The sequence below is a fragment of the Mesocricetus auratus genome, unplaced genomic scaffold, assembly GCF_017639785.1.
Source record: "Mesocricetus auratus isolate SY011 unplaced genomic scaffold, BCM_Maur_2.0 Super-Scaffold_100031, whole genome shotgun sequence".
Taxonomy (NCBI): domain Eukaryota; kingdom Metazoa; phylum Chordata; class Mammalia; order Rodentia; family Cricetidae; genus Mesocricetus; species Mesocricetus auratus.
In genome coordinates this window covers 8,138,306-8,199,997 of record NW_024429212.1, presented here as the reverse complement: position 1 = coordinate 8,199,997, position 61,692 = coordinate 8,138,306, and the positions used below count along the sequence as shown (strand labels likewise).

General features: G+C 48.8%; 1 protein-coding gene and 1 long non-coding RNA gene across 2 annotated transcripts in view; one reads left to right on the top strand and one right to left on the bottom strand.

Moving 5' to 3' along the window:
• Positions 1 to 6,908: 6,908 nt before the first annotated feature.
• Positions 6,909 to 31,376, bottom strand: Irs2 (insulin receptor substrate 2). The gene is given in 4 exon segments (XM_005077355.4): positions 6,909 to 9,274; positions 27,299 to 27,878; positions 27,881 to 28,309; positions 28,311 to 31,376. Coding segments are annotated over 4 exon segments (4,002 nt in total). The 5' UTR covers positions 31,299 to 31,376; the 3' UTR covers positions 6,909 to 9,269.
• Positions 31,377 to 54,914: 23,538 nt separating this feature from the next.
• The window catches only part of LOC121135111, a 10,294-nt gene continuing 3,516 nt past the window's right edge, over positions 54,915 to 61,692 (top strand). The window contains exons 1-3 of the long non-coding RNA XR_005872294.1: positions 54,915 to 55,109; positions 59,827 to 59,981; positions 60,610 to 61,692. The exon at positions 60,610 to 61,692 is cut by the window's right edge and continues 3,516 nt beyond it. This is a non-coding gene — a long non-coding RNA (uncharacterized LOC121135111). The remainder of the gene's footprint in view (positions 55,110 to 59,826; positions 59,982 to 60,609) is intronic.

The window sequence follows — 61,692 nt, the reverse complement described above, 5'->3', positions numbered from 1 at the left end:
TCAGACTTGAGCAGGTTGTCAACCACGCCTGGGTGGCTCCCGGTAACTTTCTACGGGAGCAATGGGATGTGGGTGCGGGGTAGGGTGGAGTAGGAGGAATGGGTCACCATCCTGAGCCTGGCAGCTTTGCATCCTGTCCTTGGAGAGCTCCATGCAAGGAGGTAGCCCTTGCAGTTTCTAATGTAACTGGTGCCTTAGGGACAGATGGAGGGCACCGCTGGTCAACATGACAGAAAAGGCAGCAGGTACTGACTGGGAGCTCCCGCCAGCTGCCTGCTGCTTTCCATTGGCCTGCCAGCAATGCCAGGAAGCCAGTTAAACTCCAGAGGAAGGCTAGGATTTAGGTGGTGGAGCACAAACCCAGGCATCCGGTGTCACTCAAACAAGTTACCCTTGAGTCACACTAAAGGCATTATTCAAACTTAGGCTGCCAGGGAGGGGCTATATGTGCCCACCCTGCCTTCAGAGCCACCCACTTAAATAACTTACAGGAGGAAAACAGTACAAAGGGTAAAATCACTGGGCAGGGGACCCAAAGCTGGCCTTGCTGTGGGCCTGCAATGCTGGGAGGACAGAGGAACTCGGAGCTGGCTCAGCCACTTGACCGGACGTGGCTGTGCCAGGCAGCGCAGCCGGAAGCAGGAGGCGAGGACAGTGAGCCAAGAGTTTAATGTCTTCAGAAAATGGCCCAGGCGGGAGGAAGGAGAATGTCTGCTCTGAGAGCAGTAAACAAAAGCCTGGCCGGTGGCCAGGGAGCTGCCGCAGACATGGACCGGACAGCATGAGCCGATCCTAGAAAGCCTGAGAGCATCTGTGCAGCCCTCTCCGTGGGTCCGGAGAAGCGGTGGCAGTGATCCTGTCTGTGAGACCCCAGCAAGTCCAGCAGTAGGGCCAGACTCTGCCAAGGCCTGGCTGGGAGGGCAGAGCAGGGGACAGAGAGACGGTGATAGATAGCTTGGGGAAAGCTGACCCAAGAACCAGTGGCGAAGGAGAATGTGAAAAGCCAAGGATTTCATGGAGGAGTCATGGCAAGCCTACAGCTTACCCACAGGCTTCTGAAAAGTTTACTCCTTCCGTCTCAGGAGCAAAAAGGGCTAAGCAGGTTCATTCTTACACACACAAGAAATTCATGGAGACTGGGCGGCCACCGCCTAGTCTCTGTGCTCACCCACTGCCCGTGCCCAGCTCTGGGGTAGGTCTCAGCCCCTTAGCACCAAGCAAACATGGCGGTGGGTGGAGGACTCTGTTTTGGTTATTCTGACAGGAGGAAGTCACCTCTTCACAATTCAGGTAAGAATGTGTTCAGCATTCACTAGACATGAGGGAGCCACCACTGGTTTCTCCTTCTTTGGGCATCATGAACCTTCCTAGAAATGTGACAGATGTCGGGTCTGGTAACATTTACATCAGTAGATAACGGAAACACAGCCTGGTAACTTGAACATTGAAAGCACAGGGGCTTTAGTCCTGTCAGCATCGTATTCCATTAGCAAAGCTCCTTTGCGCCCAGTGTCATCAGAAACCTTCCAAGAGATCAGCAGTGAGAGTCCGCACATGGCATCCTGCAATGGACACCCGACTGGCCGTGCACAGTACATGGGGCACCAGGGCTGGAGCACAGCAGGTCATCCCTGGGAGGACCAGCAAGGGCAGCATTCCTACACACCGCCCTTCCTCATGCAAAGATGAGAGACTCCGTGTGTCCTGCCTCCCACAGTCTCAGCAGCAGCGCAGGGTCGCCAAGGTAACCAAGCCCCTTATTAAGCCGCAGAGCAGAGAAAGCTGGTCCCCAGGATTTCACTGAACCCTGAGGTGCCCTGGTCCTCAACGTGCGTATGGGATTCAGGCACCACAAGTGTGCTTTAAGACCAGTCCATCTGCGGCCTGCCCTCAGCCATAAAACAGACCTACCTCCAAGAGAACTCCCAAAGGAAGTGGTTCCTGCTTTCTGCTTATGGCTGACCTTCCACCTCAGGCACCCCACACTGCGTTTTCAAAGCAGAGCAGCGTGCCAACCGCACAGAGGGCAAACTGTGATCCATTGCATCTGTAATTGCTTCTCACCGGAACATGGGAGGCTCTGACGGGACAGCTGCGAAGAGGGGTGTGGTAGAGCAGAAACTTGGTCCTTGACCTCCTTCCTGCCTCTTTGATTTGTTGAGCATGTCCCTGCCTCAGGGTCTTGGCACTTCCTGGACCACTCAATGAATCTCTCCCATCCTCTCGCACACACAACAGGTCAAGCAAGCATCCCATGCTCTCCCTGCATCCTTTGACCCAGGATGTGAGACCCCAGCTCTGCCACCCCCTCTCCAGTGCCACAGTGACGCTGCGCAGGGAGGAGGAGGGTGGGGAGGGACCCTCATGCACATCAGGCATCCTGTCTCACCGTCTTGTCAAAAGGCAGCCACCGTTTGCAGTCAGGAGCCCACATCACGCTTCTTTCACTAGTGTCTCCTGCGAGGGAGCCTGAAAGGCTTCCAGACTCTTGCGAATTTCCATTAGCCAATCACTCTGTACCCCCAAGCACCTGCATAGGGCACCAAGCTAGGAATTTCCTGCCAGAACCAAGGCGGCTGCACAAAATTTGCCCTCTCTCACCGGAGAAGAGAGATTTCCCATAGCGCAAGACCCTGTATGTGGTTTCAACAAGACAAACCTCACGGGTCTCCCATCCGGCAGTTAACTGTGTCAGGGTCATTATCATTTTGCCTCTTCTGTTACATGTCGTCAAGTTTTGATTCCCACGCATGTGAGACACGGACGGGTCACTGGGACTCAGTGATAGATTTATTTAGGACAATTCAGCACTTTATCCCCTGAGTGAGATCACACTTCCCCAAAGCCAACAGCAGCTGAGATAAATGCTTACACAAGAGCGTGAGGAGATGTAGCTCAGTTGGTAGAGTGTTTGTAGCAGATGTGAAGAAGGTAGGTCTAGGTAGGTCCCGCCCTCAGCACCACATAAGCTTGGCATGAGTCGGAAGCCAGCCTGGGCTACAGGAGACCCTGTCTCAAAGTAAGAGAGGATCGGGGTGGGGGAGGGGCGCGGGGCTGAGTGTGGTTGCTGCAGCAGGATACAAAGTAGCTGAGTGTGTCACGGACTGATCTAGGATGACTGTGGGGAAGAGTGGTGGCTGCTTTACGTTCTGACTCCCCTCATGCCCCTCCCCCGGCTCGCTAGCAGGATATTGGACCCAGCGAGCCCCTCTTTGCCTGGTTCAACGTCAGAAGTTTTCAAGTATGAGATGGGAGTGGGTGGCCGAGTCTCTGCACAGTGGCAACGTGACAGGGACACAGTGTTGCCAGCTGTTGTGTCTGCGCCATTCCTTTTGCCTCCAAAGGCACTCACACACAAACCCAAAGACAGAGACGGGCACTTTGGAACCAGATGGTGAGTTACCGGCACTGTCTGCACTGGAGACCAGTGGTACTGCGGACATTAAAACCATCTGCAGCCGGGCGGTGGCGGCGCACGCCTTTAATCCCAGCAGTCGGGAGGCAGAGGCAGGCGGATCTCTGTGAGTTCGAGGCCGGGTTGGACCGACAGCCTCCAAAACAATACAGAGAAATCCTGTCTCGTAAAACCAAAAAAAAAAAAAAAAAAAAAACCAAAACAAAAACAACAACAACAACAAAAACATCTGCTTGTAGAACAGCCTAGTTTTCCTCCTCCAAGTGGACAGTGTGGCTGCTTCCTACTGCCTTTGAAGCTGTCTCCACGGGCTCAACATTGGCCAATGAAAAGAGCAGACATAACAGGAGTTTCTTGGAGTGAAAAGCATAGGGTGGTGGTCGAATTATGGTTCCCATTCATTGTAGGGATCACGGAGCTAATGAAGGTTGCTTCCTCCCTCCTAGGGTTCTAGGACACTGAGGCAGAACCCTTTGCTGTGGCCAGCAAACCCCGGGCGTGCTGTTTGGAGTTAAGCTTCTGGGATCAGGGGGCTGCATGTTGCGGGTACCTTTCCTACCTGTGTCTGACTCATAGGCCTGAGTGCGCAGTTCTGTGGAACCAGAAACTGTCAACACACTAGGACAGCACACAGTTGTAAAATGAGTTCTATGCAAAGCACAGAGTTGTAAAGATTCAAATTTGGCGACATTAAAATAAAGAGCCACTTTACTACCACTGGGTTCCGGGGTAAGAGGCAAAGGTTGACCCCAAGGGACGGGAAAGGGAGAGGTTGTGTTTGTATCAGCTTAACCCGATCACTTGGATCAATATAAAATCAGGGTGGAGATGTGGTTTATGGTAGAAACCTTAGCCAGCACGTGCAAGGCCCTCCCTGTGCTGGAATTCCAGTACTATCAAAATACAGAACACTCGGGTAGAACTAGTTACAAACATAAATAATGAAATAAAAAAGAAGGAAACAGTCCTAAAGGTAACGAAGTAGGAGACTCACTCCCACTGTGGCAGTTTCCTTCTGTTGCTGTGATCAAACACTGACCAAGGCCCCGTAGGGCAGATAAGGGCGTTTGTGACTCACTCTCCAGGTCGCAGTCCATCTCTGAAGGAGCTCCAAACGGAAACTAGGGAGGCTGGCAGACTCTGAACTTAGCTTGCTTTCTTATACAGACCACCTGCCCAGGCAAGCATGTCATCCATGGCAGGTTAGGCCCTCCCACATCAGATGAAAACCAATACCATTCTCCCACACACACACATGCTCATGACCTGAGCAGTCTTTCAAGTGAGACTCCTTTCTCAGGTGAGTCTCAGCTGTGTCAGGCTGACAGTGAAATTTGAGATGGGCACCAACACTGTATAGCATTTACAAACATGCCGGCAACAGAAATGGCAGGCGTGGCTGGCACAGGCACTGATTCAGGGGAAAGTTTAGGGGCTCTGGTGCACACACACAGATGTGAAAGAGACATGCGTGGTCGCATGTATCAGGACGAAGCCTGCAGAAATAGGGGAAATGGTCCCTGAGGCAGGGGATCCAAAACACTCGAAAACAAAGAAGCTCAAAGATGAAAGAATATGCCTTCAAATTAGGAAAATCCAGAGCTACACAGAGTTCCAAGCCTTCTGAAACAGATACAACAAGCTCACTATTGAGCCTCATGCTGGGTGAGCCTCGAGCACAAAGGCAGACAGCTGTGTGGTGCGTGCACCCAGCACCCCAGCACTGGGTAGGCAGGAGAACCCTATCTCCAGACAAAACAACAAAGAAGCAAAGGCAGAAATTTTCAAGCATTTAAAGTAGTGATTCTCAACCTGTGGATGGGGGGGGCAGGGGGAGGGGAGTCAAACGTCCCTTTCACAGTGGTTGATATCAGATGTCCAGCATATGGGCATTTGCATCACAATTCGTAACAGCAGCATGGTTGGGGAATTGCCACAACATGAGGAACTCTATTAAGGGTGACAGCATTAGGAAGGTGGAGAACCACTGGTCTCAACAGAAAGGATAAAACACTTTAAGGAGGAACCAGGTTATAAATTTTAGTAGAGCTCGGTGAAGGAAAGCAATGTGGGTAATGTCTGGAAAGTTCTTGAGGACAGAGCGCACATCCCATGGAATCTGACTCATGTCTATGCGCTAATCTGAGTGAATACAGTCTGCAGAGAGGTTTCCTGAGGTAAGGGTTGTTTAGGTTCTTGTATCTAATTGCAAGAGATACACAGAGCAAAGCGAATGGCTCTACACAGAGAAGTCATTTCCAGCAGGGGCAACACATTCCTTGATAAAAACCAAGGAGCGTCACACTTGAGTGTCTTCTGGGCATGTGGTGGTTACATTGTGTCTTCATGGATCTGGAGGGAGCATACTGGCCTGAGGGAGCAGAATCCACTTCCTGCAAAGTGGTCTGTTTTATGCTAACCTCTCTCTCCTCTCTGTCTCTCTTTCTCTCTCTCAGAAAGACACTGTTGTAGGGCTATGGTGAGCCAGAAAAGAAGTAACACACTTGGAAATAAACACTTGAACAGCACCAGGCCCACCCACCACAGGGACTCAGCATTTTCTCTTTTAATAGAAGCACCTGGGAGATGGGCCTCCGAAAATGTCTGTGGGGGCATTGCCTTGGTCAGGTTAATGGAGGGAGGAACTGTCCACTTGGGTGGCAGCATTTCCTGGCTGGTACCCTGCATTGTATCCACAGGGGAAAGTGGGGTTTACCAGATGGTTCAGTGAATAAAGACACCTGCTAGCAAGTCTGGCAAACTGAGTTCTATCCCTGGGACTTATACAGTGGAATGAGAGAATCCGACTCCCAAAAGTTGTCTATAGCATACACACAACACAACACATACACACACACAATTTTGTTTTTGTTCTTTTGAGACAGGGTTTCTCTGTGGCTTTGGAGGCTCTCCTGAACTAGCTCTTGTAGACCAGGCTAGTCTCCAACTCATAGAGATCCGCTTGCCTCTGCCTCCCAAGTGCTGGAGTTAAAGGCGTGCATCACCAACGCCGGCTTAATACACACACAATTTAAAACAAAACAAAAGGGAAGCAAGCTGAGCTGCAGCTATGATGCGAACAGCAGCTGGAAGCTCCTGCTTGGACCTTCCTGCCACGGCAGACTGGATCCTCAAACTGAAAGAGAAAATAAACACTTCCTCCCTTAAGCTGCCTTTTGTCAGAAACTGAGTTTTATGAGAGGGTGCAACTTCGCTTTAGAATAAAAGTTTTAAGGCATTCAAGTGGGCCAGGCGTGGTGTCATATGTCTTCAATCCCAGCAACTGGGAGCCAAAGTCAAGTGGAGTCTATGAGGCCAGCATGGTCTACATAGTAAGTTCCAGGACAGCCAGAGAAACACTGTCTCAAAAACCAACAAAACCACATGAAAAAACAAAACTACACATACACATACACATAATGCCAGACATGCAGGACGAGACTGGATCAAGTTAAACTGGTTATTTATGCGGAAAAACATCCTCCAATCTGGATTCATTTCATAAATAATGTATTTTATTTTATTGCATATGGCTATTAAGGAGGGCATCCATGGTCAATACAGACTAAATACAGCATACTAATCTACTCCAGTTTATTCTCGTCTTCAGCGGCGTCACGTGACCCCTATATACAGCATGTACAGCGGAAGACAACAGGGAGGGTGACTCTCTTGTTGAAACACAATAGCGAGAAATATATTTAACATCTTGATATTCTGAAACAACATGTACCCAAAGAAAACACTGTTTAATAACTGTTAAAGTTTATATAGCAAAAAATAGTTTAAATTTAAGATTAAGTCAGGCAAAATGTACAAAGACCCAATATACAGCATGAAGTGCGGCAAACATAACACTCACACATTTTGGTTCCATTCTGTAAACTAAATTAAGGATGTAAATATTGCATATGCCTGCTCTTCTTGAAATGTACAGGATGAGGGGAATTTAGTGTAGTCTCAATTTCTCATTTTGCTCATTTCAGCTACAGCAGGGACTTGTACCATCTGTGTCCCGTGGTGACCGCTCCAGAGCATGGAGGGTACACCACATCTGCCTAAGAGTGCTGTTGTCAGCAGACCAGTCTCACTGTCCCTGGGGGACTTAGTTACGAAGCAAATACAAGGCAGGTTTCTAGTCCCCTCACTAGCTGAAATTCCAGGGGATTCTTCAACATGTCAATAAAGTACTGCGCACACCCAAACGGTCTTTCCCGCTAGTGTTGTGTGCCCGGTGCACTGCCGTCATGTGTGGCTGCAGGAAAGTGAACCTTGAGAATTCGCGCAGGGTAGGGGTCAATTTACATTCAACTTTGTCTTGCAACACAGCCTTCTTCTACAAGCTCAGCGCAGACGCAGGAAGACAGCTGCATTGCCATTAAATATATTTTTAAGACATGGGATTTTTTGGTCATCTTCTAAAAAGCCTCTTCTTACCAATGTATTATTCTATAGTGATATATATCTATATACTTATATATATATAATATATATTCTCCCAAACAAAAACAAAATGACAATAAAAAATAAACCAGCAACTCGCATTTCCAAGAATTAGTGTAGCCTCTACAGGACTATGAAGGAGACAGGCACTGGGGGGTGGGGGGTGGGGGTGGGGGTGGGGATGGGGGTGGGGCGTGGGGTAGGAGGCAGGGCCTCCAGCCCTGCGACGGAGCAGCAAGGTGACTGATGGATATTCTGCTGGCCAGCTCAGCCCTTCCAGGTGACACATGAAACAATCCCACAACACTGACATTTCCAGAACACTGAAAATAGAACCAGGGTAGTCTTTGTCAAGAACTGTTGACAAGAAGCATGTGCAGGGCAAGAGGCGGGTTTTCTTCCTCGGCTGAAGGCTGGAATGCCTCCCCTCCTGTTCCAGGCATCCTTGCTGGCCAACAAAGTAACATTATGGCAGAGATAATACATTTAAAAACAAAATTTGCCAAACCCAAAACAGCCTTGAGCTTTGAGCATGCCTACATTGAGTTTTTGGTTCAAGGAATGCGAGCTAAGGTTCAGACAGGAGGCTCGTAGGCAGGAGAAAAGGCTTTTGCCGCCTGAAGTACTTACACGAACATCTACAGAGAGAAGAGTCAAGAAGCCTGTTAAAGGTACAAAGGGAGATCGATCCTTCCCCACCCCATCCCCAAATACGGCTGACGATTTCCAAAAGGAGGCTGATCCAGTCACATTCAGGAATTATTAGGATTAATCCATCTCCAAGTCCAATCCCAAGGAGAATTGTCAGTCCCACACCGGGCTCTGTGCGTAAGTAAACCCTGCATGTACCTGGACTGGAGTCCACATCCACTTATCAGAGAGACGGAGGCCAGCATGTGACACGCTGGGGCAGAGCTGCCCTGTACCCTGCCAAACAATCCGGCTTTACCTTGAACTGAGGTAGGACTGTGGTAGTTTTTGGCTATAAGCCAGTAAATACCAGATTTGACCACTTTCATGGGCATTGTAGCATCTCCTTGCACGCTGAGGGATTAATCCGCTTTGCCAGACTGAAAGTAACAAAGAAATGACAGCGATGGCCAGGATTCATGAAGGCCAATGGAAATGTCTGATCTCCGGGAGTGTACTCCATCAAACTCATCTAGTTTACAAACAAAACAAAATGCAACACAAACAGCGCGATGGTGACAAGTGCCCCTTGTGGGAACAGGCGAGAGAGGTGGCCTGGCCTCTTGGTTCCTTATCTAACACAATTCACAGAAGTCTCAAAATGTAGAATTGCTCCCACGGCGAGGGAAGGGAGCAGCGTTGGTTGGAAACATTCGAAGCATTTCCTTCTGATGGATTCGGAGTTCGATGTGGCAGCGGCGGTGATGGAGCCTGTAGCTCTTCACTCTGAAAAGGAAAGATCAGATAATTGGTGAGCCATGCTCCAGGGACCACAGGGATCTCCCCCAAACCCACCATCCTGCACTCAGCAAAGAGGTCAGGCAGGAAGGGTTATTGCCTTCATGACAAACATCTGTGCTGGAGGGACGAATGACAACTCCCACATGTAACCTCACTAGTCAGCCTCTGACTCCACAAGGGAATAAGGGCTGCCTGGAGTCCACTCCAGGAAACTAACTGCCTGTTATCTTCCCTGTTCTTAAAAATACACAGACTTAGGCAGGGCAATACCGTATGATGGAACTTGTCTGCTGTGTGGTCAAACACTTGTACAGCCTACAGATGATTGTAAAACTAGTAAGGGAACCTCACGCCTTTAATTCCAGCACTTGGTAGGCAGAGGAAGGCCAATCTCTGTGAGTTCGAGGTCAGCCAGGGATGCAAGTTAAGACCTGGTCTCAAAAAGCCACCCCCAAACTTAAAAGTTCCTCAGCCACACGGTTTTCAGCACCCCTCAGAGTGTTCATATCTCCCCAAGTACCAAAGTTACCAACTCATGTGACCAGCTGCACCTGTTTTTTTTCCTTCCATGGAGAACCAGTGTATCTCTGCCAACTAGGTCTCCATTCCTAGTGTGTAAAGTCCGTTTCCGTGTGTGTGTGCGTGTGTGTGTGTGTGTGTGTGTGTGTGTGTGGATATATACTTACATTCTTTTGTCAATGGATAGCACAATTTGGAAAACTGATGTCATGTCATGATGACCCTCCTTTTCATCTTAAAAGCTCCTTGGCTTTTAAAATAAACTGGCATACTAACTTTACATCACTCTCCATGATGATGCCTACAAGGCCACACTGGGTCTCAAACTTCTCAGGCCTCTTCTCTGTTAGCTCTATTACTATCTTCATCATAAAGCCAGACAAACCGAATGGAATTCTAGCCTTTGACTCTTGAACCTCCTTCTCTACTGAGAAAGAGTGTGTGTGTGTGTGTGTGTGTGTGTGTTCGTTCTTTTCTTGAGTTCACAGCAAGAGGTTTGCAATGTGCCCTGAAGCAGAAAAGGAACTCTCCCCAAAAAACACCCAATCACAAATAAGAATGTGAGGCTACTCTTCAACAAAGCAGATATGTACACAGAGCCTGTCGGGTGTGAGGCTGACACCCCCCCAACTCTTTCTACCTCCCCTGAGGGTGTGACATTTGGAGGCTCTGCAACTTTGGGTTTTTGTTTGTTTTGTAAGTTTTGCATTCTTTAGGACAATCGAGAGATAAACATTATGCAAACAAAGTCAACAGACATTGAATTCAGTATTTCTTCCTAAGGAAAGGTCCTGTCTTAACCATCAGTCACTGTGTTTTCCATACCAAGAGCCTCCAGGTTACAGTGGCACCTGACTGCTGACAGACCTCAACAAGCAGGGGCCAAGTTTCACTCAGGTGACCCTCGCCCAGTTAGAGTCCCACAGGAGAACACCAATCAGGTTCACTCTACACATCACTTAGGGAGATGAACTGAACCCATGACCTTAGAAGGGGCTCTGCAAGGTCTGCACTTTCTTGGGGATGACATCCGACTCCAAGAATCAGGACACATCAAGGGAAACTTGCTACAGTGTATTTGTGGGCAAAGCTTGAGCTGCGAGGCAGGAGGAATGTCACTCCCTGTGCATGGTCCTTTTAGCAAGATTCCTACTGAATTCTATTCTCAGGTAGAGTCTCTTCATCCATAAACAGTAATTTCCTGGGAAGACGAATGGGTGTCCAGCACTGTACAGCGGGACAGGGAGATCAGACAGAGCACTGAGGCGTGCTCTGAGACCTGTGTGTTCGGGATGGGCGACTCCCACGTTTTCTCACACAAACACCAGGATGACACAATGTATTGGAACTCCTACAGTCCACAGATGATCACAATACTAGTATGGGGATCTCAGGACTCGTTGGGGATCATGGGACTTCAACCTCAGTGTCTACACACTAACAGAACCACAGTTAGCAATAGTTCCTTAAGACATGTCTTGAGGTGACTGCAGTGATGACTGAGACAGTGTGGGAGACCTGGAGAACCTCTATAAATATAAACAGGAGAAACCATCAGAAGTGATCCTATGGGTGGGGGTGAGCTGCAGAAACAGGAAATCAAGGAGACTCTGGGAGCCTCACGGGACCCACATATGGTGGAAATTACTTAAACTGTGTAAAGGTGTGCTACATTTATCTCTGCTGCATTTGTTTTACTATGTAAAGATGTGTTACATTTGTCTCTGCTGCATGCATTTGTTTAACTATGTAAAAATGTGTTACATTTGTTTCTGCTGCATTTGTTTAACTATGTAAAGATGTGTTACATTTGTTTCTGCTACATTTGTTTAACTATGTAAAAATGTGTTGCATTTGTTTCACCTTGCCTGTCTAAGGCATCTGACTAATCTAATAAATAGTTGAATGGCCAATAGCTAGGCAGGAAAGTGATAGGCCCGACTGGCAGCAGAGAAAATAAGGAGGAGGAGAAACCTAGAAAGAGAAGAAAGGAAGGAGAGAATGAGGGAGAAGGAGCGGGACACACTCAGGACCGGGAGCCAGGCAGCAGCCAGCCAGCTATGGAGAAGCAGGGAAAGTAAGATATACAGAAGGAAAGAAAGGTTAAAAAGCCCTGGGAAAAACATAGACAAAGAGAAACAGGATAATTTAAGTTACACGAGCTAGCAAGAAATAAGAGCTAAGATGAGGCCAAGCCTTCATAACTAATAATAAGTCTCCATGGTTGGTGGTCCAGAAAGAAAGCTTGCTAAACCCACTCCATGGAGCCCTAAAACTGGGAAGCTCCACTAAAGAGGGTGGGTAAGAGAGAGAGATTCCATCCTTATGGAAAGAAAGAAGCTGGCTGTCTTTACACCAATGTCCAAAACATCCTTCTGGAATGTGAGCAGGTGGCAAAATCTACATTTCACATGCTGGCCAGAGCCCTGATTACCATAGCCAGAATAACATATGCCTGAGGAGGGTCACATTCAGGAGGCTAGCCTAGGCCTTGAGGGTTGGATGCCTAAGATCAGGCCTCTGCCCTCACCAAAGCTCCTACACCCTTATCCCAGTCCATCAGGAGAGGGAACAAAGCCAGGAACTGACCCAAATACAAACTAGGATGTGTGTCATGCGCCTGTGAACTGGAATGTAGGTCCTATGCCTCTCTGTTTACCTTTATTGGGCTGGTTCATATAGAATACCAGGAAGGAAAACATTTTCTAATGCTGCTAATCTGACATCCCCAACCTTAAATATTTATAGTTCCTAAGGATGAGATGCCAGTATACATTTATTTATTCATTACCTATGTCAAATCCACTAGAGGCAACACAAGGGTTATTAATTTATGACCACTCTGCTCTGCATGTAGTTTCCGAAGGGAGAGACTCTAGGCTGCCCAAGTCACAGTGATAAAACAGAAACTCAGGAAGACCCTGCACTGCTCATAGGAAAGATCCACAAACCCTTGTCCTATTCCTGGTGGTAGTTTCTATTGAGACTGGAGTCACAGTACTGGAAATTCCTTGCAATTCTACACTCCAATCCCTGAGAGCAAAGATGACCTCTTCAAAGTAGCAAGAGCCTGGAGCCATAAAAAGCAGACAGAGAGCAACCGCAAAAACCACCAGCAAAGAAACTTCCGTCCACATGTCCTGCCACAGAGCCCAGCTATGCTTCACCTTTGCTCAGTTGTCACTGATGACATCTGTCACTGGTATGTCCCATGTGGGATATAGCCCCATGGCCAGGCCTCCTAAGTCCCGGAGGACGAGCCTTCAGGTCACCTTTTTCCCCAGCCAGAAAGAATTCAAGGAGTGGCTCCACCTCCAAAGGCTCCGCTCAGAGCTCAGTGAAAGAGGAGAGGGAGGAGGAGAGAGGACAGGAAGAGACAGACACTGCTGAAGGACCAGGGAGAAGGTCTTCGCAGTGCATGGGACAAGCTGCAAAATAATGAAGTACCGCTGCCCCATTCAGCTGAGCACCGAGCCCAGAATTGTTAGCAAGACCTAAGACAGACACCCGGGACACCTGACTCAGGGGGACTCCTACCTTCCCTTGTTTGACATCAGATCTTTCACATGTCAGCCTTTAAGGTCCCAGGCATACACCTGGGTCAGGACAGCTCTGCCCTCGGGAGCGCCAGACCTCCGCAAGCCTTCTCTCTCACAAACAGCCCCACCCAGACCCTCACTAGGAGCCCCAGAGAGGTTCTGTGCAGTGCAGAGAGGAGAGCAGGTGTGGACCAAGAAACATAAACATAGTCAGGGCTCTGAATCGCTAGTGCTATTTAGAGGAATATGGATTTGCATGACAAAAGAAAACCAGAGGCCACTTAACTTTATATTTCTACAAGCAAATCAAATTAAGAAGAAATGAGCCCTTTGGTGGGTTCCCACATCCTTCAAGCTCATCCTGATGCCCAGTGTAGGCTTTTTATTAAAACACAGAATTAGCTTGGAACGCAGGCTTTCAGTTGAAAGAGAAATTCCTAGAACAATATGCCTGATAATTTAGTATCTTCTTACTTTGCTAAGAGCATTTAAAAAAAAAAAAAGGTCAGGTTGGGTGTGATAACAAGGCCACCAGAAATTCTAAGAAAAACGGTTACTTAACCTTTCCTCTAAACTGGAAAAAAAATCATTTAAAAGGAAAACATGGATGATTAAGCTCCCTGTGTCAGCCTGCTTGAGAGTTCGACTTTCACGTGAGTTCTCTCTTCCACCGACAATTAAAATCCTTTCATTTTGAATGCTTGTTATTAAACAAACTCCCTGCCTTCGAGTTGTAACTTGCTAGTGACACAATGAGTCCCAGAAAGGAGATGAGATGTTGTAGCTTTCTCAAGGCTGGAGTCCTTTACTCGGCTTCCTTCTTCAACGAAGGCAGCCTCTTAATGGCCCATCTGCGGTGTGCTCAGAGGCCTCCCAGCCTGTGAAGCACCCCACTTCAAACTTCCTCTGCACACCCAAAGCTTCTCCCATGGGAACTTGCCAGCTCAGCCCGGGAGGCTTTTACAAGCTAAAGTTTCAATGGCTGCTTCCTAACTTGGGCATCTAGTGTGCTTCTCCCTAACAGGAACCCCCAGCTTCATGCAGGTGCAGATCCAACGCCACTGGACCAAGCTGTTTTCAAGCTTCAGCCCAAAGCCCTGGGAATCCAGTCTTCTGCATCCCACGTTAAAACCAGAGGAAGAAGCCAAAATGATGAGGGCCTTTCAAGCGGGCCGGGGTGGAGGGTGTGTGTGCGCGGGTGGCAACTTCTTCCCAGGTTGTCAATGGGGCTCCCTCTGGCCTCCAGGACAGATGTGTGGGACTCAGTGGGAGGGAGGGAGTCACAAGAGAACACTTAGCCCAGCCGGGCTCCACTTCTGCTCTGCATCATTTGTTCGGTAGTGTTTTGCTTCCTAAGAAATGGTGCTGTGTGTATCAGGGAGGGTTACAGCATGATGCTATGGGGCATATTTACATAGTGGAAAGGTTATCAGAGGTGGATTAACCAGTTCCTTCCTGGCTGGCACCTCTGGCTGTATTCCGGTCGCAAGAGCAGTTAAAGGTTACTCGTTTTTAAAACAAAAACAGCAGTTCCTAATTTAATTGTCATACGTTGTAGACTTCCTAAGAGCCACCTGCCCCATGTACATCTGTCCCCTCACCCCACCCTCGCCACACTTTACCCGGCCCCATGACAACCAGCCAGTTTTATTGAGCTCTCTGCACATTTAACCTGGATGTGTTTTGTTTTAAGATTTTATGTATGAGATCATGCAAGGTTTTTCATTGGCTTTTCATAGAACGCCCTTAAAAGGATATTAAATACCCGTACTAGTATCTGATCCTATTTAATGAGTAAGACTAGGCGATTTACACATGCCTTGGGAAACTAGCTAGCTTGCTAGACTGCAATGTGACTGACCATCATGTCCTCTGTACTCGGGACACTGTTCGTCAGTCAAGCTACGTTCAACCAACAGCAGCAGCAACAACAACAAAATTCTTGTAGTTTGGGCCACTTCTCAGAGCAGAAAAGATAAACTCCAAATGATACCCAGGAGGAATACTTCCGTCTCACAAATGATGATGGTACACAGCAAGGGTCAGGCATATCTCTGGAAATAAAGTCTTACTGGATCACAGCCACTGTCACTCACCTAGCACAGCCAGGTAGCTATGACAACCAAGCATGACCCTTCACTAGCCAATCTCTCACAAAACCAGTCTGCCAAGCAGTCAAGGCACATGAACCCACCAATATTTAACAAGGAACCCGAAAAGAAGACACAGGCAGGTTGGTCAAAACTGCTCAACCCATTTTCCACCTGTGTGTTACACCTGAGACTGATACCCCTGGAAATTATCTGCAAGCTTACGCACTTCAGAAATGCAATACCGTCTGCTAAAGGCCACGCTATCCTCTTACAGACCCCGAGAGTCATAAGACCCAGTGCGGAGCCAGCACTACTCGGAATGATCCTCTCCAGCTTTTTAATGCACAGCACGGACCAGCATCATCTAGTCACCACCAAACGCAAGCTTTGTTGATACTCAGCTTCCCAAAGGAGACTGTGACACCTACCACACCTGCCCCAATCTGTCTTGGGCCGCTTGGAAATGTGATTTCCCTTCCACAGCTGAACCAACATTAAAATTACAAATGTTCTCTACGAGGCTTCCTTCTTCCCTCAGACGTAGCACGCCTTTGTATGATGGCTTACACTGATGTAAACACCATGCTTTATGTACAGTATAACGATGCTTACAAATGGAGTTATAAAACCTATTGTCTTCCTGCCAAATTATGGAGAAGCAGAATAAATACTCAGAGAGGATTCATGCGCTTTCCTTCAACTGATAGCCGACCAGCTTGGGAGCTATGATGGCTCATACTAATTTGTGACTTTGATAGGATCTATTGTCAATTAATTGCCTCGGGACAAACCTCTGGGGCATGTCTAAGAAAGACATTTCTAGATTGGTTTGACAGAGTTGGGAAGACCCCACCCAAGCACCGTGGGTGACACCATCCATGGGTTAGCATCTTGGACCGAGTAAAAGGGAGCAACTGAGCAAGCATCACCGCGCATCTGGTTTTCCCGATGGCGGATGCACTGTGACCAGCTGTGTCCTGCAGCCACGCCTTGCCACCATGATGGGCTGTACTCTCACGCACTCCGTGAGTCAGGACAAACCGTACCCAGTTGCTTTTATCAGGTGTTTTGTCGCAGCAACAAGAATAGGAACCAAAAGCAGATGCTCCGTGGGGCCTCTGCCCAAGCTTGCACCCCTGTGAGCCACCTCTCCCGAGCGCCACTCCCTGGGGAGCACAGGAGACACTCACTGCAGCCATCGCTGCTCCCTGAAGCCCACATGGCTTCCCAAGGTTCAGTGGGATGTGTAAGCGGGGTGCATGAGGCTTCAATGGCCAGAGTGAGACCCAAGGTGGACCCAGGACCACGACCACCAATCAACCAGGTAAGTCAATCAACTCAGCTAAGTCAGTCACCCCCGCTCCTGAAGATAGCTCAATTCTCTTCCCTCTGCCCCTCCTGTCCCCCAAGCATCACAGTGAAACTACCAAAGGAGATTCTGTATAGAAACCATAATGACTACAAACAAAACATACATGGATATTGATTTTCTACATCAAGGAGCGCGTACTTGCAGCATGACTCACGCTCTGTGGCCAGACTCCTTCGACTCCAGTCATGCAGGCATGCAGCCACACGCCACGTTCCCAACTACAAAGACTTCTTCAGACCCCGAGGCCCTGAGCTGCTGAGGAAGGCTGGCTCCTCTGGCTGTTTGGGGAGTCACAGCAGTAGGGCATAGGGGACCAGGTGTCACAGCCCCATCTCCTCCTAAAATGCCTCAACAATGCAAACAACTGGGATTACTGGGAGGCACGTGGAACTATGCAGGCAGGTCCTGGCAAAGGGGGCACCGACCGGCTGACTGGGTGAACATGAGGAAGGAGAACTCATGTTGGAGGGACTCCAGGACACTGAAAGCTAGGAGCCCCCAGAAGCCCAGGGCATCTCCGCCTCTCTGTCCATGACAGGCTAGAGTCGAGTCAAAACCTACTGTATACCACCATGGTACAGGACCCAGCTCCCACAGCAGCTGCCCTTCCCTGCCCCGCCCTAGGCCCCCGCTGGCACACAGTTTAGTCAGTTCCACAGCATCCACAGGGACTCAGCCAGCTGCACATGCTCTTGCAGTGAAAGGCCAGCATGCTTACAAGGTGACCCAAGCCCTCAAGTCCATATGTGCCACACGCTTCTGGAAAGACAACCTCAGCTCGGGATGCCTGGGTCAGAGGCAGGGTCAAGGCTCTTGGTGACAGAGAACGGTAGTAGACAAAGCCAACCCTCCTGGATGGCTAGATGGACCCAAAGCAAGGACATGCCACCTGTTCCTGTCACTCAGGCCCAGGGGCAGAGGCTAGAGACCCATGTAGGTCAATCAGCAGACCAGCCTATGTTCGGGGCAGACATCTTATGAAATGTCTTCTCCCAAGCCCTCTGCACCAGCTGGATGGGACAGCTCAAGAGAAGGAAACCCAGCAGTATCCAGGAACGGCACCTCAGAAGGAAGGTTTGCAGGGAGATGATCCCATCTCACAGTCAGAGGATGAACTATGGAAGGCTGGAGCAGGGAGGGAGGAAGATGGACCACAGAGGGAGAAGGCCTTTTCGAGGAGAGTGCCCTCAGGAACACCAGCTTATAAGCTGATCTGACTACGAAGAATTTTCTATAAGTATACATTTGCAAAATTCAGTCTCCATTAATTATGGAAAATAATTCTTTTCCCCTCGATTTCCCTCGGAAAGAAAGCAGCCAGTTATGTTTTGGCTTCAGGAAGGATAACAAGCCATGGAGGTGAAACACAGAGGGATAAGCCCCATTTCTAGCTTGTCAGATTGACAGTGCTCTAAAGCACTGCCTCTACAGAAACTTGTCAAAATGTAATTCAGCACAGTGAGGCTGAACCGATTCCAAACACCAGCAAGTTTTTAAAATCATGCATACTATTGGCCGGAGACATCCTTCATGTATGTTCCGTACACCAACAGTCTGGAAGAACTCCAAGCTCCTGTGTGCTCTTGGGAAGGGATGCCAGATCTTCACAGCCAGAATAGCATCCAAGGTGACCACTGGAGCCTGTCATGCTCGCAGTCCCAAGTAGCTCGGTTTCTAAATTCGTAACACAAAACCCAGCTTCTCAGCGGTGCTCTCTAACCCACAATGTGGTAAATCCTGCTTAATGCTTGGAGTCTCCAGAACATTATTTGTAAAGTGGAGTCATCTAAATCTGCTTCTAAGCCCACTTCATCATTTCCCCATCCGACAGGGGCAGCCAAGATTCTGAACAGGGGTGAGGGTAGGGCGGTGGCCCAGGACGGACCTCACTCAGGGAAAAGGACAGGAGAGGCTCCCCCCCCCACTTGTCTGACAACCAAGAAGGCATAGGACAACAGGGTCATTACAGTGACAGGTGGCTCCCGGCATGTGCTCAATTACAGGGAGGCACGCTCAGGGAATCCACACACACCATATTTGGAAAATAGACTCTTCACAGCACGCCAGAAGATGGAAAATAAATGAGATTCCTAGTTTTTACAACTAACTTCATAATTAAATACATCTAGAAGACACCTCAGAAAAAGAAAACACTCATTTAAGCCCACAAACTAACTAAAGACAGAGCAGAAGCCTGATATACCTGCCCCCCCCGTCGTGTGTGTGTGTGTGTGTGTGTGTGTGTGTGTGTGTGTGTGTGATGTCAGCTCAGCGTCCAGCTTCGTTCTGCCTAATCTATCCCATCCCCCTCTGAAGCTGAAGGAGCAGAGATAAGCTGCTGTTCTCGACTTACAGCTACCTCTGGTTCCAGGAACAGCAGAGACTCCCAAGGCAGTCCCCCTACCCCGATGAAGACAATCACCTATGAACACACGGGCGGCCATCCTGCAGGAGCCAGCTGTCCCCACAAGCAAGAAGTGCTTCTTTGAACCATCTTCAAGAACCAGAACTGAGATAAGGATGATGAAACCACACCTCAACAGGGACAGCTTAATTACATAAGACCCCTGACCCCAGCCCTAATGCTTCCCCCATTTAAACCCAACACAAATGTCAGTGCCCCAAGATGGACCCATGGTCACACCATACATGTAACCATTCCTCCTCTATTGAGTACACAGAGACAGTGGCTGGGACAGGTCTGTTGGGCAGCCAGAGTCCATTCTTCTGTGCTAAAAATGTTTAGAAAGTACTGGACAGACCCGTGATGGGCAGGACAGTGAACTTTGAACCCGACCCCCCCTGAACCTGCAGAAGCTGCCTTCGTTCTGGTTTGTTTGTCCTGTGAAAGTCTCCCGTCAGCCCACTCTGGGCACACGCTGCTCACGATGGCAGGCTCCTGGCCCAGGACTGCCATCTGCTAGGGAGCAGGAGTCCCCTTCTAGGATGCAGCCAACATAAACAAGACAACCGCCTAGAAAACTAGGTCTTCCAGCGCTCTGCTTCAGTCTTCAAATCGGAGCATTTAATGAATTCTTGGTGTGTCTAAGATTCTTTTATAAGAATCACACCACCTCCAAAGGGGGCGGCTGCATCCAATTCAATATGAAACACACTTGCCATCATGTAAAAATGCAGCTAAATGATTTTCCCCACAATTTTTTAAAGGACCTTAAGACTATTAAGACCCCCTTGGGATACCTGGTCCCTAGAAGATAACCATGGAGCAACAGATAGATGATTAGCTACTATCTGGTCCTGAGGCTAATTCTAAATTGGTGTTTCCAAATCTACTCATCATTAAGTGAGTTAATGACTCATCTCTTTGGAAGCTGCTAACGGGCTGTGAGGGGTGCATGGTATTCCACGCACAGGACCCAGAAGCTGAGGATGTTAACTCGGCCTGCATCACCAGTCAGCAAGGCCAGTCCTGTCCTGAAGAGTGAAGGAAGGCTTCAGTGTTGCCAGGTAGCCTCAGCCTTCATGTTGAACTAGCCTAGAAACATTTCTTCTTCTTCTTTTTTTTTTTTTTTTTTTTTTTGGTTTTTCGAGACAGGGTTTCTCTGTATTGTTTTGGAGGCTATCCTGGAACTAGCTCTTGTAGACCAGGCTGGCCTCGAACTCACAGAGATCCGCCTGCCTCTGCCTCCCGAGTGCTGGGATTAAAGGCGTGCGCCACCAACGCCCGGCTGAAACATTTCTTCTTAACAGCATTCCTCATTCCCCTCTGCCTGTTGTAGGAGCAATCTTCTCACTGGGCACATTGTTTTTCTACCTCAAATGCCTCCTTTGGTCCACACCCAAGCGGTCCTCCCTAAGTTGGATGAGACAGCAGAGGGGCTGGTGGAACCCGACATACATGCTCAGCTGCTCGGTTATTCCACAGGGGCAGGCTGACCCCAGGAGAGAGCTAAGCAGTGCTTGGATGTCCACCCATGGCACGCCAACCTCTGTACCACCTTCCCCAACGCTCTCCTGGGGTCTTTAATAACCATTTTACCCTGGTTAAGTCTGACCTCGAATCACTGTTGAGAGGGGTTCCCACTGTGGTTCTGTGTCCTCAGATGCAGTTCTGGAGCCCCCTTCCACAACCCCTGTTTTACCCACTGAGTTGAGGGGTTTAATGTACTTGGATGCTAAATCTTACATCACGTATTGTGTCCATATCCTGTGTTCTTTACTAAAACAAAGACTGCGAGAAGAATAGAAATGTTTCATTCAGGACAGGTCCAGGAAGCATGGCTGGACCATGAGAAATTATCACCAGGAGTTAAGCTCAAAAATCCATGAAAAAAAAAAAAAGAGTTCGTGTGGGGGGGCATTTGGAAATTAACACAAAGAAGTTCTTGAAACTGACAGGTGGAAACCAACTAAAAATAAAAAAGTAAATGAGAGGTATTTCCCACAAAGTCCATCCTTCCATCCGTCTTCCTTAACTGTTCCCATTTTACTCTGAAACTGTAAGGAGGAAAACGAGAAGGAATGGGAAATAACTGCTACACAACAGAAACAGGGAACTGAAGGTCAGCTAGGAAATTCTGAGGCAGAGTGCTTTCATGTGCTCTCCAAGCTGGTAACCCAACAGAAAAGAGCCTGGGCTAAGGACCCAAGAGCCCAAACCTGCTCCTCCCTTTGTCCCTGCACAGGTCACCTGACCCTCTCTCTGACCAGCAGGTTCTGTAACCCATCAAAAACGGAGTCTGGGGCTGGAGAGATGGCTCAGCTCTTGGGAACATTGGCTGTCCCTCCAGAGGACCTGGCTTGGATTCCCGGCACCCACACAGCTGCTCACAACCCTCTGTGACTCCTGTTCTATGGGATCTGACGCCCTCTTCTGGCCTCCTTTGTTGGCAGGCACACATGCATCACTTTGCGTTCCTCACATTTCTGGATTGTTAATAGTACACTTTATTCCCTGAAGATGGCCTGAGTTAAGTTCACAGAGTGAGGAGAGAAATCTCGTGTCATAGGAATAAATATTAAAACACTGCACTGTGACCATGCAAAAAAGTAGAGTCACCCCTAATGTCAACATAGGGCTTTTGAAGCAATAATACAACTGTAACCTAGGATGAACTATACAGCTTACATTTATGCTTTGAAAAATCTCAAAGCTTAAATACCATGATAAATCACCAACTCTCTATAGATTAAAAGAATAGAGAACCAGTATTCTTGAGGTGACTATATAGAGATTGAATATCCTCAGAAAATACATTAGCATTCAAGTCTCAATTAGGTAGAAAAAAAATATGGGTTTTGGAAAAAAACAGTACAGGAACACAAACACGAGCTCTAAACAAGTGTTTCTGGAAAACCTGATACTTTTACAAATAACTATTAAAAGACTTAGTACTTAGAGTTCACGTAAAGGTTTATTTTTAAGATGTATTGTGGATCCAAATGTTTGGCTCAATTTCAGTATATGCACAATAAGTAAGAAATATTTTGCAAATATCATTGCATAAATACCACACCAAAGAAAGTGGAATCATTTGCCTGCTCTTTTTGGTACATCTTTGGACAGATAACTATGACCGTAAACTCAGTAGTTTTTCTAGTTTAGCTGACAAAGAAATTGCAATTATTAAATGAATTGCTTTATCAGTCACACACAGCCTGTACATTTGAACCCAACTCCATTTCAGCATTCTAACACAATGAAGTCAATTAAGGCCGCCAAGCCCAGAAGTGTCTGGCACATTCCGCGCCCAGCAAGCAGCTCCTGGTGTGCAGATTGCTTCCCTGTCTATTCCAACTTTCCTCTGCATGTGTTACTTCAGGGCACCCTCAGTAGGAGCCTAGGAAACTAGCCACCAAAGACACCGAAAGAACAGTGGCCACCACTTCCCTACTAGCTCCCTCCAGAAACACACTGTCTTCTCCCCTGTGCTATCCACTCAAATGCACCCTTTCCCCTGCAGTCTTGACTGATACAGACCAACAAAAATAAACAGAGTATTCTGTTCAGTGTCAGAAGGCAGGGCTGCCACAAAACCTATGTAGCAGGTCATTGTGGAGACACAGAAATTGTACACTAAAATGGTAACATAAAAATTCTTGGCACATCTTGCATTAAAACATACATTCTTTTGTGCTGGTCTGGAAACTGAAAGGATTCCACGCCTATAGTTAGTTCTCTAGGCAAAGGGGATGAATCTGGGGCTCAGCTCCCCTCTGAGTCCACGTGGCCCCCACCCTAACTGGCAACTTAGATACAAGAATAAAGTTACATTCTCCCTTAAGTTTCCAAGGTGAACAGAAAACATTCAATTCTGTACTAGCCAATGCCCCCTTCCCCAAACAAAACAAAAAGCTGGCTGGCCTGCTTGCCAAATCTGATAGCAAGGTTACCTCTCTCTTAGAAAATGCTTCCAGAGAAAAGGTGTTAATAGGAATCTAATAGCACACCTTTATGTCCAGCTGCTGCCATGAAAATTGCTCTTTTAGGGGCAAAGAGCAAAGAATCCAGCATGTTCCTACCCTACAAGCAGGAGGCACAGTGATGAAATCAAAACTTCGGGAGTGACCCCCAAGTTAAGTCAATAAACAGAACAGAACCCCTGCTGAGCGCTGGCTAATTAAACACCTGAAGTTTGAAGGCTTGGCTGTTGGTTAGGGATCCCAGCATTAAGAGTCAATTTTAAAAATGTATATTCTAATTACACATCCTCATCTTGTCAACAGCTCCTAATACCTGAAAGCATCACAGGAGGGAATGCGAAGCCTGCTTTGAAGCCAGGGTAGACAGCCGGCCTGTTTTTCTTAATTGTTCTGCTACTATGTAATCTGAATATCTACATTGTTACTTTCATTCTCTCCCCCTCCCTTCTAGAACAAATCTTATTTTGTTTTCGCTGCTCTCCTCTCACGTCGCTCTAAAGCTGGGCTACCACCTGGCTTTACGGAATTCTTAAAGAAAGGAGGTGGGGTGGGTTTCTCAGAGCACCGAGCACAGTCAACAATGGGGTCAGGGAAGGTAAGGCTTAAGCAGGCATTGTCTCCATTCCCAGACTACTGCGAGTTTTTATTTAATTAATTTTTAATTTAAGAGAACTCATTTCCAAAAGTACTTTGGCTGCCCACATTCCCGACAGCACAGAACTGCTGTTTTCCTCACCCTCATTCTGTAAGGGTTTAGTGACCCAGCAGGGGTAGGACTCGAATCAACTGCTCTGCGGACTACACAGCCAGACTCACAGGGTTGTGTTCTCAGGAGGAGATTAGCAACCAGAAGAACCCTGGCTTCCTCGCTCCGCCTTCTTCCTTGTAGGCGATACTTCAGTAAAGGCTTTTCTTTCAATAAAGGAAGCAGACTGGCCACGTGACTTTCATTCACCAAAGCCAGAGTGTTTCCCTTAGCACCTCAGCTGCCTCTTAGGAGGTGAGAGCCACCCTGCACAGCAATATCTCATCCCCCAGGCCTAGGTGGCACCTACTGAGGCTTGCAAAGACACTGTGCTGGCTCCAGAGATCTCTTCCAAAGGCAGAACTTTCTAGACTAAATCAAGGAACCCCCCCCAAGCCTCCCAGCTCCTTTGGAAACACCCCACTTATCTGACAAGCTTGTAAAAGAAGGATGTATGAATAGGGTTTTGATCAAATTGAACTAAATACAGACCCTTCCCACAGCACTTATCTGTCCGCTCAGCCCTTCAACATTAGAAACTAGCAGCATGAAAATCCCTCTACGGAGGAAAACTAACATTTTAGGGAGCATGCCAATCCATAACCCTATTGTCAATAATTGTGTAAGAAGTGGTTTTAAAACACAGTTAATCCAATTAACTTTCAGTTCCCAAACAAGACAATAATAACCAGACTGCACACATACCTTGGGGTACTAGCGTCTTGTCTTAAGAAGCTTTGTAAGAAACCCACCCCCCATTCCCAATTCAAGCACACTCGACTATGAAACACTGCCAGAACTTTACATCTGTCTATATTCTTTATGTACCATACACTACCCAGGTTTAGCTACATTATTCCGCGTCTGTGTAACTCATGAGGTCTGCCCAGGAGATGAGCCAGTACCTTGGGATGGGAGCACAGAGCACCTGGGCAGAGCTTGGATAGCAGTGAGGACATTCTGCATTTCAGCCTCAACTCAAGCTTCTAGCCTTGCTTCCACAAATGGCCCTCTCAAAGCATACAGCTCTACAAAAAAAATTTCATCTGTGCACACCACCAATTTCTACCTGGATGTGAGCTACACATAGACATTCATCCAGGGGTTCTCGGGGCTCCTTTGTGGCTTAACAGACATCAAGGGCCCAGCTCTGTGGGCCAAGAATTGTTCACCTCCCCCAACCTACTCTGATACTACTCTCTGCTCAAGTCAATTTGCTAGAAATCTAATTTGGCATGTATGCCTCCCTTTGAACATGTGGCTTTGGCACAAGAGAGGAAAAAGAGCTATCTGTTTTACTCTAAAATACCCTTCTTTAGGAGGTTTAGCATAATATCCACAGAACTCAGAACAACAGTACCCAAGCTTGCCTTCCTGACTGCTGATTGGAAGAAGCATTGGTGATTTCACGCGTGTGAATCCTGCAGGCTGACAGGAATTTTTGTCCTGGTCGGAAACAGTAGGCAGGACTAGATGAACCAGGTGTCTAAACAAACTTCCCCTTGCCTTCAGGTCAGCATTCTTTCTCATATGCCAGGGAAGCCTCTTTGTGGAGGTAGTGACCGTATCACAAGCTGCAGAGTGTGGACTTCAGCTGGGGGGATCCAAATAAGAGACCACCCACCAGCCCCAACTCTGCCTGTTTACCCACCCCCTCTACCAGGGACATGGAAATTGTTAAGTGGGGGGGGCACACAGACGTTCCCCATTGCTCACATGCCGCTGTGCTTACATGACCTGTGGTTTAGCTAGCCTCACTCCCCAGCCTTAGAAATTTTGTGCTGGTGGTGGCGTTGGTGGCGCACGCCTTTGATCCCAGAACTCAGGAGGCAGAGGCAGGAGGATCTCTGTGAGTTCAAAGCCAGCCTGGTCTACAGAGTGAGTTTCAGGACAGGTTCCAAAGCTACAGAGAAACCCTGTCTCGAAAAACCAGAAAAGAAAAAAGACATTTTGTACTATTTAATAAAACTTTTTCAAAGTGACCTTCACCTGGGAGACTGACCATGAAGGAGACACTCTGCCTCCTTCTAGCTGATCTAATTAGATGCTGAAGTGCTGTTCCACTGGTACTTCCTGGAGACTCCTCTTCCTCTGCTCCAATGAGTAATTATAACGAAAGAACTAGTTTTTCACCTGTTACCCTAAATAATGGTATTGGCCCCTGACAATATGCCTGAAGCCTATGAATGAATTAACAGCCCCCAATATGCTAGAAAACACAGTCTGAATGCAGACAGCATTGCCCCGCCCACTCTGAGAATCCAAAGTGTATGGTACCAGTCAGTCCAGCTAGCAACCCCATCCAGAAACAGACAGGACGGGAGAGGAGTGGAGCTCAGCCCTCCAGCCCCTCTCTCTCTTACACTCCAGCCATTTCTGAGACAGGCGCTTGGCCAGCTGCACAGCAAGCCCATCTTTATGCCGGTGGGTATTTGAAAACCCGGGAGCAGACAGAGCCCTCCAGTCCCACTGTTCCTGGGAAAAAAAGACCTGCATTTCAATCCCTGATCCCAAAACATGGCTGAGTGTTAGCGCCTGGGGTGCTCTGAGGAGCCGAGCCCATCCTGTCCCTATGCCAAATCCCATTCCTTGTTCCCCACGAAGCCCACGAGGGATGTCCAGTGGCTCCTGAGTTCCCAAACCCCCCCAGGGATTTATATTTATATCCAGCATTACCTGGGGACTTATTAACAATGCCATTTTGTCACCTTCTGGACCTGCAGCACCAGAAATCCTGGGAGGTTTACTTGCCTAGTACCCACAGACAGGAAACCCTCCAGGAAACTCCCAGTTACGCTCAGGTGAGAGCAGCTGCCGTGGGACTGTGCAAGCCAAGCCGCACTGCGACCGTGTCCCTTATGAGAACGCTGGTGCCTCTCTGATGGACAAGCTTGGCAGAGTCTACACGAGGACTGGAGATGACAGGAGTTGCTGCTATGAGCAGCCACCCCGACTCAGGCTCGCTCCCTGAGGGACTGTGGTGTGTTTCAATAAACCTTCTATCTGGGCAGCAGCGGCCTGGGGCCCAGGCGCTCACACACACAGCCAGTAGCAGGCGCCTTTCGGCACCCTCAACGGTGAAGATTGAAACAACTTTCCTCTGGAGTGGCCACTCCGCCCCCAGATGGGAAAGGCAGGACCACAAGGACCCAGACAAGAGACCTAAACCAAGGTCAAAGTCCCCCCCACCACGGGGAAGGCATTAAGTCTACACAAAAGCCAAGTCCATGTTCCTGACAAGCTCTTTGGGAAAAGACGATAATGACACGGCAGCCAAGGAACCACTAGGGAGGAGTGACATCCAAAGCCACCCCATACTCTACCCTCCCTCCCAGCCTCAAGGTCAAAGGACCTCACCTTTCACGACTGTGGCTTCCTTCAAGTGATGGGACAGGAAGTCGATGCTGGCATAGGTGCTGGCAGAGGACAAGGCTCCAGTGCCCGGGCCCCCACACACCCCACTGCTGCCAGTGCTTGCCACGGTGCCGAGGAGCCCCCCGAGGCTTCGGGTCCGGCCCCAGGAGCTCTTGTCTCCTGGCTGGGGATGCGGCTGCTGAGTCTGCGATAAGGACCCCTGCTCATCCCTCACGTCGATGGCGATATAGTTGAGGCCGTTCTGGAAACCCACAGAGGTCTCTCTGCGCATGGGAGAGCTGCTGCCTCCCGGACAGCCAATCAAAGCTCCAGGCTGACCTGGGTTCCATGGCCTAGCCTGTGGCCCTGGGGGCACAGCCAGCGAGGGCTGTGCCTGTCCTGGGGAGGTGGGCGGCTCATCGTTTCCTCCCAGGGAGCCACTGCCTTCACTGCTTTTCCTGAGAGAGACGTTTTCCACGGAGGCAGAACTGTGGCGCTTGGAGTTGTGGGCAAAGGAGGGGGACACTGGGGTGACTGTGGTCGTAGAGGAGAAGGTCTCTGAGCTGTGACGCCGCCGCCCCCCCCCTGTGGGTCTGCACGGATGACCTTGGCACCCCGGTGGGGGTCAGGGGGCTGGCTGACTTGAAGAAAGGCCTCCACCCCAGAAACCTGATCCATGAGACTCAGGCGCTTCAAGCCAGATGTGGGACTGGTCACTCGGGCACCTTCTGGCTTTGGGGGTGCCGCAATAGGTTGTGGCGGGGTGGCAGCCACACCAAAGGCCATCTCGGTGTAGTCACCATTATCCCCAGGCTCCGAGGACTTGGAGGAGCCAGCAGTGGGTCCCTGGGAGGTGGCAGCTGACACGGGAGGCAGGCGGTACAGCTCTCCTGGGGCAGGCGGCAGAGGCTGCTGCAGGGAAGAGGGGGGCGCAGAAGGACGTGGGGGCAGTGGGGGGTACGGGGATGAGGCCTCTGGGGAGAGGAGGCCATCCATGGAGCCCGCTGCGCCCCCCACTGTGGGTGCCAGGCTTAGGGGACTTGGGAGAGCTGAAGTCCAAGTTCATGTAGTCGGAGAGCGGGGAGCGCTGCCGGCTGTCACTGCTGGTGCCTGGGGTACCGGAGCCCAGGGATGAAGCAGGGCTGCTGGCCGAGAGCAGAGAAGAGGATGAAGCCGCCGACGCCAGCAGTGGAGGGGCAGGCGGGGACAGGCGGGTACCTGCCTCACCGAAGTCAATGTTGATGTACTCGCCTGGGCTCTTGGGCTCTGCGGGCAGAGGGTACTCTTGCATGCTGGGAAGGGTCTGCAGTCCCTCCAGGGACAAGCGCGTGGGTCGCACTGCCCTACAGCGCTGGCCCAGGAAGCCCTCGGGGCGGCCAACGCTGCTGCCACTAGGCCTCATGGGGGAAGGCACTGCTGAGTGGTGAGGCTGGGTATGGCCGACCCCAGCTGCCCCAAAGGTGCCAGTCAACTGGGAGGTCCCTGGGGTGGCCTGGGGCTCCAGCCTTTCCTCTTCCAAGATTCGCCCCACAGGGGAGCTCATAAGCACATACTGGTCGCTGTCCCCACTGCAATAGGGAGCCTTGTAAGAGCGCGGCAAAGAGCTGTAGCAGTGGCCAGGGACACCTTTGAGGCCCTCACCGCTTCCACGCAAAGCTGCTGAGAAAAAGTCGGGCGGCGTGCCCGCAGCGCCAGCCTCGCTGGGGGACATGTTGAGGTAGTCCCCGTTGGGGAGCAGCTTTGGGTCTGCGTTCTCCATGGACAGCTTGGACCCACACCACATCCGCATGTACCCGCTATCCTCTGGGGAGCTCTCCGCTGGGGAGCTGGCTTTGTAGCTGCCTCCGTTCACCGGGAAGGTTCTGCCTGGCCCCGAGGCGGGTGCTGGCACTGCTCCTCCCGAGGGGGGCAAAGCTGTAGCGGCCACTGACCTCGGCTGCATGATCTGCTTGGGGGCAGACACGCTGGTGGGGCTCATGGGCATATAATCGTCACTCTTGCAGCTACCGGGGCCACCGCTCCTGAGGACCGCCCCAGGGGTCATGGGCATGTAGCCATCATCTGCCCCCAAGTTACTGCTGGAACTCTTGTGAGACCCAATCTCAATGTCCCCATAGTCCTCCGGGTAAGGGTGGTAGGCCAGTTTAGGAGAGGACGCGGGGAAGGGTGGGCAGAGGCGTCCGGAACTGCCAGAGAAGGTGGCCCGCATCAGAGTGTATTCATCCAGGGAGGCAGAGGAAGGCTGGGGTACTGGCCGCTGCCGGGCAGGCGTGGTCAGGGAATAAGTCCTCTTCCTCAGTCCTCTGTCCAGGTCCTGAGCCCCATCCCCAGAGACCCTACGGTACGGGCGGCCACAGTGGCTCAGGGGTCTGTCCATGCTCATGTACCCATAGAGCTCGCCCCCACTGCCGTCCCTGGCTGGCGGGGTCTCCGCGATTGACTCGGGCGTGTTGCTCCTGTGGCTACTGAAGGCTCTGAGGTCGCCAGGGCTGGAGCCATACTCGTCAAGTGACATGAAACCCGGGTCACTAGGGGAGCCGGAGGCTGAGGCACTGCCGCTGGACGGACGCTGGCCTTGGGGGTGGTGCAGCGGGTGAGGCAGGTGCGGGTGGGGACCGGGAGGAAGCGGGTAGGAGCCTGAGCCGTGCCCACTGCTGGAGGATAGGCTGCCAGGGCTGGTGGCTGCAGGCGGCGAGTGCGCCACGGGCATGGACATGGAGCGGCTGTGTTGCAGGGCGCCCCCTGCCGGCGCCAGCGTCACTTTGCTCGGGCGGCCTCCGCAGCCGCCGCTCAGGGTGTGCGAGCGACTCAGGGGCACGCGCACTGGCCCGGGACTCAGGGGGCTCCCGGCTACCGACATAGGCCTGCCTCCCGCTGCCCCGGCCCCGGCCGCCGCGCCGCCATCGCCCTCGCTGGCCGTACGGACCCGGCACGAGGTGCACTTGGCTGCTGGCGGGGTGGCCGCCAGGCTGTCGGTGCGCGAGCGGCGCACCAGGCCGGTCTGGCTAGGGGGCAGGTTGACCAGGTGATGGTGGCGGCGCGCGCCCGGCACGCTGATGGGGTGCGTGGCCGACGATCCGGACGACTGACTCTTGCTTCGAGGCCGGAACTCAAAGAGCTCCTTAAGAGCCTTCATGGCCTCCAGGATGGTCTCGTGGATGTTCTGTGCCACCACCGAGTCGTCGGCTTGCATCCACAGCTCGCCGGGGCCGGTGACCGCCGAGCGGCCCACCTCGATGAAGAAGAAGCTGTCCGAGTGGCCGCAGCGGCGGATGTTCATAAGCTGCAGCGTCACCGACGGCTGTTCGCAATTGAGCTTCACGAAGCCGATGGTGCGCGCAGACAGGCATAGGCGGTAGACACCGGTCAGATTTTTGCTCTGGCCCAGGCCCTTGGGCTTCAGGTTCACCTGCCACACCTCGCGGTAGACTGCCGTGGCGGGCGTCACGAGCCCGTAGTTGTCATCGGAGCCAGCGGCGCCTGCCGAGCCACCCAGGACGCCAGGAAGAGAGGCGCTGCAGGACCCGCCGGTGGCCGCGATGCCCGAGCCCCCATCGCCAGAGCGACCCTCGCTGACCAAGTCGGTGAGGGCGCGGTACCAGCCCTCCTGCTCCTGCTCGTTCTCCGCCGCCACGGCGAAGTACTCGTCCTTGGTGTAGAGGGCGATCAGGTACTTGTGCTTGGCGTCCGCGCGCTTGTTGATGTTCAGGCAGCAGTCGAGCGCGATCACTCGCTTCGGCGCGCCCGCCTTGCTCCTCCACTTCTTCTCGCTCTCGTAGTACTCCAGCCGCGGCGGCTGCGGCGGCGACCCCCCAGCCGCGGCCGCCTCGTCTCCGCCTGTGCCGGGGCCGCGCAGCACGAAGAAGCGCTTGTGGCCGTGCTTCTGCTTGCGCAGGTAGCCGCACTTGCGCACGCTGTGGTTGTTGTTGTTGTTGTTGTTATTGAGGTTCGGGCCGTCCCCACCCGCCGGCGCGGGGGGCCCAGGAAGGGGCGCGCTAGCCATCGCCGCCGGTTCAGGCCGCACCGCCCGGCTGGGCACGCAGGGGATGGCGAGGGCCGAGGGGCGCGGGCGGGGGCGGCTCCCCGCCACCCGTCGCCCGGCCGCCCGGCCACGCGCGCGCGTCCCCCGGGCCCAAGCGGTGGTCTAGGAGGCGCGCGCCGCTCGGTGGCGCAGGGCTCTCGGGCGCTCGGAAGGATGCTCGGCGCGGGCGGTGGCCGCCCCCCGCCCCGACTGTCCGCGGCTGCTGCCTCCCGGGCTCTCGGGCGGCGCCCGGGGACTGGCTGGCTGGGCCGAGAGTCGGGGTCCCCGAGCCGCGGGGCCGAGCTTAGGACGCGCGCCGCCGGCCTGCTGCCGCCGTTCTGCGCTGCGCGACGCCGGGCTGCGTCCGGACTCGCGGGGCCCACGCCGCCACCGGGGCCGCTGCTTCTTCTGAGGCTGCTGCTGCTGCTGCCACCGCCAACGACGACCCGGGCTTGTCGCGGTCCCCGCCGCACAGTGAGTAACACATCGCGCACCGAGTGACTGAACTAAGAGCAAAACAACACGTGACTCTGCGTTACGCAGGCACACTCGCGCGGACGCCCCGCCCCGTCGCCCCGCATTGGCGCCGCGTCCCCCGACGGACGGCGAGCCCGGCCAATGGGCGTGAGGCGCGGGGGGGCGGGCCGACACCGGGGGCCGCGTTTCCCGCCGTCCCCTCCCCCTCCCGCCGAGGCTCGGCCGGGGCTCGGCGGGGGCCGGGCCGGGCTCATTAATCAGGGGCTCGTTGTGGGTGCGGGCGGGGGCGATGCCACCCAGGGCGGGAAGCTGGCCACGGAGGAGGCGGGTGCGGGGCTTGTGCTCCTGCCTCGCTCCCTAACTGGCCCCAGGCTTCCGCCGCGGAGGGGTACGGGGGCGGGAGGTCCGAGCTGGTGCGGAGCGGCGGTCGGACCCCAGCAGCCGGGGTGGGCGCGCGGCGCAGGGCGGTGCCCGCTGTGGGTGGCAGGCGCGCGGCCTGGCTTGTTTACGAGCATCGCTGCCCGCGAGCTCTGGGTCGATGGCAGCTCCGTGCCTTTTCCCGGCGGCGAGCCGCGCGAGGGGCGCCCCGGAACCGCCCCACCCTCCGCGGGCGCCCGCCCCCGCCCCCGGCCGTGGGCTCTTTCCGGGGCGTCATCAGAGCCATTCACTTGTCAGGTTCCCGGGAAGTGGAAGTCGCCTGTTCTGGATGTAATAGGAGAGAGGAGGAGGGCGTGTTGGCGTAGGAAAATGCGGTTTCCATAGTGCCGGGAAAGGGCGGGCCTGGGCGGGAGCTGGGAGCGGGTGCTGGCGGGCGTCCTCCCCGCTCCCCGCGCCCTTACCGCTGCCGGTCCGCACCCCAAGCCCTGCTCACCCCTCACCCGGGCTACCGGCGGGCGTCGCCGTACCTAAGAGCGCGGCCGCGGGCCCAGAGCCAAGCCAAAGATGCCCTTGAACTACTGCTTTGAATTTCTCTATCTACGTGGCCTTTGTGACTTTCAAAGTCGAGGGCAAATAAGCACCCGCACGTCATGTCTCTTAACTGACAGAGTGAGGGCCACTAGAAAGAGCAGGCTAGGAATCCTGATCGAGGTGGGTAAACAAAACAAACCCTTGCCCATGGAGGGGTAAGGAGTATCTAAAAGAAACAATTCGTGACAAGAGTTTATCTTACAGTATAACCTTGGTTATTTTGTACTGAGTCCTGGAAGTTCGCCTTGGAATGCCCTGCGTAATTTACAAAAGTCATTGCAAATACAGTGACATGTTTAAGAAAAACAATTGCTCATTGTGATTTTGAAGACCGTGGATGTTTTAACATCTGTATAAAATGTGCCTTAAACACTAATGGTGAGTTTTACTTGCGAAGGTAACCCTCGATAAATTGGTACTGTTCTATTTTTAACGTGCATATGGTTATGATGAGGATTATTGGTGAGCAGCAAAAGTTTTTGAAAAAGCATCAATGTAGTAAATATAAAATTAACCTCAAATGGGTGTGTTGCATTCGGTCTTTCATTTCAAGCGACACCCTTTTAAAACGAGATCACTGAAGGCCACTATAAACGTGCACTCCTGTATTGTGCAAATATGTGTGACTACACAACCATGCACGCACACCCGAGTGTGTGCTGAACACCCTGTCTTTGTGGGCGCTGGCTTTTCCTCTTCTATCACCAAGCGTTATCTCTACCCAGAAGAAACATGACAGGGTTTTTATCTTACAGCTTGAAGAAAATGTGGCTCGATTTTATTGATTGTGATAATTTACATCCCACTTTATGAGACACATAAATGGGCCTGTGTGTTCTGTATCGTGAAACAGCAAAGAACAAGGACCACTATGTCGGTATCCAAGGACCACTATGTCAGTATCCTAGGACCACTATGTCGGTATCCAAGGACCACTATGTCAGTACCCTAGGCTTCCCTTTGAGAAAGTATCTTTGGTAACCATTTTGTTTTCTTTTTTATTTTGATCCAATACAGACTTAGATTTTTAGGAATGTGTTGACTGATGACGTTCTGTGCCCACTGGAGCTTGGCCGGTACCAACTTTGTTTTCCTTGGGGCTGTGTTAACGTTAAGTACCACGAGCCAGAAGCTCCTCATTGGCCAAGCAACCCTTTCTGTGTGCTGCCTCACTTGCCAAACTAGCAGCACAGAAGGGGCCAGGGAGAAGGGGCCAGGGAGAGGAACCACTGCTTATGACATTTCTGCTCACAGAGGTGACTGGTTTCCAAGTGTAAAAGTGAGAGAGTCCCCTCTCTAATTGAGAGTCCCCGCCCCCTAGCACCTTGCCTTCTCCCCTTCCTGCTGCCCGATAAGCTGTTTATTTACTGGAAGCTGGTTCTGTGTCTTGTGACTTTCCCAACTGTTCTCCCCATAGTTTTTCAGTGCAAGTCGCCTCCTAACATCTGTCAGCGTGCTGACCTCACAGGACCGGGAGCCGCCTGCCTGGACCGTTGCCAGTGAGCAGCCTAACTGCAGGTTTTCCTCCTGGTTTAAGATCTTTCCTTGGAACCCTCCTTCCCTTTTCACAGCTGATGAATGGCCATAGGGCTTTGCTTGGCTGGGTTTTGGTTTTTAGAGCCAGGGTTTCTCTGTGTAACTCTGGCTGCCCTGGAGCTCACTCTATAGATCTGCCTGCCTCTGCCCCCTGAGTGCTAGGACTAAAGGTGTGCCCTACCGTGCCCAGAGGACATAGCTTTTAATCAAGGAAGAGTTGGGATTTTCTTAACATAGGTTCATGCAATTATGCTTCTTTTATTAAAATAAAAAACCCTTCCTGGAATAATTTAAGTATTTCATTAAGTTATTGATTCTATAAGTGGGTAAAATGTCTTAGGATCCATGACATAAATACTATTACCAAAAGGGATCATGATTTTTTTTCTTGATGTAGAGAGGCTAGTGTAGGAGAAAAGTATGTAGCTTTTAGTTTTTCTTCAGTTCTTTGTGCATTAGGTGTCTGACAGGCTTTTCTGCCTAGGTCAACTCTGAACACTGACAAAGTGAATGGTTAAATGGAAAGCTACATGGCCAGTGTGAAGAGCCCTCCCTTAAAACATGCTTCAGGAAGCCCAGCACTAGTTTATGTTGGCGGATCTGTTTACTCTCTAGAAAGGACAGCATCCTTGCCCCTGTTTCGCTGAGCTCAATAACTTGATTCACAGGTTTATCCAAAACATTTGCATTTCTGGTGAATGAACCTTGTACAGACTTTTGCCCATCTAGGACTAAGATGGGGACTTGCAGCATTCCCTTCGCCCCTCCCCCATCGCTTTGCTAGTATATTTCAACTGAAATTGCACAAGAATTTTGTAACATGTGAACTCTGTGTTTGCAACAGGGTAACTTCCTTGCAAGAATGTTAGCTGTTGTTTTCTCCACTTAGTATCTGTGCCTGGCAGTGCAAACAGTTAAACAATCAATTTGTAAAGACCCAAGCAGGGAGAAACAGGTGGATTTCTAGTTCAAGGCCAGCCTAGTCTACTCATATTGGGCTCCTACCCAATCAGGGATGCTTAGTGAGAACTTATCTCAAAATGAAGAAAAACGGACAAATGGAAAGGAGGGAGGGAGGGAGAGAGGGAGGGAGGGAGGGAGGGAGGGGGAAAGGAAAAGAAGGAAAAAGAAAGGAGTTTGTATAAATAGATTAATTCCTTGGACATTGTAATGGCTTTCCACTTTAGTATTCATTTGGCTCATTAAAAATACTGATTCAATGGTTCTGATAGTTCTAGGTGCTCATTCAAGGAGGGGTTTATCTAAAACAAAAGCTTATTGAATGCTAAAATCACCGTAACTTTTAAAGTAAGAACTATCTGCTCCTGGGTGCACAGAGAGGATGCTGGTGACTTTAAGAATGTCTCCCAAAATGACACAGCTATATTTTCTGGATGCAGAGTAGAGGCAGCTGGGAGTGACCTTCTGCCAGTCCCGTGCCTCAGGAGAACAAAGTCAACCTGTGCTCTTTGAGTGGTGCTCTGTGTGGATCAGGAACAAGCTGCTGACCTAGGTTTGCAAGTTGTCCCCCCTCCCCCAGGTAGCAGTGTAACAGACACAGCCAGGTCCCCCTATGTTTGGTGGAACTGTATCCCCCTCTGAAGCCTGCCATGTCCCTACAGTCATTAGCAGGCTGCCTCTAGAGTCTGCATTTTAAGGTTGTTTTTAAAATCCAAGCTAAGGAAACACAGGAAATGTGACTGGCTCTTGCCCATACTGCCACCCACTGGCGATGTCTCTCCCCAAGGCATCCAGTAAGCACAGCTATACCTCTACTGGTGACTGGAGGGCTTTATAGGGAATTGCTCACACCTAACATATATTCACGTTGCTGGGATCCTGAAGGAAGGTGATAAATGTGATTTGAGATAGGACAGAGAGACGTTGATTGGAGTGACTAAGAGCATGAACAGATGACTAGGGGCATAAACAAGGACTTCTTGCAAAGAGACCAGTCACTTCAGAACTAATCTGTGCACATTTCCACACAATGGGATGGAAGATGTCTCTTGATGCCAATTTAAAGCCTCAGAAAACAAGCAAAGCACAATAAATCAAGCATCTAGACTCAGGATTATTCTATGCTTGCTAGATCAAACTCGAGTTAAAAATCAAGACACACTTTCCCCTACATTGGACTATTCGACCTCAGATTCTTTTTAGAATGAGCCAAAGTCACATAGAAAGATACTGAAATGAAATTTTTGAAAAAAATATGAGTAGGAAAGAAAACATACTCTCAAAACTATAAATGACAAGTGTCAGTTCACAAGTCTTTACCCTGACTGTGATTCTGAGTAAAATAATTAGAACGGTGTGCTAACAACTTCTTAGTTCATTCTAACATGCAGTCATTTCTTTTTCTTTCTTGAATTGCTTGGTTTCAATTTAGGTGATGCAGGATAAAATAATGGCAATAGGAACATTAGTGGTGTATTCAGAGACAGTGGTTATTTACCTTGAGGGAAGGAACCCAAAGACTTGATGGACATATGTACTACCAATCACATCCTTGGGATACTACATTTAAAACAAAAGCTAGCATTAAGTAACAGTAATTGGGTCTGGAGAGATGGGTCAATGGTTAAGAGCACTTACTGCTCTTCCTAAAGACCATGACAGATGGTTCACACTGTAAACAAAGCCCTAAGGGATCCAATGCCTTCGTCTGACCTCTGGAAGCACACAAATACATGGGACATTCACTCAGATATACACATACATATACTGAAATAAAATAAATACTTAAAAAATAAATACCAGGCTGGAGAGACTGTTCAGTAGTTAAGAGCTCTTCCTACGATTGCAGAAGACCTGAGTTCAGTTCCCTGCCCCACATGGAAGCTAACAACTACCTGTAACTCTGCTTCCTGGGTACCCAACACCTTCTTCTGACCACCATGGGCACAATTTAAGGTGTGTGGTGCACAATCACATGTGTAGACATTCACACATACTTATAAATCTAAAAAATGGATCAGCCAGAGTGAACTGGTAAGAGCATTTCATTGCAATGCTCACACACCATGGCATGTGTTCTTAACAGATTAGGGGACACAGAATCCCAAATGCAGGTGTCACAACTATATGATCTTAGTCAGGAGGTATTGAGCTAAAGTCTTTTCATTGCTGGATAGGAAATTCCCACCATCTGTCCTGTGAGTCCACAGATTCATAAAAGGTCAAATAAGAGAATTAGGGCTGAGGGTGTAACTCAGCAGTGGAACAATGACCCAGCATGGGTGAAACCCTGGGTTCGATTCCAAGCTCCAACGAAAAATCAAAGCCATTTACCTCTTCACACACGTCTCGTACTTTTGCCTTTTTTAACACATCTCTAACAAATGATAGTAACATACTAAAGTAGCTGGAGAGTACAAGCATTCCCAATTTCCCAAAAGCAAAGTGACAGAGTCAGCTTGTGAAGTGCAGGCAGGACCTGAAGAGCCAAGTGCCCAGACACTGAGAAGCTGAAAGTGGGGGACTGCCCTGTAGAAGGACACATTCTAAGAACTGCTCCGGGGAGAGCAATAGCAGCAGGACCCTCCCACACTGCTCGCTTCTTGCTCAGTGTTTCAGAGACCACGCCGATGCTGCTGGGTGAAAAAGAGGGTGACATGTCATCCCCATCTTAAATTCTTGTCCCCTACGGAATGGAAGAGTGCCTGTCCTCAATGTTCTGAATTTGAACATCTGAAAAGCCCCGCTATGCACTGCCATTAAAAGCAAAACAAAAAACCTGAGATGTATAGACATTTGCCTTTTATCCGGGCAAATGACTGCTGTATTTCGAAGCTTGAGAGCACAGTGGAGTGTTCAGGATGGCATACACATCCTGCACTGCGTGTGTTAAAATGGACTGGTGTGCAGGCCGTTAGTGTATCTTCAACTCAGGTTGTAAAATTCAGCAAACACTAAGTGGCTAAACGTGCTGTGGATATTTTTGGAGTCCCATCCTTGCCTCTGTACCCTTCTGCCCCCATAAGGCTCACTTCTTTATGTGGTTAGGACTTTGGTCTCTTTAAGCATCTTTGGTTGTGACATAGAATTTGAAAACAGAAATTGTCACATGTTATTACAACATCATCTGGTATTTTTCTTAACTATAGTCTTAATTCCTGGTATTGGCTGTTTTAGCCCATCCTTATCAACTTGTAGAAAAGATGGTTTCTCTCTTCTTTTCCCATTCTTCTCTTAAGACCATACTTTAGGTATGCATATTAAAAACACAGTAATAGAATGGTTTAATCTTTGAGCCCAAGGAGTTTCATTGTCAAACGTCACATTAGAGTCCACCCTCAGGAAGATTCCAGGAAAAGATGACACCAAGTTATAATGATGAATGTGGTGACACTGGAGGTCCCAGCATTTGGTCATCAGAGGCAGAAGACCCTGCAATTAGTTTGAGGCTATCCTGGGCTACACACCGTGCCTTTTCAGAATACTAGGATACAAAGCAAAATGAAAGAGAAAACTGAGGGACAAAGAGAGAGAAAGAGAGAGAGAGAGAGAGAGAGAGAGAGAGAGAGAAAGGGAGAGAGAGAGAGAGGTAAGGAGGGAGGGAGGCAGGAGGGAGGGAGGTTAACCTCCATCCTAGTTAAATAGATTTGCCTTTTGCAGAAGATTATGTGTATACAAGAAGAGGAATAAATGCAGCCAAATAGGAAGAAAATTGTGGCAACTTTTAAGACAAATCTTGTTTTCATGCTTCTTTTTATTTTATGGCCTCAATGCCAGACTTTGAGCATTTAATATTTAAATGGGTTTGGAAGCTAGCTGGATCTGTCTCCAGCACTACTGCTTTAAAGAGGTGTCTGTTACCATGCCTGCCCATGTGGTGGGGAACCTTCCAGGAGTGAAGGACAGGGGACCTGTAACGTATAAGGATCAGCTCTATGTGTGTAACTGGCATCACATTGTCTGCCCTGCCTGTCCATGTGCTTCTAGAATCTAATTAAGTCACTAGCCACCTGCCTCTGTGGTCCTTTTCTTCTTTAAGTTTGAAATAAGTTTGCTCTTCCCATCTAAAATGGTGTCTGCCACCCCAAAAGGATATCACAGGAGGGGAACCCCTTCTTCTTAAGCCCTGGAGGGTTACAGTTTGAGACATAATTGTTAGTTAACACATTTAATGTGAGAACGGAGAGCACCCATTCCACAGAGAGTGCAGCCATTTAAAGGAAGCCCAGCTCCTTTGAGCCAATGCCTGCTTCTCAACAAGGCCTGGCCATCTCACAGGACAGGGAGACTGTCAGTCCAGTCACTAAATCAAAGGTGAGCAACTGTTGTGCTTTGCGTCCGATCGATTCACTTGGACTACCATACCAGGAACTACCTGTGTAATTCACAGTCACACTTGACATGCTTACGAGTTAGGAGGTCTGGCGATGAACTTGTATAGCCCTAAGGACAAAGTAAATCATGTCAGGCTCATCAGCCACAGGTGTGCTCAGTGGCCCCACAAGCAGTCTCTCCCCACCTAGAGCTGTGCCCGTGGGTACAATCCCAAAACTCCAGGATTTAGGTTCCTCCATGTCCCTTGGTCTCCCAGGTGTCTTATTCTCCCCAGGTGTCTTGAGTCCCTGGTCTTTTGGATCGGTTGAGTGTTTTGATTTCCCCCAGGTCTCTTGGTCCCATCATGTATGTTGGGTCCACCCCCACCCCAGGTTTATTGGTCTTCCAGGCCTTTTGGTTTCCTCAGGTGTCTTTATCTTTCTAGGTCTCTTGGTTCCCAGACGCTTGGTCATCCAGGTCTCTGGGATCCATCAGGTGTCTTGGTTCCCCCAGGCCTCTTGATCCTCCTGGGTCTCTTAGCACTCACTTTTCGCCAAGGCATACACTAGACTGACACCTCTCCTTCAGTCACTGCCAGAGCAGTGTGGACAGCAAACCACACTTCTCGGGGTGAAGACCAGTCTTGCTCATTTCCCATTCAACACAGGCCGTCACCTGAGGTACCTCCCAACATGGGTAGAAGCTATCAGCCCGTGCATATTGCTCCACCTTCCTTGGAGCAACAGGAGCCCAGGAGAGTCAAGCTGCTTTTGTCTCTGAGCTTTCTGGTCCAACACCATGGCAGTCCCAGGAACAGTTCCCTGTAAAAAGGGTGGAATGACATTTCAACCCCACTAGTGCCTCTTGCAAGTGTGGAATCTAGAGGGTGGCATAGAGCGTACCTGCAGGACAGAGAGATAAGTGTGTGTCTAAAATCAACCCTGCCCTACAGGACAAAGTGTTGGGCTGGAAAGCGGGCATTTCGACCTCCCTTGGGTATGGTCAGCATCATCAGAAGACATACAGAAGACGCTGTGAAGGCGGATCCCAGTCTTTCTTCACAGAGGTAACAAATGAACAGAGTGAACCAAGTGTTTAAGACATGCAACCATGAAACTTAGGAGAAAATACAAAGGCATGTCATAGGAAAAAATTCAAAGACATGTCATTATTTGGTCTTTTAAAATAGAATCGCATGGGGAAAAGCTAAAGGGAAAGAAATTGCCGGTGATGTCTGGGATGAAATGCTAATTTCATGAGTGTCTAGTGCCTTATGATCATCTTAACATAATAATGAGATTAAAAACATCCGGGTCTCCACAGTGGCTGCAGGTGCGAGAGAATCTCAAATAGTGAAGCTGCCTGCACCCTGGGTTGGCTCCCCCCTGTTGAAGCCCACTCTCAAGGGACCTTCCAGGATGCCCCATACACTCTAGCAATGTTGTTCTATGTTTCTGGATTATATTTTGGAATGTTTCTTTTTTATTATTACTATTATTAAAGAGTAGTTTTCCTGGGGATTCGAGAAACGGCTCAGGAATTAAGAACACACTTTTCCAGAAGGTGAGAATTTGGCTACCAGCACCCTGTTCTGTGACTCACAACCTAGTATAGCTCAAGGGAATCAGATACCCTCTTCTGGCCATAGTGGGCATCTGTATACACACACACAAAACAAATAAATCAATGAAATGAATCTTTAAAAAAAAAGTGGTCACAGTCACACATTCAGTAACCACTGTCATCATTTTGTCTCATCCTCTGACTGTAAGTCACACTGTGGGGACATTACAGAGGAGCATTTCAACATGGCAGTAATATAGATAATCTCAGGATCCAGGGGACTTGCTTTGCAAACACTGTGAAAGAGTTACAGAGGGTGTGTTGCAATAAATCTTCCCATCTTCATCACATACCTTTTTACAATAGAAAATCTTATCAACAACAGTTGAATGTACACATATATTCTCACACACAGTTTCAAACAGAGGAATTGGGTTTCCGGTGTTAATTCTGCATCTTGGATTTTCGTACATAATTAGAATTACTGAAAGTCAGCGAGCAAGTTGTAAACTCCCCAACAGCATAAACTTCAATAAAACTTCAGGGTTTTCTCCCTCTCTTACAGGCATTCTTCGTGTAGACCAAGCTCTGATACTATGTTGCAGGCATTGTTTCTTTAGATGAAGCCTGGATACTTTGTTGCAGGCATTGTTTATGTAGACTAAGCCGGATACTTTGTTTCAGGCATTGTTCATGTAGACCAAGCCCTGATACTGGGCGGTAAACATGCTCCCCACTGGTTACTTATGTCTCCATTTTCTTTAAGCTGTCTTTTGAATGAGTGGCATTTCCTAATTTTACTTAACTTTTTCAACTCTCCTTCAGATTTTGTATTTTTGTTTCATTTTGTTTAAACATTCATTTCCTTTTCCCTACCTGAATTCTCAAGTGCTTACTCCCACATTCCCTTTCTCTGTCTGAGGCTTACGGCTCCTGTAAATAATCTTTGTGTCTGTGGCACGGTGATAACTCAAATTCACTTTTCTCTCCCCACTTCTGGAAGGTGATTTGAATATGTGGCTTTGGGTTGTGTGACTTGGAGCCTCCCTGGCTTGTAATGTCTACATGGTTGCCCAGATAGTGCCGTGTCCTCTTTCCTTCCCTCTGATGATCTATCTCCTTGTTTATCAGAGGCCAGTATGTCACCATCTCAACTCCTGTGCATTTAAAGGGAACCTTACTGGCAAGTCCCTATCAGCTCATTCTACAGGAGGCTCTTGAATTATCAGTTAACTGTTTGTGGTACAATTAGAACTAGTTTGACAAGTTTAATGAGCCACCTTGTGAGGACTGCAATAAATTTAGAAACATTGGACATCTTTAAAGACACTGAGTTCCCTACCCACAGACATGGCACATTTCCCAATCTGCTTAGGAGATTTTCAACTTTCTTCATATAAAATCATGTCATGTTGCCTGTAGAGGTCTCAAGCATATTTGGTTAGATTTCTTCCTAGCACCTTGCATCTTTTGTTCCTTTTTGTCAATACTATTTGAATATAAAACCTTCAGTTTTTAAAATTGTGTTACTTGGGTAAAGAAATAAAACACCCAATGATTTTGTTCAACACTCTTACTAGTCTCATATTTTGAATATATGGGGATATTTTCTTGGAGACACTGAAAATATCATTATTCTTATGTCTTCTTTTCAAATTCCTTTATGTTCCTCAACAAACCTCATATTGCTCCCAGGCTACAATCACTAACATTGTACAAGAGTGGAGTCTTCTTGTTTTGTTTTTCAAGACAGGGTTTCTTTGTGTAACAGTCCTGACTGTCCTGAAACATACCTTGTAGACCAGGCAGGCCTTGAACCCACTTAAGATCCACCTGCCTCTGCCTCCCAAGTGCTAGGATTAAGGGCATGCGCCACCACTGCCAGGTCAAGGGTGGAGTCTTCTTTTAATCTACTTCTTGCAAGTTTATACCTGTGATATACCTGTGTGTGCACAGGTATGTGAGGTACGTAATGCAGGTGTGGGGGGGGGTGTATGTGAATATAGACAAGGGGTCCATGTAAGTTGTCATCTCCCATCTCTCCCCATCTTATTATTTGAGACAGTGTCTCTCACTAAACCTGGAGCTCAAGGTTCAGCTGTCCTGGCTCTCCAGTGACCCAGAGGCCCTCCTGTTTCCACTTCTCCAGTTCTGGGGGGGGGGGGATAAGAACATGTTGCTACTCCTGGCTTTTTACACGAGTTCTAAGAGAATGACTTCAAATCCTCATGCTTCTGTGACAATACTGGCTCAGCCATCTCTCCCCTGCTCCTCTTTGTTCCTTTTGAAAAGAGATGTTTAGATTCTGTGATTCCATAATATATTTATTTTAAGATTTTAAGTAGGTTCAGGCTAAATAAAAATTCTTCCATCAAAACAGGCTAAAAACCTTAAACTAGAAGGATACAAAAGTTTATATTGACTTTTTTTTTACACTAGTAAGACAATCTTTGGCTTTCTGGATTAATTAAAAACAAAGTGAATTACATTGACTGATTTTTTAAACATTCACTGAAATTTACATTATAGAATAAATCTAATTTGCTCCTTCTTCAATTTTTGGGTTTCATAGTTCAAGAGTCAGACACACGGTCTCAAGGTAAGGGCCCCTTGTCTGGGATTCCAAGTCTGGGGGGGGGGGAGACTGTTGGCATCTGTCTGCTGCTGTGGTCTGTATGCCTTGATTTGTAAGTAGTGTTTCTCTCCCTCTGAAGGGCAGATGCGTCTGGTGTTGGTCTTTTCTCTGAGCCTGGCTCCTATCGTTTCTGACCATATAGACATTCCAGTCATTATAAAACTGAAAATATGACCTTGTAACCTTCTTTTATACCTTATGGCATATGATAGCCAGTATTTCACAGAACATTGGTAGATGCATTTTCCAGAATGGAAAAAAAAATCAGAGGCTTTAAATATTCGTATGTGTGCAGGTATGTTTGGAGGCCAGAGGACAGCCTTAGGTGTCAGCTCTTAGGTGGCATCCATGTTGTAGGTTTTGTTTTGTTTGTTTTAAGATATCTCCAGTTGGTTTGGGATTCAATGATTAAAATAAGCTTGTTTGCCAGCCAGACCAATGGCCTCATGGTTATAAGGCAATCACTTCTCCAACCAAATTATCACCCTATCCTTCAAGTATTAGAATTCAGTCTTTCAATCTAGGCAAATATTTATTGTCTATTCCCTGCTACTTAGAAAACAACACAATACCTTATGTATATCTTTCAAATAGAAGTTGATGCTAGGACTAAGCCACACTAATAGTAACACTAAATAAAATGTATTTAACAAAGTTACTTAAAAAAAAAAAAGAAAGAATCCTAAAAGGACAAATCACTTTCTCAACACATTGTATATGAACAGATGGTTATTTGCAAAACAAATTCCATGTAAATCACCCTTCCCTTACATACCGATCAGAGTCACGTGACTTCCTGGAGGGAGATGGCAGAGCCTGATTTTGAATACTTCCCTGAGCTACTCACTACAGTGTGGTCAGCACTGCCACGGGAATCCATACCAGCTACAGGGCACCCCAACAAGTGGTGCACTGGAACACCTACCCCAGATCCCTCTGTGAGGCTGTCTTCACCCCAGAAGTCACACTAAGTGACTCACTACACGGAACCGGGACGAGGCTTCACAACACGGACAAACAGGACAACATGTAGGAAGTGTCTACATGAATTGCGTGCCTGGAGATTGCTACAGGCTTGTTGACTCTTAGCACACTCTCACATCCTTACAAACTTAGGTTGCATGATAAAGCCAACGGAACACACTGTCCCAAGCCAAGGACAGCCACAAAGTGGCATGCTCATTCTGGTTTCCCACTGCTCTGTCCCTTTAGCCTCCCCTGAGTGAGGTGACATCATTCTGTTTCACTTTCCTTCTCTTCTCGGGGACATGTAACAGTGCCCGAACTCAGTACCACATCAGGTTAAATGTACAGATCAGCAAATGCTCCATCTCTCTCAGCTTCTCTCACCCACTCAGGGCTTGGATCTATGTACATCTATGGATCTGGCCCTGTCCTCTCTAGAGGCTTCTGTCATGGCTTTCTCCAATACCACCTGGCTGACCCAGCAACAGTGACCCCACAGCAAGGGAGCATCCCTCCTAGAGGTAGTGTCCCCCCACTGTATCCTGCTACCATGGCCCATCTTGCCACCACACTGGAGTTCTCCAAGGTCCTGAACCCGGAAGGGCTTCTCCAGCCTTGGAGCTTAAGGATCATAGTTCAAGGGTCAGACTCTCTCCAGGAATTGAATAGCTGTGCCCACACTCATATCCTATTAACTGTGGGAGCTTCCTGAGAAAGGTGGGCAGACTTGGGTCCTGCTTGCCCCCTGCCATCCTGGATCTGCCTGTAAGGGATGCTGCTCCATCTACTACAGGGACCTCATGTAATGGCTGTGTCCTGTTCCACAGACACATGGGACACTTGTTTTTCTGCAGTTAGATGTCACTGCTTTAGGACTCATTTTGAAGTCATAAACAGTATCTGAGTGGGTGTGTTCTACATACATTTTGTTTATATTTCATATCATTCCCCCAAGGACAGATTTCTGCCCACAGGAGTGATGATCTCCAGGTGCTGAACAGCAGAGAGTGTCCCATACACCTTGGAATGGCTTCCAAAATATCTGTCCCAGCTGTATATGAGAATGCCCCTCTCTCCACTCCTCTCACCAAGAGACTAGAGTAGTCACAGTTCCTTATGAGATATCGTATACTTTTCTCTGGTTATTGACAGAGCCATGTGTTTTAAATTGAGGAGGCAAATGTGTCTCCTCTATCCTCTACCTTGTGTACATGTGTGTTCCTGTGTGGATTTATGTGCACAGTTTGCATGCAGATGCCCATGGAGGCCATTAGAGAGGTGGGTCTCTGACTCTTGGTTCTGCTCTTGAGACTCTTTTCCTCCTGTTGAATTGCCATGTCCAACTTCAGTATGATAGTTTTTGCTTCATCTTGTTATATTTTATTATGCCATGTTTGATTTTAATATCTTAGAAGCCTGTTCTTGGAGCTGGAGAGATGGCTCAGTGGCTAAGAGCACTGCTGCTCTTTCAGAGGACCAGGGTTCAATCCCTAGCACCCATATGGCAGCTCACAACTGTCTGTAATTCTAGTTTTCTCTCTTTAAATAATAATACCCACTGAGTTCATGTAGTGCTATGTGCATGCGCATGGGGCTAGCAGGTATTTTGATAGCATCAGAGACTGGAACTGAGCTAACAACTGTATCAAAACAAGATGGGATAATAATTAGGAGACTTTGTAGAGTGGAGCATTGCACAGCAACAGAAATGAACATGGGCTCCTGCCATCCCCTGAGCAGAGTAAATAAGGGAAAGCAGTGGGAAATGGACTAATGAGCAGCTATCACTTGTCTCTCCTTCCTGACTGTGGACACAATGTAGCCAGCTGCCATCCCCACCATGATGGACTGTACCCTTCAAACTGTGAGTCAAAAATTAATCCTGTTTTCTTTAAGTTGCTTTTATCAGGCATCTTGTCACACCAATGAGAAAAGTAACTAATAGACTCAATGCTCAATTTGGTGGCAAGGACTCAGAAGAGCCTCTGTCTGCACATGAGCACCAACAATAGCTTGTTACCTCAGCCTGTTTGAATACCCTGTTCTGTAGACCTGGGTAATGGTCAAATGATCTGTGACCTGGCCAGAGTCAGTGAGGGAGGTGGGACTCCCAAAGGAGATGCAGAAGGGAATTGCTGTGGTCTCCTAGACTCAGTGGAATGTTTTGCAGGTGAAGAGTAGCCAGAGCTTCTGAGGGTGAACAGGAGAAGGAACAGTAGATCCAAGAACACGAGGAAGACGCCATGAGAGATGAGACCTTGGTCAGGAGGCACCAAGTTCACCTCTGGGCCTTTCTGTGGTGGCCACGAGCTCTGTCTTCAATTTCATCCTCCTAGAGCTGGAGTTGGCCACTGAGACAAGGCTGACGAGCCCCAATCTGGGCAGTTCAGTGTCCTCAGCTGGCTCCTGAGACTCCAGGACAGCCAGTAAGCTGCACTTCCTGAGGGAAGCAGCTGGAAGTCTCTCAGTGGCTTTTAGAGTAGTGTTTAGGTTTAAGAATCTCCAATTATCAACCTAGTAAAATAGATTAATTTGTCTTTTAGGAAAGTGGAAGTGCTTAATGGAGTCAGACAGAACTGTGAGTACTCCATAAACCACGGCTGGAGCGAGACAGGAGTGTCGGGACCAGAGGACGTGTGTCTGGTCCTCCGGGTCCCCTCCCCTCTCCTACTCATCCTCCCTCTGGACCCTGAAGAGCCCTCCTCTCTCACCCAGCTCCACTAGGAGTCTGTCAGCTTGGTTCTGTACCATACTGTCTCTGGTCTAAGCCCTAAGTCACATGGCGTTCCGGCTCCACATTGAGATACAGTTACAAAACATATTTCTCTGCGGGCTCCTCGGTAAACTCCCCACACCAGTATCCAAAGCATCTTGGTATGGTCCTCCTGGTGAGGCACTCCAAACTGCCCCCAACTGTAAGTATTGGTTTTCTCAAAATTTCCTCTTCTCAATGAATGTCTCGCTTGCTGATTTGCCATATCAAGCCATAAATTCTCCTTCTGACAAGAAGGGGACTGAGATCAAACAGGTCTGACCTCCCCAGTCAACCTCCTGTATAACAGACTAGTGAGAGCTCTGCCTCTTTGTTCCCTAGTCAGCAGGTGGCACAGGCGCCCACCAGAGCTGCATTTGGTACTAGAAGCCTGGTGACCAGGACGCCTCATGTACAGGGAAATGCACCCTTCTCCCAACTGGAAGAAAGCAAGAGCCACATACAACCAAGCACAATGACGGACACCAGTGTGTCTACACTATGGATCCAACAAGTGCTGGAAGACACCTGGATTGAGGATCACAGCTCCCCTGTTCTCCCTGAGTTTGTTAAACATGAACTACCCATAGGAATCTTGGCCAATAAGAGACTCAAGATCGGGCCCCTTTGCTTACAGCCATTAACTAAAGGACATGGGAGGTTTCTTGCCATACATATAGGTGACTCTTCACGTCACATTCTGAGTGTTCTCTGGAAGCCCCACGTCACAAATGGCATTGCGGAAGCTCAGAACTCATGAAGCCCAAGGCTGCCCAGGTGGGAAGAGCTGGCAGTGACTCGCTTTTCTAATGCTATAATTGGCTGAGCCACACACAGGGCGTGGAGGAGGCAGTGCATTTCCTCAGTTTCTGCCCTTAGGGAGCTGACGGGGAAGCAGATACCACAGGGACAGCCACATGGGTCACTGGGGGTATAGTATTGTCCTCTTCCTACCCCGTAGACACACAAGAGGAGCTCATCGCTGGCCAGCCCGAGGACATTCTCAGCCATGTGCTTCTTGACGGTGCCTGGTGAGATTCTGGGTTTCTAACGGTGTCCTTCAGGTTGCAGGATGACTTCTAATGCTTCCGGCATGGGAGCAGCTGCAAGTCAGAGGGGTGCCCAGAATCTAGCCACCTCCAGACCCCCCAATGCACAAATGGAGGGTGATGGCTCACATGTGCTAGGTTGGGCCTAGGTGAGCTACTCTCCCAGAGGGAAGCCGTGCAGTGTCTCCTTACTGTAAGCAGGCCCAGAAAGACCACTTTCCTCCTGTGAGCAAGCCAGCCTTGGGTCAGTGTAATGCCACTCAACACAACTGGCTGGGTAGGTCCCCAGACATGTAAAGTCCATGTTTAGGGAGAAAGCATCCCAGGCAGCGCTTCCAGTGCTTTTCATTGTAACCCCTCCCCCAAACAGCTGATGTACATATTGGCCTTAGCAACTTGGCAGGATCCTTACTAGCCTAAGTGTCAGCGGCTTGAGGAGGCGCCTGTAAGAGACAAGTCCACCGTTGTGGAATGGCAGTAAGAGGAAAGAACAGAGCACACCTTTTGTTTGTTCTTGGAAAGTGCCAGGGTAGCTGATGAGGGGAGAGACCACTCTCCGAAGAGTCTAGCTAAGTTAATAGAACTAAGTGACTAAATTAACTGGAAACAATCTTGTAGCTCCAGAGGAACCTTCAGATGAAGGTGCTAGGCGCTGGCTACGGACGGACACTAGGAAGGGAGCTAGTCACTGTCTTCAGTTGCTTGCCCGGAGTTGCGGTCGTTCACAAGGGTGGCCAGTATTAAACCAAGTGGGCCACAAAGCAAAGCAAACAAACAAACAAACAAACGAAAAAGGCATGAATGCGAGGAACGGTATAGGTGAATCGGTAAGAGAGGGTGGGGTGAGAGAAACCAGGACACCTTAGCCTCATCTGGTCTTGGGAATGGCCGTGCCGTAACAGACAGCCCATAAGAATAAGAATGGAGTGGGGAGGGTGCGTACTTTAGAACAGATGGGACAACAAATAGGAATGAACAGGAGTGGCTAACACAAAGTTAGGTGTGCTTAACTAGTAAGGGAGGCTTGTGAGACCATCAAGGGGCTTCTGGGAGGCTGCCCATTAGCCAATGCGTTGGCTTTGGATCAATCCGCTGCAGACTTCCTATGCCATGAAGAATGCTCTTGGAGACTGATGTCTTAGCAGGGGAAGCTTTACAAGAACGATGTCCTGCATTGGATCCCAGAACCCATATTTTAGAAAAGTCAGGCACAAGAGCGCGTGTTAGTAACCCCAGCACTGGCGACACAGAGACCGGCAGGTGCCTGTGGTTCCTCAGCCACCCAGCTCTGCCTGCTGGTGAGCTTCAGACCGATGAGAGACCCTGTCTCACGAAAGGATGCCCGAGAAACGACACTTGGGGTTGTTGTGTGGCCTCCAGAGGCAAGTGTGTTCACAAGCATACACCCACATCTCTCCTGTGTTCCGGTTCCCAGACTGGTGGGCGTCTCACTCCCTCTCTCCAAAGCTCTTGCTCTGGGCTCACCATGGCAGAGAGCTCGTCTTTCATGATGTGTCAATGGAGACAGACACACACTTTTCTGTGGAAGAGGGGAGTGCCTTTATTTCTGCTGAGAGTGAAAACTGGCCATGAGCTCGCACATGGAAAATCACCAGTCTGAGCTCCTTCGGAGAAGGCAATACACCCACTCCTGCATGGACTCGCTTCTCCACAGCTCATGGGCATCAGTTGCTAGGAGCAGGCCAAGAGAATGCTCGGGCCTCTGTGTGGGCAGAGGGGAATTCCTGGGGGATGCCAAAATGGATGGCAGGGGTTGAGATGTGCGATTAATAAACCTGGCGCTTATAGGGCCTTCCAAGAGAAAAGCAAGCTTCCCTAAAAAGCAGACCCTCAGGACTGAGTGAGCAGCAGGGCGGTGTGCATGCCAGGGCCCCTTTGCTTGAGAGCATGTGGGATAAGTCAAAACTGGCTATGCAATGTCAACTTGGACTTCCCAGTGCCTCAAGCTTCACTAAGCCTTCAAAGCCAAGGGGCAGAGCTGCCCACCCTGCAAACAGGAAAACTGCTGGACCTGCAAAAAGTGGCCAGAGTCCCGCCCAAGGTCCTTGACCCATCATCTGTCGGCAGGTACTGGAAGAGGGGCCCTCAGGAGCCTGGATAAGGAAGGTGTCTGGGGTAGACTGGTGGACGTTGCTCTCCCAGGTCTAGTGGGAGAGCACTGAGAAGCCTGCCCTCAGGATCCACAGGGAACAGGATAAAGGCCCTTCCAGACCCCGCAGCTACCTAAGCACAGGGGCGCCCGAGTGCATCCTATGCACATTATACCAACAACTATCTGTAATTTGCTGACGACACTTGTTATGATACAAGCGCCAGGCACGATGGCTATACTGTGTCTTTAGGGAACAATGACAAAGGAAAGTGTCTGTGTACTCCGTACGGAGGCAGATTTCTTCTCCAGTATGTGCGTACGTATAAAAACAATATTTAATCATGTACCAAAAGCAACTCATAAGGAAAAAAAAAAACCTAAGAGGACAAGCCATAATAACCACCTCATTGGATTCCTCTGGGTGAGATCGCAGTGTTCACAGAAGATAACGTCACACTCTTCAAAACTACAATTGCCTGTGCACTCACACACCGACTCAAGCCACAGACATTCTTTGCACAGGGATAGTTCTTATTAGTACACCACAGATTTCTGCATTAACTACAAAGCTCTCAGTGCAAAATCACGTCAATGTGTCCACAACCCATAAGTGAGCCCTGCTTGCGGTTCTCAGAAACAAGAGCCATGTCCTCTGCCAAACACAAGAGAAACATCAAATGTTTTCAATCTGACTTGAATCGGATGCACAGAGGCTGAGCTCGCGAATACAGAGGGGCAACTGTCTTCATGAGAGGTGACCTCGTGAGCTGTGAATCCCACAGGACCCACCTGGAGATGCACAGAAGGGGTAGGGGCCTCAGAACTGGTGGCCAGAGTAAGTGGGTTTCTGCAGGGAAATTATCATCTCTTGTAGACTATTTGAAGAGACTCAGCTGAGTAAAGGATATGGCTTAAAATATTAGGATCAGTCCCTTCCTTCAACCCCACTCCACGTGGGAGACACCGTAATAACAGGCTTCATACGAATACATTGAAGATGATGTCACTCTCAGTTGCTGGTATCCTAACAGGCACAGCAGTGTGCCTTTCTGTCCTTGGATTACTGTAAACACAACTTTGCAAATGCATTCCTTACAGGCAGAATGCCACTTGAGAACACAGTGATAAAAGCATGTATTTGAATGACCGACACTGGCAGTTATGGCCCCAGCCAACCCTGAACTCTGGGGTCAGATGGAGCAGATTGCCCGAGGTGCAGCCACCTGCCTGGCTTAGACCTGCATAAAAAGGTGACTTGGATGCATGGGCAGGCTGCATTTATGAGTCCCTGGGCAGAATGGTTCAGTGTAGGCACAGCTCCTTCTGGATGGTTGTGCAGTGTTTATCACTGCAAGTAGATTCTTCATCAGAGATGTGAGAACTCATATTGCGATGCTGTATCATACTGACAGTGCTTTCCCAGAGACCTTGATGGACAGTGCAGATGGGCCTAAGAGCCCAGTGGGAAATTTCCTGTTGCGTGTTTGTGCTCACAGTCAGACTCCACCATTGCTTATCTTGGGAGGCTCCTAGATGATAGCTGTTTCTACAGTTTGGCCAAAACACGGTGTCTAGCAAAGGCAACTTAAAGTCATCATTTTGTTTTGCTTACCTGAGGCCAGCTTCTCCAGAAGTGCACTGCCATATGCACGCGCACGCATGCACGCACGCTGTGCGCGCGCGCACACACACACACACACACACACACACACACACTCTTGAGCCTGTATTTGTACATGAGCTCCTGTGTGCACATATACAAATGTTCCAGAAATAAGTCATGAGTACCTTCCTCTACTGTCCTCCACTTATTTGTTTTTAATTTTGTAGAGAGAGATCTTATGTACCCGTAGCGCTGACCACACCCTTGTGGGTGTGCTCACAGGTACGTAGAACCTACTGGGGTATAAAAAGAGCTAGGGGGAGGAGACTCTCTCTCTCTCTCTCTCTCTCTCTCTCTCTGGGTTCCAGTTGCGGCCTGGAGAGCAACCTGTGGACCTTTGGTTCTTGGCTTCTCACATAATTGATTTCTCTCAATAAAATATCATAGGACATCCCTATTTTGTGTATCTTAATATTTCTGCATTATTATTTATTTTTGAGACAGTGCATCTCACTGAACCTAGAGCTCACTCATCAGCAACTATTTAGCAAATAAGCTCTCTGGGTCTTTCTGTCTCCACCTTCTAGGCCTGGACTGCTGCACCCAGATTTTTATGCGGGTGCTGGGGATCTGAACTCAGGTCCTCGGGCTTGTATGATAAGCATCTGACCCACTGAAACATCTTCTTGGCGCTACTTCTTACCTTTTTTTTTAACTTCTTATCTTTTATGAACATTCTGAAATTCGTATCAAATCAGACCAGAAGGAGATCATGAGCCAACAGATTCACCTACATAGCAAGTTATTTCCTTGCACACACTCAAGCTCTGGAAGGAACTGAGTAAATGCGTGCCCGTGGAATAAATGGAGCAGGGCGTGTTCTTTTCATCTGATGGTGCGCGTGCTGGGTGAGCAGGACTTTGTGCAGCGTCATGCTTTGCCGTGCCTGGAGGAAGCTCATTATAGGCTGTTCAGGCGGGGTCTGACCTGTGGTGGGGGCATATGGGCATGTAGGAATTGCAGCGGTCATCCGAGTTCACCATGCTCACATCTCCTAACTCTGACCTTTTGGGTGGCAGTTCATCTCTCCGTCCATCAAAAAGGTAAACTTATAATGTATGTTTACCATTTCAAGTGTTTAATTGTCACAGAACCAAACATGTGATGGTGTCTTAAGATTCTCACAGAAGGTGTCAGTCCCATTATGCACACGTGCTAAGGCTTTTGGAATTTGGGGGGTGACTACTACATCACACATTCACATAGCAGAGGTCTTGATATGTGCGCACGTATATGTGTGTATCACACATATGACATACGGTGGAGAATGATGGAGGATACTCCGCTGTGTGCAGGTCTATGAACTTCAATGTTAGAGAAACGGTCCTGACCTGTTTGAAGATTGGACATCATAATTCTCCATGATGTTTCAGCATCAAACAGTCTGTCTAGACTTGAGTAGCTGCAGAGGTCATCAGAAGGAAATCAGCACCAGCTGCGGACTCCCCGGAAGTTCTAGGGGACTCAGAGGGGGAGGGCTCAGTTCAGAGTCCCCCTCCCACAAACCCTAAGGCCACAGGGCCTGAACTGTTTTTAGATCAAACTTTGGGGGAAAAATGGTAACTATATTTCTTTATGCTAAAGTACAAAAATTCACTGGTATGTTTAAATTGAGTCTCATGTGAATCAAATGTGAGATTCGTCAGAAAATTGTTTTTGTTTGGATATAAAACAGTGTTCTTATTTAAATTAGACACTTTTAAGGTATTCCTCTACTTACCAGAGTCCCTAATTAAAAAAACAAAAACAAATACCACCCCCGGTGACTCCATTAATTGGGCGGTAGGCAAGGTGTAGTCATGGCTCGAGTTTTTAAAAGTATTAAGCATACTTGTCCACAAACATTTTTCTTACCACCAGGACGAAGTTGCTTTAATGCCACTCAGAGGCTCATAAATTACTTAAAAGTGTGTGTTCTGCAGTTTTCCCCAGAAATCTCGGTGGATGGCCATGTAAATGGTGTGTAGCGTTGATGAATTACACCTTTCTTCCTGATGCAAGGCTGAGCTGCCTATTATTAAATGGTCATGTGCCAAGACAGCTCAGTGGCCTGATGGTCAATTAAATTTCAAAGGACTTCAAAGGCCAGGCTTAGCCATTTCCTCCTCTTTTCCATACCTTAATAACGGTCCCGAATTCCTTGGGAAAATTAAAATGCAGTTCATTCGAAGTCAGTGTTGGATAATTATAAAATATTGTTCTTTAATTTCTCTTAAGGAGGGAGGGAGCTCGGTTTTCAAGGAGCAGATATGACAGTCACTGGAGGGCTGGTACAATGGAGAGGTAACAATGGCTCTGCTAGCATTGTCAAGAAAGCAGCGACTCTGAGCCCACAAGATATTTTAATTCGGCTCCATTGTTTTGAAGACAGATTTGCATATCTCAGAGGGGAAAACTGCACCCGCGGGTCCTGGGCCACAGGCATAAATCTTACAGTGCACGTGACTGCCGTAAACAAAGCAGACCACTTGTGAAGGAGGCTATCTGGGAAGTCACTCCTAGGACTGGAGCTGGGATTTTCCATCGCCCTGCACACACACACACACACACACACACACACACACACACACACACACTCACTCTCTCTACGCCCTTAGGTCTCCTGAAGGGAAAAGTACCCAGATTTCCTCTGAGGATCCAAACAAACCCATGGAGGAAGATACCCAGCTGCTGCCGTCCACCGTGCAGCGACGACTCGGCTGTCCAGATCTGTGGTCATTAGAGGGACAGTGCGGTGTGAAAAGTACCTAGAAGTACACCGTTTGCGAGCTGAAAGCTGGAAATTCCTCCTCCAAGGTAAGCTGTTTTTTTATTTTAATTCTATCTTAAAAGGTGTGTCAGACACACACAGGTATGAATATGAAGAAGGTGAAGAAGCCCGGGTCACCCTCGGCTTGGCCCACGCTGGTCCTCTACACGGCGGTGCGGAGGTGGCCCTTGAGAGGCCAATTAAAATCAACGTTCCAGGGACCAGTTTATTTTATTCCACTGTAATCACAGATTACGAGAAGGCTGCAGACATAGTCTGGAGAGTTCTCTAATTCTCTTCACCCGGTTTCCCTTATGCTACAGGACAACAGGGAAGCCAGGAGACTCACAGGGTCCAGCTTCTGTTTAGAGATCTTTCTAGCATTACCACCATCAGGGCTCTCTCCCAAGCCACGCCCCTCAGGTCAGGATGCTCTCCCAAGCCACTCCCCCAGGCCAGGATGCACGCCCAAGCCACGCCCCCATGTCAGTCTGTTCATGAGACAGGATAGCACAGGATGCCATCAGGATCCTCCTGTTTCTTTCCCAGGAGGGGTGTGGTCACTCACCTTGTGCATCCATGAAAGAAGGGACCTCTTCTGTGGTCCACACACAGTGTTGTCCTACTGGACGGTAAAGGGAGTCATGGGGACACAGGGCATCTTCTCCCTGAGGAGATCCCCAGTGATGCCCTGGAAGAGGAGGTGCCGTGGGAGAAGGGGAGTTTCAGCGGGTGACACAGTCGTTGTTAGGAGCTCCCAGCTGTGGAAATTCAATCTGACAAAATGGAGGCAAATCCTAGTGTTATCACTTCCATGTGGTACGCGTGTAACACATAATACAACACGTAACAGGTAGCACCTGCTCCCAGCAGCTTCTCCCTGCTGTTGTTTTGAGACAGGGTCTTGCTGTGTAGCTCCCAATGACCTTGATCATGTGACAATCTTCCTGTCTCAGCCACCCTCGTGTTAGAATCACAGGGGTGAACTGCTGCACTGGGCTTTACCCAGCGTTGTTAAATAAAATACCCCCGCACCCCACCTCTCCTCCTGATTCCCCACCACCAAGACTAGGTCATCATGATGAGTAGAAGTTTCCCACTGAAACACCGGGCTCTCGATTTCCTGAACAATCCCCTGTGTGTTAATTGGTCATTTCCTGTGGACGTAGTCTAGCATGATGCCTTAGTTCCCCAGCCAATGCCTGCTTGGGTTAGAGCAGCACTGCCTTTATATCTGCTGTCTGATTGATAAGGAGTGAGGTCCTGAACAGGATCAGCCAATGGGGAGTAGTCTGTGAACACCTGATGCAGCAGAGCCCAAAGCTGGGCTCTGAGGCTTTGTAAGATCTTCTTTATACATTCATTCATTCCCTCACTCGTCCTTTCATTCATGTATGTGGAGGTCAGAGGGCAGCTTGCAGAAGTCAGCCTTCTTCTGATGCCAAACATCAAACTCAGGTCATCAGGCCTGGTGGCAAGTGCCTATTCTCACCGAACCATCTCTCCGGCCCTGGATTTTGTAGAATTTAAAAAATATTCCCAGCAGACAACCAGGGATGTCAACACTTGTTATCTCTCCAGGAGATTTTCTTGATTTCTTACGGAAACGAATTCAGCCAAGTGGCGTGTGGCCAGCCATGAATGCCAATCCTAGACTTCACCGTCTGTACACCTAGGTAGAAGAGATACCGTCTCTCAAACAGCTTCCTCGCTGATAACGCCAGGCTGTCTGTGCTCACATCAGCTGAGGCAGAAAGGGGACAGTTTGAACGAATACCCAGGAAGCACCGCGACGCTCACTGGGAAAAGGAAGAGCCACTGTGGGGTGGAGTAGCACAGACATCCCTCCTGAAAATCTCCAGAGCAGCAGCTGCCATCACATTCTTTGAATGGAGCCTCTCACCCCCAGGACAGAGTTGTAATTTAAGAAAAGTAGCGCGTGAGAGAAAGACGCCATGTGACAGGGTCCAAGCAGTGGGGTTGCTTATTAAGGAAGGGGATCATAAAAAGGGGAAATGGGAGGGGGGAGACCGGCCTCCAGGGACAGGAGCATCAGGAGAGAGGCAGAGAGAGAGAGGCAGAGAGAGAGAGAGAGAGAGAGAGAGAGAGAGAGAGAGAGAGAGAGAGAGAGAGAGAGAGAGAGAAGGAGAATGGGAGGTGGGCACAGGTTGTGCTCTTAGTGGCTGCAGCTGAGAGCAAACCCTGTCAGAACCCCACGGACAGGCCAGTACAGAGTCCCGAATACTAACACAGAACACGACTTAGTTAGTACTCTTCGCTTTGGTTTTTCTGCCATTTTTAACACAGACCCATGGGAAGCCATGCACTTCTTTCTACGGCTTGGTTTCCCTATTTGTTGATGTAATGGAAACTACTCTGGTGTCTAACCACCTAAGAGACATTTTTAATCCATGTTCTTTGGGCTTTAATATAAACCTATACTTTCCCCCATCATCATCAGGGGTGTGTCACTCCTGTGGACAAAGCCTACCTCAGTGTACTTCAGATGGTTCCAGAGTCGGTTTCTTAATAGGATACTGGGTATATGTCATGTTTTAAAAAATTACCTCTCCAATGTTGTAATAATACAAAAAACTAGGCGTGGTACGTAGATCAGGTAACAATATTTATGAAAACTCTTTGTAACATTTTGGATTCTAAACACCCCCCCACGCATACACACTGCACTAAATCTATCTGGAAATGTTAATTTCCAGTAAGTCAGAAAGAGAAGTCACTGAGAGGATGGGCATTGCATAAACCTCTGCTGACAGCAAAACCTTCTACTGAGCAAACAGTCCTCTACCTTCCTTGGCTTTCAGTGGGGAAGAGGAGGGGAGAAACACCCATGTGTGCTTTAAAAGCCCCTCTTGTCCCTCACTGAGGCTCTATTTAATGTCTGTTTAATCAACATTCAGAACAATTTTTCAGACTTCTCTGTGTTCATCAGCTTTGCAAGACTTCAAGCCTTTAGCCATTATTTCTTTTCTAAGATACTATTTGCTTGTTCATTCATTTATTTGTGTATGTGTGTGTGTGTGTGTGTACATGCAAGAGTGAAGGCATGCATGCACACACAGACACACACACAGGCACACATATACACACATATACACAGACACACACACACATATATATATATATATACATACATACACACACATATACACGCACAAACCCCACAGCATTCACGTGGAGACCACAGGCCATCTTTTGGGAGGTTACCATCTCCTTCTCCTGTGGACTCTAGGATGGAGCCTGAGTCACTGGGCTTGTGGACATGAGCCATCTCACCAGCCCTTAACCAAAATTCTTCCCACCCACTTTCAAAGTCAGTGACAAGAACGCGCCATGCTATGGATGCTGGGTCTTACAACCTGAGCCACTCGATAACTAGTAAAACATTATCATTCCCTCCCCCCAAATTATGGAGCAGTTTTGACATTATGGAGCATTTATAAATCTGAAGATTTACAGAAGAGGTGGTTTTGTTGCCTGACATCCACCGAGGGCTAGAAAGATGATAAACTTGAGAAGCAGGAGGAGTTGAGAGTGATCTGGTGAAGAGTGGCCATGAGATTCACCATGCCCTCTTCCCTGCAGTCAGAGCCTCCCGTGTTTATTTTCCCCATGGACCGGCTGAGGATAAGCACGAGGTTGCCTTTGCTACATCTGGGCCTTCCTGGCCCATGGCTTCAGCCTGCCTGTCAAGCTTACCCATGTGTAGTAGCATTGGAAGTGCAGGTGGAGACAAGCGGGTACTATATGGGTTTCCTGCAGAGATCAGGAATGGTGGAAATGAGATCATGAAAGCCGGAGTTAATCTTGTGGGCTGAGAGCCTGGCAAGTGTCAGTGGTAACAGCCTAAAAAAAGAGAAAGAGGTTCCCCCTAAGCAGAGTTCCACAGGAGGGAACCCAGCTTCCTGTGCCTACTGCCCCCTAAGCCTTCCTAATGACCCAGGCTCCATCCTAGAATCCACCAAAAGATGTCCTGTGATTTCCACGTGAGCTCTCTCTCTCTCTGTCTGTCTCTCTCTCTCTCTGTCTCTCTCTCTCTCCATATGTGCATGCATCTCTGTGTATGTGTGTGCATTGTGTGTGCATGAATGCCTTCACTCTTGCATGTGTACACATACACACACACACCACAAGAATGAACAGACAATATTTTAAAAAAGAAATATGGTCAAAGGTCTGAAGTCTTGCAAAGCTAATTATAAGTGTGCAAAGACATTCATATTGTTGCTTCTGTCTCTCTAGCCTTAGCATCACTGGGACAGGGAACTCACACACTGTCTCTTCTCCTGCATGAAAACAGGAAGCCCTGCAGACACGCACCTAGTTCTAAATCCAGGCAGCCGCAGCCTGGATTGTAGTCATGATTTCATCCTTGTAGCAAGTCTCTGTACACAGACTACTGTGTAAGCCCCAGAACCAGGCAGGTGGAAGTCTGTCTAACAGGACTTTGTATTCCAGAAACATTCCCAGGAAGTTCCTGGCCAATGGGGAGCCTTTAGTGGCCCACTGCTCTGAAATACTCTTGACCAACTTGCCTGGTTTGTAGCCATCTCAAAACCTGTCCCCTTGAACTGAACTGGGGTACTTGTGTTTTGCATATATAAGATTAATACATTAATTTTAAAACATAGTTAAGAATAAAAGATCACATAGAAAACATTTCATTTGCCATTTCCAAGTCTTCTCTCTAAGGTTCTGAGGTTAGAAATTCAACAAAATGAGAGATCAACTTCTGTGTCTTCTTAGAGGATGCTTGCCATGTGCCAGTGAGGCAAGAGTGGACTCAGCCACGCAAAGATTAAGACATGATCGATGCACTCAGAGTTACCTTCCGTTACCCTGAGCCACTCCCTAATCCCTCTGCCCCTTTGTTCTGTGGAGCAAAGCATCGGCTACTGGAGGTGAGTTCCTGTTACAGCTTTTGTGGAATCTCCCATCACCCAAACATAACCTGTTTTTGCTCTGCTCCTACAACTGTGCAAAGTTAGTTCCAGGAGGCAAGCTGCTCTCCGTTACCCGTTGAGGTAGGCTAGGCTGGAGAAATGACTCGGCAGGCAGAGCATTGTCTGTGCCAGTGTAAGTGCATAAGTTCAGACCCCCAAATATCCACATAAAAGCCAGACATGGTAATGCGTAAGGTAGAGATGGGAGAAGCCACAGAAAAGTGCAGGCCAGCTAAGCTTGGATAGTCAACAAGAGATCCTGCTTCAGACAAGGTAGAGGGTGAGCTCTAAAGCCACGTGTCCACCTGCATTCTCTCTCACCCCTCTCCTGCCTCCCTCGCACACACCACACAATGTCCACACAAATAGGTTTTCTTTTATGTTGTGCTGGAGAGATAGCTCAGTGGTTAAGATCACTTGTTGCTCTTCTAGAGGACCTGAGTTTGGTTCCAGCACCCACATAAGGTGTCACAACACCCATTATCTCTAGCTCCAGGGGATCCAATGTCCCATGGAGAAATCCCAGTGGGCTGTCTTCCCATCACAGCCCGTGAACCTTCCCTTAAAGATTTGTTCTGTCTTCCAGCACTAACACCCACCTTATTCTCTGGAGTACCAAGTGACTTATGCAAGAGCGAGCCGTCCCTGTCCATCTTTTTGGCAGAGACAGCACCGACCCCCAAAGGAACAAGGATCTTCTGGCCTCTGTATACCCAGGGCTCCTGAGCTCTGGAGAGTCAAGAACGAGGAGGAAAGAACCTCATGAGGGTGCTTTTGCATTTGCTTTTGAATGGTTCCTCCCAGAAACAAAGAAATATCTCTCTACCTAGGACAAGTTGCCAATTCAGAGAAACATAGAGAAGGAACTCACTCATCCCTGCATCTGCCCAGTTGTGATGATCACTCACTTTTACACCCTTGGGTACCAATGTGATAGAAATTCTAAAATAGTTCAAACTGACATGTGGCCAGCTTTCTTTCCTGCTAGTAGACATTTTCAACCGTAACTGTCTCCAGTGGCTAGGACATTCTACATTCCTTTTGTTTTTGGATGCATATATACGAACAAAAACATTTTATTGACGTCATAAGATCACAGTAGAAACTAATACATTGACTAGATTAACTCTAGTGTAGAGAAATTAATATACTCTGTCAACTTTCGGTATGTCATATGATTTTGAGGTGTGCAGCAGGAGATAAAACTTGTTACTATCAAGCCTCTAATAATCTTCAAGGGTATAATAGACTGATACGCAAATCAATCTGGAAAAGCCAGGTTTTTTTCTGATACTTAAAAAGCACCAATGCCAAGAGCTCAAAGGTGCCAGAAGCATTTTATAAAATATATTTATGAGGGAGAGAGTCATTTAAGGGAATATGGAAAACTGGATAGGAATGAGATCCAAAAGTGGGGAATCCGCTTTTTCCTGTGAGGCGGGAACCAAGGTTGGGGCTTGTGTGGGGAAAGCTCCCAGCATCCCCACTCCTCAGAACAAGCCACAAGGGTATGTTCCCCTCAAATGCTGCTGCTGTTGTTTTGGAGTTTTTGAGCCAAGGTTTTATGTAGACAAGGCAGGACTCCACCTTGGCGGTAGATAGCCAAAGAGAACCTCGAACCCCCGATCCTCTTGTTGCCCTGACCCTGGCTCTGGCATTACAGGTGCAC